The sequence below is a fragment of the Haliotis cracherodii genome, unplaced genomic scaffold, assembly GCF_022045235.1.
Source record: "Haliotis cracherodii isolate W230 unplaced genomic scaffold, xgHalCrac1.p SCAF_13, whole genome shotgun sequence".
In the NCBI taxonomy this organism is placed as follows: Eukaryota; Metazoa; Mollusca; class Gastropoda; order Lepetellida; family Haliotidae; genus Haliotis; species Haliotis cracherodii.
Window position 1 is genome coordinate 23,969,759 of NW_027266268.1, and position 72,089 is coordinate 24,041,847.

The 72,089-nt window shown below is 40.0% G+C and overlaps 2 protein-coding genes across 5 annotated transcripts; both read right to left on the reverse strand.

The window, feature by feature from the left end:
• Positions 1 to 1,922: 1,922 nt before the first annotated feature.
• Positions 1,923 to 19,635, reverse strand: LOC139459790 (aminopeptidase B-like). Of its 4 annotated transcripts, XM_071241460.1 has the most exons (14): positions 19,356 to 19,635; positions 18,009 to 18,127; positions 17,206 to 17,308; positions 16,804 to 16,913; positions 15,214 to 15,414; positions 13,398 to 13,610; positions 10,847 to 10,909; positions 10,259 to 10,378; positions 8,567 to 8,746; positions 7,784 to 7,860; positions 5,992 to 6,124; positions 4,877 to 5,023; positions 4,244 to 4,328; positions 1,923 to 3,387 (listed from the first exon to the last, which is right to left on the reverse strand). In XM_071241460.1, exons 1-14 carry the CDS (start codon positions 19,519 to 19,521, stop codon positions 3,233 to 3,235), a joined length of 1,872 nt encoding a protein of 623 aa, XP_071097561.1. In that variant the 5' UTR covers positions 19,522 to 19,635; the 3' UTR covers positions 1,923 to 3,232. The 4 variants fall into 4 exon arrangements, with proteins under 4 accessions (XP_071097561.1, XP_071097562.1, XP_071097563.1 ...); XM_071241461.1 differs by lacking the exons at positions 17,206 to 17,308; positions 18,009 to 18,127; positions 19,356 to 19,635 and adding an exon at positions 16,994 to 17,019 and having other exon boundaries at positions 1,924 to 3,387; XM_071241462.1 differs by lacking the exons at positions 16,804 to 16,913; positions 17,206 to 17,308; positions 18,009 to 18,127; positions 19,356 to 19,635 and adding an exon at positions 15,726 to 15,788 and having other exon boundaries at positions 1,924 to 3,387.
• Positions 19,636 to 24,833: 5,198 nt separating this feature from the next.
• Positions 24,834 to 33,594, reverse strand: LOC139459098 (uncharacterized). The gene is made up of 5 exons (XM_071240543.1): positions 33,575 to 33,594; positions 32,528 to 32,647; positions 28,558 to 28,638; positions 27,627 to 27,929; positions 24,834 to 26,909 (listed from the first exon to the last, which is right to left on the reverse strand). Exons 2-5 carry the CDS (start codon positions 32,588 to 32,590, stop codon positions 25,155 to 25,157), a joined length of 2,202 nt encoding a protein of 733 aa, XP_071096644.1. The 5' UTR covers positions 32,591 to 32,647; positions 33,575 to 33,594; the 3' UTR covers positions 24,834 to 25,154.
• Positions 33,595 to 72,089: the final 38,495 nt, after the last annotated feature.

Genomic DNA, 72,089 nt, shown 5'->3' on the forward strand with positions numbered 1-72,089 from the left:
GATTAATTAAGTAAAAGACTTTTGTTGTTGAACTGTTTCCAATAATCACTCAAATTGATAATATTGACTTTGAACATTAATACTATACAACTTGTTTTCTTCTCTCCACAACCATCTTGTCCTTTAGAATGTACAGGTGTTGCTGCAAAGGTAATATTATTTATTACACTTATAGTACACCTTTTATAAGCATAGTTTGTAGATCTCATTCCGACCGTTTACATTATTATAATAATCTGACTCATATATCCAATACTGTGTCAGCAATCAGATATCATAACAGTTACATATAAAGTATACACTTAAACAGTATGGTACAGTGGAACCCTTTATTTACCAGGCGATGAAATATTCGTGTCAACGAATCATTGGTTGGGAGTTACGTAGTTATCACTAGTCTCGGCCACTTGTCTGCGTGATTGATTGTAAGAACTGGTGATGTTATACAAACAACTAATTTGAAATGAATAGTGAACTGCTTGGATTTAGCTCGTGACATCTACTATTATACACCTTGGGAAAAGTTAAACGTCACATTTTTTCAGTTTAATAGTTCGTCATGTTTAGAATATATCTACAGGTGACATTGATCTCATTTTGATGCGGATACCTGCTTGTGGGTTGAACAAGGACAATGCATGCTTCACCAGATTACTGCAAGATGGTTGTATCGTATTGTATGGTTCACAGAAACAGAAGAGTGAACGGGTAGTAAAATGACTCTTGCCATGGCGATCTTGACCACCCGATCCCGTTAGTCGCCCCCGACAAGCATGGTCTGCTGAAGACCCATTCTAACCCGGATCTACACATGGGGTATGTTGTTTCCTGAGTCTACAGATGTATTAACTGCTGTCGTCAAATGGAATGAATTAACTACGGTTATAACGAAGTGAGCTGATATATATAATCGGGTAAGCGGGACACAGGTAGCCAAGTCTTGGCCGATGGAATTCGCTGTGAGGATGTGTCCCACTGTGTGCCAGAAGCCGATAACCATGGGTTCGAGTCCCCGTTCACTCTGATTATGTTCCTATGTTTGTCAGGACCAAACCCGTGCTGATGGCAAACTTCACATGTATTGTTGAACGATGTGATTCAAATTTGAGTTTATACATTCAGTTATCTGTTGGTCAATATCCCCTTTCTAGTAGTAATAATTGCTGCATGTTTGACATTTGGTTTACATTTTAGACTCTCGAAGACACAAGAGCTTGAAGATCGAAAGTTGTGATTTGGCCCTCTGGACACTGATGTACATTTGCTGTGGATGTGACACGGAATGCGACCGTTTCAACATTCATGTTGATTGTTTGTTGTTTCACTCAAAGTGTATAACAATGAAGCATGTCTTTGTGTATGGCTGTTTCTGTTTGTTTGTTGTTGAACTCCGCTCTGGAGTCGGGATCAGACAGTCTAGTGATTGACATCATGAACATTGATCTACGCAATTTGGTACGATGACATGCAGTCAGTCGCCTCTTACGACAAGCCCAGATCTTCACGGGAGTATGTATGTTTCCAGAGGCTACACATGTATTAGTTGCTGTCGTCAAATGGGATCAATCAACCTCGGTTATAAAGAACATGACAAAACAGAGTGTTTGTGTATTTGTAGTTTAACGCCACTCTCCACAGTAGTACAACCATCACGAGCACCGATCCATGCAACTGGAATACGATGACATGGATCAATCAAGTCAGCGAGCCTGACCGCCTTATTCCCTTAGTCGCCTCTCTTGCCAGGGATCTATTTTCTTATTCTGGAGCCACACTGATTTAATTCAGTTTAATTTCAAGTTGAACAGTAACCATATGTCTAATGCAAGGCGCCTACAACCTGGCCTCAGTTCTATGACAAAGACCTCTGACAACATTTGGTAAGAAAAGATAATTCCAAAGCATGACAGTTGCAGTGAATTTTAATAATGAGTGACAACAATGTTATACACATATTACTATTGATTAGACTACCTCAAAGTTATTCTCAGTGCAAACTCTTTCTAAAATGACATGAAGTTTGCTTAGCTGGTAGTTTGAGCTTGTTAAAAAATCCTAGTCTCAGAAAAATACATTTCATTTCTCTCTATTGCGTATGACAGTTGAATTGATGCAGTGCTTTGAAAATAAATTCATAACAAAATTGTTTTTTGATACCTTGAGGGAAAATTGGCAGATATGTTTCGATTTCAATACAATTATTTATTTGTGTATCTTTACTGTATTATCAAAGGCACAAAAATATACAAATAACAAACTTGAATCCATTCAAGGCAACAATTTGACTATGCATTGTGTTCAACCCTGAGTGTGTGGTAAACGTATCAAAATAACAAAATAACATCAACTTGTCCTGGATAAGGAGAATATGTTAAAATGTCAGAGCAGGAACAAGACAAGAGTCTGGACTAATGACGTTTCTACAAATGGGACCAACAATGTTTCTCTGTTCATATGTATCTATCACTACATACCAAGGGCCATAACTCCATATCCAGGACTTGTAAATTCAGGAATTAGCTGATGAGTTTCTAGCTTAACAGTGCCTGGACTTACAAAGTTTCTCTGTACATATAAATGTTTCACTAAATACCAAGGGCCATAATGTCGGGAATAGAACCCAGGTCTTTGGTGTGACAAGCGAAAGCTTTAACCACTAGGCTACCGGCCGCCCATAAAGTATAAAGTGGTTGTCAACATAACAAAGAGCAACTTTGTGTATATTATTACTCAGCAAACATGCTGTAAAGGCGGAGGTACAGTGACATGATCCCTCTCACTGATCACTCAAATATACCCTAAAGTCATGGAAGAATATCATAAAATCATGGTAGACAGATAGTATTATCACATATTCCGAGAGAGAAATAAAAAAAATGATATGATAAGATTGAATATGTATAAAAGTATAAATCTGACATCTGAATAAGTGCACTATCACAACCGTCTTCCCCCATGACATTAGAGGATCAACCAGTCACGCTGATAGTTCATCATTCTCCTTGATAGTTCATCATTCTCCTCCTCCTTCAATCAATAACGTCAAGGGCTTCAGAAGCTGTAGCATCAGGGAACACAGAGTTGTCTTGTCAATTTCAACTTTGTCATTATATCAAAGTGACATTTCTGTGCATAGAGTACTACTATCTCTCAAAAACATTGAAAGACTTAAGAACGTTGACAGTGTCCTGCTTCCTTCTGTCTCTGTGTGACACCAGCAGCAGGTGTGACGTTATTTCTTCAGCCCTATTTCTTTTGCCACGTAGTTGGAGACTTGCACATGCAGCTGATCTTTGGTTTCCCCGTAGACGGTGGAGGCAAACGTCTTAGCTGCGTCCGACCCCTTCATCAGGGCCTTGTAGATGGGCAGTGTGTACTTCTGTTTGCCTGGAACAGTCAGAAGTGTCAATGAATATTGATTTCTGTTACAACCAGAAACCCCCTAACAAAAAACTCCTCACATAAACTCGGGAACAATGGATGACATCAATTATTCATGACAATGAATTAATATGATGTCATATTGTTTTATGGGCCTCTTTGCAAACAAATGTTCACAAACCTGTTTTTGCATTCATGTTTCCATAGAATAAAAAAAAGGGGCCATGCCCACTAACAGGCAACTGTTTCCGGATTGGCTAAAAATCGCATGGGAGCGTCTTGTGTTGCAGTATTGTGCTGAATGAGTATACTGATTTCGCATTGTCGCCTACAGTTTTTTGTGCGTTATAAGGCTATATAAGGCTAATAATAATCTTGGTTCTCAGGTACCATCTGCGTCATCACCAAGTCCGTCGCACGTTTCATTTTATTTCCATTAAAAAAAACCCATAAAAATCCTTAAATATTCCAACAGTAGTCAAATACTGTATTCAAGTATTATACTCATGGAGGAATACATTTGTGTAGGGAGGCCTTTTCCCAGGTTGAATGTACACATCTTTTTATTTGGTTACACAACTGTTTATTTGGTTACATACAGAGTTTGAACCACTCCCCCATCCACCCCATAAAAGACACCACCTGCCTGCACTATATTTCACAATTCTTTCATCTTATTAAGCCTAACAGTAGATTTCAATCCATTCTGTTTGCACTTATAGAGGTATAAAAACAGGTGTCCTCACTTAGTGTACATCCGCTACAGTATGCACACTGAATACTGAAAAACGCTTTCCAGGTTGGGTGCCGTTTATTTTATAACGTGATCAGCAGCTATCTGGATGATTCATGCCCTCCTTACCTTGGCTATGCAGGAAGTCCTTGATGTCTGGGAAGGCTGGCTGGTAGTCATTCTTGATGCAGATTTGAGCCCATCTCAAACAGATCTGAAAGCAGGATGGCACAATTATCCTGTGGAACATATTATACCTCTTAACTTTTGATAGGCGTGTCAGGGATATCTGGATCTGCCCAGAAGCTTGGCAGCAAATGGTAGTTATAATTCCAAAGCTGCATTTTATGTTAACATACTTATGACCTATGTTATGGCTGTGTGGAAGCGACTTGTATTTCACAGATAACCAATACAGAGGAAGAGGCTCCCATGCTAAGTTTTACATTATTGCTTGAATGCATGTTAAAATACAATGTTAAAATACGTCTGATCAACTTATTTCCACATCTTTCCAATCCCAGTCCTCAAATCCAAATTTTGAACAAAATAATTAAGCCATCAAAGCAAAGATGTGGAAATAAGTTGATAACATTACTCATTTTCTGACATACGTTTGTGTGAAATTTTCTGACATACAGACAATAGGTTTGTGTGAAATATTTCTCATTGGCATTGTTAACCATCTTACAAAAATTGAAACAAATAAGAAACAAGGTATCATTTTATTTCCTCCTTTCTGTTACTGCACTATCAACTGACCTCTGCGTTGTGTGACCTTGCCAGGTGGGGGTACTTCTCGGCTATGGCGGCGAGAGTCTCGGACTTCAGTGCAGACTTCTCCAGCAGCTTGTTGAGGAAGTGGAGCAACTGGTAGCTCTTCCAGGAACTGATGTCATGGAAACTCTCCTGGAGTTGACACAGAAAACATGGAAATGAACATGATTTGGACCTCAGATGAAATGACATAGAAAACTGACAGGAGAGTCGGAAATCATCTAAGACATGAACCTAATGAGCATTGTAGACAGTAAAATAACAGGTTTGTGAAGATATCACAAGCTTTACATCATTCAGCAGCTAATCCAGGATTTTGAAAAAGGGAGGTTGGAAAAAATATTTAAGTTATGAAAAGAACAAAACCACACGGTAGGTTTTAATGTAGGGCATCCTAAAAGGGGGAGGATCTACTTGTGCATCTGCAGCTGTTTACTTAGAGAATTGCAGGATTCAGCAAGCTCCTGCAACCAGTCTAACCCACAGTAGCAATTACAAGTTCATCATCTAAAAGTAAACACATCTGATACATGGCTCATGTCATGCATCTTCCCGAGGCAAGGGAGTTAACTGTCTACGAAAATCCAGTTTCAACCCTTGACAAACTACACTGGAATTTTGTGGCTCAATCGTAGCACAACCATTTGCTATTACGTGTATGTCCCTTCTATGTGCCTCCTATTGACCAATCAGATTCCACCTCTCATCTCACTTGCATTTTCTTCAAACGAAATGGAGTGCCCTGTCAAGGCGATCTGATTGATAATCATGATCTATGTTGAAATAAAAAGTGTCCTACTTTGGGAAGAGCATCAAATCTTTTGAGCACCTTGATCAAAAGCATGAAAAGATTTGAAAGATATATGTCAGCCCAGTTGACAGTACACACGTTTTGCAAATCCTGCAGTCGACGGAAATCTGCACATTGAAATCCATGTTGTTTATGAACTGAATGTCTATTTCGTTGCACATTTTTTATTTGACTACGCACTGACTCGTTTGACCAGCCAACTCAGGAATTCCAGCCAAGTTTCAGCTGGAAAGTAGACTTTTGCAGTCAGTTAACTCCCTTGCTTTGGGAAGATGATATCGCGCTGTACCTCAGTTGTCTCCCCTGCCAGGGCATCAGCCAGCTGTTCTGCTGGCTCGGTCAGCTCCTTGCCTGCTGAGAGATCAGGGACATACGGCGGCCAGCCGGGGGTGTTGAGCCATCGGTCAAACTCCAAACCTTCCCTGTCAACAGATGTCTAGATCGTGAAATGTGTCTACAAAACAAATAGTAGATGGTCAAAGCCAGGGGTAAATATCAGTGTAAGAGGTAACCTGGGGTCCATGAGGTATTTGAGGTGGTCCATCGTTCATTGAACACAACTAAAAAGATAAATCAGGGACTAATTCCAATAGGATTCACCTTAGGTGGCCGAATGGACAAGCATTGGTTGCTAGGGGCCAATTCTTACATGGAATGATCTTGGTTGGCTCTATGGACAAGTATTGGTTGCCGGGGACCCATTCTAAATCAGAATCATCTTGGCTGGCTCAATGGACAAGTATTGGTTGCTGGGGACCCATTCTAACCCGGAATCATCTCGGCTGGCACAATGGACAAGCATTGGTTGCTGGGGAACCATTCTAACCCAGAATCATCTTAGCTGGCAGAATGGACAAGCATTGGTTGCTGGGGACCCATTCTAACCCGGAATCATCTTAGCTGGCACAATGGACAAGCATTGGTTGCTGGGGACCCATTCTAACCCAGGATCATCTTAGCTGGCATAATGGACAAGTATTGGTTGCAGGGGACCCATTCTAATCCGGAATCATCTTAGCTGGCATAATGGACAAGCATTGGTTGCTGGGGACCCATCCTAACCCAGAATCATCTTAGCTGGCACAATGGACAAGTATTGGTTGCTGGGGACCCATTCTAACCTGGAAGCATCTTAGCTGGCACAATGGACAAGTATTGGTTGCTGGGGACCCATTCTAATCCAGAATCATCTTAGCTGGCATAATGGACAAGCATTGGTTGCTGGGGACTCATTCTAATCCGGAATCATCTTATCTGGCAGAATGGACAAGCATTGGTTGCTGGGGACCCATTCTAACCCGGAATCATCTGACCTGGCACAATGGACAAGTATTGGTTGCTGGGGACCCATTCTAACCCAGAATCATCTTAGCTGGCAGAATGGACAAGTATTGGTTGCTGGGGACCCATTCTAACCCGGAATCATCTTAGCTGGCACAATGGACAAGTATTGGTTGCTGGGGACCCATTCTAATCCAGAATCATCTTATCTGGCAGAATGGACAAGCATTGGTTGCTGGGGACCCATTCTAACCCGGAATCATCTGACCTGGCACAATGGACAAGTATTGGTTGCTGGGGACCCATTCTAACCCAGAATCATCTTAGCTGGCACAATGGACAAGTATTGGTTGCTGGGGACCCATTCTAACCTGGAATCATCTTAGCTGGCACAATGGACAAGCATTGGTTGCTGGGGACCCATTCTAATCCAGGATCATCTTAGCTGGCGTAATGGACAAGCATTGGTTGCTGGGGACCCATTCTAACCCGGAATCATCTGACCTGGTACAATGGACAAGTATTGGTTGCTGGGGACCCATTCTAACCCAGAATCATCTGACCTGGCACAATGGACAAGCATTGGTTGCTGGGGACCCATTCTAACCCGGAATCATCTTAGCTGGCACAATGGACAAGCATTGGTTGCTGGGGACCCATTCTAACCCGGAATTATCTTAGCTGGCACAATGGACAAGTATTGGTTGCTGGGGACCCATTCTAACCCGTAATCATCTTAGCTGGCAATTGACCAACTTGTACAAGGAATCCCAAAGGACCAGGCTGGAAGACATACACACCGTTGGTCTGCTTTCTGTTCCTTGAGATCAGGGAAATACTGCAGGAAATACTCCAGTGTGTCAGATGCCACCACACTCTATACAACAAACATCACAAAAGATTATCAATTGTCAAAAAGCACACATTCAATATAAGGGTAACGCTCTTTTTCAGGGCTTTATCATTTGCAGAAGCCTGAGGTCTTCCATTAATGTCCGACGAAGGAGAGCAGTTGAAAAGACTGAGGGCTTCTACAAATGATAATGCCCTGAAAAAGAGAGTTATCGTTAATATAGCTAAGATGGATGTAATTTGTTATCAAATAAAAAGAAACAACAATATCTGTTTTGAAACATTTACTGCAATCAACACGAATGTCACTGACCCACTTTTACAAATAAGGAAACGTCACAGAACAAACCAGATGACATCGCTATTGAAAGTGACTTCACCCATCCCTACCCTATAACGGGCGTGATAATGGCCCATCGTCAAGCAATATGAAGGCATTAAAGTTACAGTGGCCCGCACATTTCTCATAACATGCCGGCAGTTTAATGATAATTCTATCCATTTTAGCTGTAATTTGTGTTAAAGATCCTTATGTTATAATGTGTATATAGCAGAAATAGTCAAGAATTATCAACAACAAAAAGTTCATTCAAGTTTATTTTCATGATAACAACCACGTAACTGTTCAACTGATCAACTGATCAACCTTATGACAACAAGCAAAGGTAATTAAGAGTTGTCAGAACAAACAAATCCATTTATGTGGAATGTAGATCTAGAGGTCATCCTACCCTGTATTTAAACTTGTCAACGTAGTCCTTGAGGAACTGGTCAAACTTGTGGACATCTCCGACTAGATGCTGCATGTAGCTGACAAAACAGTAGCCTTTCTCGTACGGCGTCTCGTTGTATGTGTCATCGGGGTCGACACCAGGCTCGATAACTACCTTCAGCTTGTTGAAGGGATGGTCCTAAACACAGAGCCAGGTTGTGAACACAAGCAGTATCAGAATGTCTTAGAGCCAGGCCATGAACACAAGCAGTATCAGAGTGTCTTAGAGCCAGGATATGAACACAATCAGGATCACCAGTACTAGACAGTCAGGTCCATCTCAATTATCCATCCATCCATGCTAGATCCACTCAGTATCATCAGTTTCATGTAGCTAGGATATGAATACAAGCAGTACCACTAGTATGATACCTACCTGTACAGTAGTGTCAGCATCAGCTACACCTGCCTGTACAGTAGCATCAGCATCAGCTACACCTACCTGTACAGTATCGTCAGCATCAGCTACACCTACCTGTACAGTATTGTCAGCATCAGCTTCACCTACCTGTACAGTATTGTCAGCATCAGCTACACCTACCTGTACAGTATTGTCAGCATCAGCTACACCTACCTGTACAGTAGCGTCAGCATCAGCTACACCTACCTGTACAGTATCGTCAGCATCAGCTACACCTACCTGTATAGTAGCGTCAGCATCAGCTTCACCTACCTGTACAGTATTGTCTGCATCGGCTACACCTACCTGTGCAGTATTGTCAGCATCAGCTACACCTGCCTGTACAGTATTGTCAGCATCAGCTACACCTGCCTGTACAGTATTGTCAGCATCAGCTACACCTACCTGTACAGTATTGTCAGCATCAGCTTCACCTACCTGTACAGTATTGTCAGCATCAGCTACACCTACCTGTACAGTATTGTCAGCATCAGCTATACCTACCTGTACAGTATTGTCAGCATCAGCTACACCTACCTGTACAGTAGTGTCAGCATCAGCTAGACATACCTGTACAGTAGTGTCAGCATCAGCTACACCTACCTGTACAGTATTGTTAGCCTCAGCTACACCTACCTGTACAGTATCGTCAGCACCAGCCTTATCTACCTGTACAGTATTGTCAACATCAGCTACACCTACCTGTACAGTATCGTCAGCACCAGCCTTATCTACCTGTACAGTATTGTCAACATCAATGCCACATACCTCTCCTGTTTCAACATCAGCTACACCTACCTCTTCTGTGTCAGCATCAGCTACACCTACCTGTACAGTATTGTCAGCATCAGCTACACCTACCTGTACAGTAGTGTCAGCATCAGCTAGACATACCTGTACAGTAGTGTCAGCATCAGCTACACCTACCTGTACAGTATTGTTAGCCTCAGCTACACCTACCTGTACAGTATCGTCAGCACCAGCCTTATCTACCTGTACAGTATTGTCAACATCAGCTACACCTACCTGTACAGTATCGTCAGCACCAGCCTTATCTACCTGTACAGTATTGTCAACATCAATGCCACATACCTCTCCTGTTTCAACATCAGCTACACCTACCTCTTCTGTGTCAGCATCAGCTACACCTACCTGTACAGTATTGTCAACATCAGCTACACCTACCCGTACAGTATCGTCAGCACCAGCCTTATCTACCTGTACAGTATTGTCAACACCGATGCCACCTACCTCTCCTGTGTGGTCCATGTGCAGACGGAGCAGGGCCAGGCCAGTGCCCGCCTCCAGACAGGTGTACGGGCGTCCCAGTATCTCTTCCATGATGCGCCGCTGTGCAAACATTGTGAAACCCTGCCCATGGAAAGGAAAAACATTCCCAAAATTAACGAACATTTTGAGATTTAAAAAAAAGAAATAATGTTTCAGATGTAAATAACTGTTATAAATATATAGGCTTGACTCAGAAAGTAAATTAGCTCGTAATTGTGTTTTGGAAATTAGCTCCTTTGGAAGCATGTTGAAAAAGTTTCATTAGGTATTTACGGGTGCTGTTTTTATACACTTGAGTTTTTCATTTAATACATGCAATTCTGTACGCAAGTTAATTGAATGTGACTATTTTTGGGGTGTATTTGACACAAATACACAGCTTATCTCAAGCTCTGAACAGTCCTAGCATTTGCCATTGAAGCATATGTACCTTAGCCGACTGCCTCAGTAAGGTGCTGGGCACAGGTCAATAGGTGTTATGTGTACAAAATCAGAAGGTAACATATGAAGACAAAAGCCACACAACATGCACAACATTACACAGCCTACCTCGTTGAGCCAGAAGTCCCCCCATGTGGCATTGGTGACCAGGTTTCCGAACCAGCTGTGGGACTGCAATCATAATCAGGCGATGGTAGTTACCTCCCCTTAGTCCCCGATTTCAACTACCCCAATTCAACATAGCATAGGATACACTTAAGGACATCTGCTTGTCTGTATATAAGAGTATTTGACTTTTCAAGGTCAGGTACAGTAAAACATGGATATAACGAACTACAATGGACCGGAGAAATCAGTTCGTTATATCCGTTCTTCGTTATATATGTTTTCGCTCGGAAACGTCCGCCATCTTGGATAAAACAAAAGACAATACACGTAATTGCAGCATTTACTTGTTTCTGCAGTGATCGCTTCATAGAATTCAATTGATAACATTTTATAACATTCATTTAAGTTTAACATGGTTGATCCGTCACAGCTGATTGTGTTCATTTGCCGCAATTGTGTTGATTCACCGCTGATTGCGTACAGCCAATTGTCAGGGACACTTGACACTGAGTGAGATTTCTCAGTTCGCTATACACATCACTAATTAGTGATAGATGGGCTTGTCGGTGATCAGATATCAGTTCACTGTATCTGTTAGTTCGCTGTAGAGAGTTTGTTATGTACGTAAATTTGATATGATATCATGTAAGAGATAAATCGGGAATTTTTTAACAGTTCACTGTATCCATTTGTTCGCTCTATCCGTGTTCATTATATCCAAGTTCTACTGTGTCTTAAAATCTGCCATCTTGTTGTAACTGGCCTATGAAAACAGAAGGGGTCATTGAGCATGCTAGTACACTCCAGTAAACTACATTTACCACGAATATGCTGATAATGAACTGACTGATAAGAAACTTATTTCTTGGTCCCAGCCGTTTACTGTATAAATGCTGCATACATGCTTAAAATGAACTACAGTTGTAGCGAACTAAAATTAACCGTCTCTTTGAGCCTGTTAAGTTAGTTATAAGCGTAGTTTACTGTATATGCACTTGTTCGTCACACGATGGACAGAGTCAGGGAGATCACTCATTCATCAATCACATCCAACGCTACACAATATATCAATCCCATGCATACATAACAATGACCTTTAAGAAAACATGGAGACCTTTATACATTTGTTTGCTTTTTAGTGAGTGAGTGAGTGAGTGAGTATGTTTTTACGCCACTTTTAGCAATATTCCAGCAACATCAGAGCGGGGGACACCAGAAATGGGCTTCACACATTGTACCCATGTCGGGAATCGAACCCGGGTCTTCAGCATGACGAGTTAATGCCTTAACCACTAGGCTACCCGACCGCCTCTGTTTGCTTTTTAACTTGTCTAAGGGGCACATAGTCAAAAATATACAAATTCACATATTTCACTCAGTATCACAATATTTTACGATGTACAAGGCCGTATTGCGATACATATAACAATATATTGTATATTTAAAATTTTTGAATTTAATAGCAATTTGAAACACCATTGCGTGAACTGAAGTTCATAAATGGAACAAATCAAGATGCTGGAACAACGTAATGTTCACTAAATAAAAAATATGCACAAATATACGCTCCGGGTATTTGGAATGCTCTTAACATTAAACACATGACAAAAATTGCTATTTGAAAGAACCCGATATACTGAGTGTTAAAAATGATATTGTGACAAGTATCGTGGAAAGAGTGAACCTCAATATACCCATATACCGTAATGCCACTCACACTTAAACAGCCCTATATCTTTGATGATTGTTCATTTAGTCTGCGATTCTTTGCATTGTTTAACCTTGGTGACAGTGATTGGACCACCCATGTCCCCACACACTGTGAGAAGTCTCCAATACAAGCAGTGATTACTGACATCCTTGTATAAACAAGAGTCATCAGAAAGATGACATATCCCCCCGGCAGCTGTCTGTAAAGTAACCACAAGTAAATGTGCAATTCTGTATGTAATCAGTCAAGAGTTGAATGTTCTTTAAGAAGCATACATTGTTTACCAACAAAAGATCCACCATGGTCGCATCCATATGAAATGGAAAGTAAAACGTGTGTTTCTGTGTTTTTTTTTTATGAAAACAAATGACAAATTACAAGAAACAAGCGTATAGTCAACGAAATCATCTATATCCCCCACCCATTTAACACGTTATGGTCCCAAACCAGGTACCTGACCCAACATTTCTCTTAGCCCATGTCAAAATATCTGCAATGGAAATTCTAAAATAAACATTTCTAAAACTCCTTAATATCAAATGGCACCTGTTCAGTATGTACTTTATATATGGACATGCAATGTTTGGCAAAGAAATATTTAACAGTTTATTTGTTATACTCCATAAGTGAAGCCACCCTATATGAACTTGTTGCCATGTAATCGTAAAAAATAAAAATTTCTAAAATTCCTAAATAGCAAAAGGCACCAGTTCAGTATGTGACTGATAGGTATGCCAAGTTTCGATCAAATACACTGATATATGCCCGGGGGATAAAAATTAACGATTGTTAGAAACATTACACAAAATATTGGGAAGGCATCCAAAGCGCTCAACTTACAATTTCATGGATGACGACGTCTGTGAGGGACTTGTCCCCAACCAGCAGACAGGGTGTGACAAAGGTGAGACAGGGGTTCTCCATCCCCCCATATGGGAATGACGGCGGCATGATGAGGATGTCGTATCTCCCCCACACGTAGGGCCCAAACAACTTCTCCCCCGTCGATATGAACTCCTCGACCACCCCATCAAACTCTGCCCGAGCCTTCTCCTGTAAAAATAGTTTCTTTACATTTAGGATGAACCAATGAAAGATGAAGGTCAGGATGATTTAAATTTTAACGTCGCAGTCAAGATTATAAACTTAAATAGTGACGTACATGTGTGTGAGTACTTGTATTAGTCGGCCTCACAGCTTGTATTAGTCAGCCATACTCCTTGTATTAGCCGGTCATTACTGCTTGTATTAGTCGGCCGTACTGCTTGTATTAGTTGGCCTTACTGCTTGTATTAGTCGGCCTTACTGCTTGTATTAGTTGGCCTTACTGCTTGTATTAGTTGGCCTTACTGCTTGTATTAGTCGGTCTTACTGCTTGCATTAGTCAGCCTTACTGCTTGCATTAGTCGGCCTTACTGCTTGCATTAGTCGGCCTTACTGCTTGCATTAGTCGGCCTTACTGCTTGTATTAGTTGGCCTTACTGCTTGTATTAGCCGGACATAACTGCTTGTATTAGTTGGCCTTACTGCTTGTATTAGTTGGCCGTACTGCTTGCATTAGTCGGCCTTACTGCTTGTATTAGTTGGCCTTACTGCTTGTATTAGTTGGCCTTACTGCTTGTATTAGCCGGACATAACTGCTTGTATTAGTCGGCCTTACTGCTTGTATTAGTCAGCCTTACTGCTTGCATTAGTCGGCCTTACTGCTTGTATTAGTCAGCCGTACTGCTTGTATTAGCCGGCCTTAATGCTTGTATTAGTCGGCCTTACTGCTTGTATAAGTTGGCCTTAATGCTTTCATAGTCGGCTTTACTGCTTGTATTTGTCGGCCTTACTGCTTGTAATAGGGCAGTCGTACTGCTTGTATTAGTCAGCCTTATTGCTTATATTAGTCGGCCATACTGCTCGTATTAGTCGGCCTTATGCCGATTTTATAGTGTTAGCCCACCGAGATATCATGCCACAGTTTAACATGGATACCACCAATCTGACACATTATACAGACTTTGAGATGTCTAATTTGGGGTTTATCCTGATAATGCAAAACAGACAGGGAAACAACAAGTATCACATTTTAAGCTCTCTTTGTATGACTGCCTTGGGATCAAACCACCAACATTTCACTCTCCTGGTAGAAACCCTATCCACTAGACCTGGAAATGGGCCAGGGAATCGAACCACCGACCTTCCATTCGAGAAGACACCCTATCCATTAGATCAGGAGGTGGCCACAGAATCTAGACACCGATCTTCCACATACAGGTAAAAGTTGCAAGTGTTCCTTGATTTCTCACAATCACTTGAACATTAATTGGCAATATAAGAGACCAGTCAGAACGTTTGATTGTTTGTTTGTTTATTTGTTGATTAACACCCCACTCAGCAATATTCCAGCTATATGACTGCGGTCTGTAAATAATCGAGTCTGGACTAGACAATTTAGTGATTGACATCATGAGCATGACATTCATCAACCAAGTCAGCAAGCCTGACCACCCGATCCCGTTAGTCACCTCTTACAGAAAGCATGGGTTGCTGAAGACCTATTCTACCCCAGATCTTCACGGGTTCAGAACGCTTGATGTCTGATCAAAAGTATTGAGACATTTCCAAGAGACCCTCATCATTTGCTAACACATGCTGAGATCCCTCTCACCAGGACACTTGGCTCGGCGTACACCTTGCTCCGAGGTCCGATCTCTGCAGCCTTGAGGTCTCCGACTGCCAAGGCGACCAGGTAGACCTGTATGGGCACGTGTTGGCTGAAGTAATACGTCTCCTTGTCCCCGGACAGGTTGGCTACTTCCCCATAGCTGCTTTTGCTGGCACTCATGACTGGGACAAAGCCTTCTGCCACCTGCAACATCATGTATGCAGCTCCCCATGAGAACACAACAGATCACAGCCCATCAGAAACTGTACACATTATTATGGGTAACATTCCTGCTATACTGTATTTCAAAATAGTCACCAATAATACAGCTACAAACTATTTCTTATTGACTTGAAGGTGGGCGTGTCCTGGCCGTGTACATTGACTTATTGGCGACATGTCCTGACATAGAAAGAAGGATCTGTTAAGAGAACTTACCTTGACATTAGCCGTGAATGTTGACTTGATGATGGGCGTGTCCTGGCAGGGGAAGAAGGATCTGTTACAGAACTCACCTTGACATTAGCCGTGTATGTTGACTTGATGATGGGTGTGTCCTTGCAGGGGAAGAAGGATCTGTTACAGAACTCACCTTGACATTAGCCATGTATGTTGACTTGATAATGGGTGTGTCCTGGCAGGGGAAGAAGGATCTGTTACAGAACTCACCTTGACATTAGCCATGTATGTTGACTTGATGATGGGCATGTCCTGGCAGGGGAAGAAGGATCTGTTACAGAACTCACCTTGACATTAGCCATGTATGTTGACTTGATAATGGGTGTGTCCTGGCAGGGGAAGAAGGATCTGTTACAGAACTCACCTTGACATTAGCCGTGTATGTTGACTTGATGATGGGTGTGTCCTGGCAGGGGAAGAAGGATCTGTTACAGAACTCACCTTGACATTAGCCATGTATGTTGACTTGATAATGGGTGTGTCCTGGCAGGGGAAGAAGGATCTGTTACAGAACTCACCATGACATTAGCCGTGTATGTTGACTTGATGATGGGTGTGTCCTGGCAGGGGAAGAAGGATCTGTTACAGAATTCACCTTGACATTAGTAGTGTATGTTGACTTGATGATGGGCGTGTCCTGGCAGGGGAAGAAGGATCTGTTACAGAACTCACCTTGACATTAGCCATGTATGTTGACTTGATGATGGGTGTGTCCTGGCAGGGGAAGAAGGATCTGTTACAGAACTCACCTTGACATTAGCTGTGTATGTTGACTTGATGATGGGTGTGTCCTGGCAGGGGAAGAAGGATCTGTTACAGAACTCACCTTGACATTAGCTGTGTATGTTGACTTGATGATGGGTGTGTCCTGGCAAGGGAAGAAGGATCTGTTAAAGAACTCACCTTGACATTAGCTGTGTATGTTGACTTGATGATGGGTGTGTCCTGGCAGGGGAAGAAGGATCTGTTACAGGACTCACCTTGACATTAACCATGTATGTTGACTTGATGATGGGTGTGTCCTGGCAGGGGAAGAAGGATCTGTTACTGAACTCACCTTGACATTAGCCGTGTATGTTGACTTGATGATGGGTGTGTCCTGGCAGGGGAAGAAGGATCTGTTACAGAACTCACCTTGACATTAGCCGTGTATGTTGACTTGATAATGGGTGTGTCCTGGCAGGGGAAGAAGGATCTGTTACAAGCTGCCTGTCCCTGGGTGTACATGAAGGGCAACTTTTTACCTGCCAACAAAGTTATGAATGATAATACTACAAAACACTTCGTAATTTTGTTATAGCATGAACCCACATGGTTCTAAGACCTGCAGTTTGCTGTGGTTCCAGCCAGCAGACCTGGTACTGGTGAAAGAGAGACAGAGAGAAGGGTAGTTATCATATCAACTACAGTATACACATGAGAGAGAGCACCTGCAGTTTGCTGTGGTTCCAGCCAGCAGACCTGGTACTGGCGAAAGAGAGACAGAGAGAAGGGTGCTTATCACATCAACAACAGTAGATATACATGAGAGAGCACCTGCAGTTTGCTGTGGTTCCAGCCAGCAGACCCCTGAGCCCCCAGTACTGGTGAATGAGAGGCGGATCTTGAATTCCTGGCCGGCATTCTTTTCTGCTGGCAGCTGGGGGCCAAACAGACAATTATAGTTTTGTAAATATTTGGTGATAGATAAATAGAAAGTAGAAAAAAGAGGTTTTCATTCTCCATGGTATCAAAATAATAATTCAAATTATAAGTTGCTTATTGTGGCATTGTAAGTAAACATGGTTTGTAAATAGTTGATGAAATCTGACTGAAAAATGTATGACCAGATAGACTTCTTACTTATAGCTAAAGACATTTAGGAATCAAACATATACTTGCTGTTAAAGGACTAAGTTAGACATTAATAGTGTACCCATTCTTTGGGGTTTTAGAAACTTGTACCTGACAATATTATTATCATATATTATAAAATACATCATGGGAGGAACAAAGAATTTACTTAAAAGACCTTTCCAGCCAAATGTTGTAAAACGGAAAGTTGGATAAGCTAGAGACAGTCCAATAGATATCTATTCTCTTCAACTTCAAAGAAATGTTCAGATTCTTGATGAAATTGTAAGCCAAAAATGGTTAGCAAAAATCTTAATATAAGCAAGGAAACCGCCCAGATAAGGGTATTAGGATTGTGTGTTGCCGTGACATTTTATAGCCTGTATACACAAACAATGCTTCAATTGTGAGCTAGCAACAGTTGCTAGGGAGGTGGACAGAGCGTAGTGGATCTGATGGGTCAAGAAGAATGTTACAAGCCTCCTATGGCTCTGAATAGTTCTCACATCAATCAGCAGGGCTGTGCCGTAGTCTGTGAAGTCTTTGGTCCGGATGATGAGAGACTGCTCCACCCCCTCTAAGTGAGCACTGTGAACTGTCAGTGTTTCGTGGGTGTCAAGCCGAACTGAAATAAATCACAGAACTAAAGTACATCCAAAATTGTCAATGTAATTTGATTGATTTAGGGTGTCAGTGTTATATCAGGGGTAGAAACTAACATTTTTAGTCCACTAGTCCTTATAATGATAACAAATAGAAAAGCCTTATAAAGGGCAAATTTCTACTAGTCCTTATGATACCTTAACCATTTGGCAGTTTGGCAAGGACTAAAGGACTAGTGCCAATTTCTAACACTGTATATGTATTGACACAACAATCAAAATATATTTTTACAGAGTTGACATACAGGTGATACCTCCCCACCTATCTGGGAGGCTCCCGTCTTAGAGACCCAGGGGTAGGAGTTGGGGCCCGTTTGACCGGGATGGGCCTCTATCTAGTAACGGTAATCAACTGGTAATTAAATCCATATGGTGAACAATTTAACAATGTAAGTTGTAAAGAAAACTCAGACAGTCGTAACAGCTAGGTGCCTGAAGGCCAAGTACTTATCACTTCTTGTTCTCAGCATGTTTATTCCTGCATACTTTAATACAAACTTAGATACATATAACCCGCCCAGTTATACATGACTTTATTGGTTATCAGATTTATCAGAAACTATACTAAAATGTCACTATACGACAAAACCATGGAATAAATGGTCTCTGGTTACACCATTAAAGTCTAAACCCTCGGAAAGGACGAGCAAGTGCTGTCTCCAGAAACAACACAATGCGTGATCGGTTGATCCAGTAGTCAAAATAACAATGAGCGACACGGCCAGACTTCCTCATAGGGTTTCAAAGCATGTTCAATGTGTATGAGCATGATGAGTAAGTACAACTCACCTTTGTGGTACTATACGCCCTTATCAATTGACAGAGTGTGTGACTGCCTAACATTTACATTTAATGGTTGCTATTTTGAATTTCTCCTTGATGGATGCTAATATGGTGATATATTGTTTAATGACAAAAGTTATCCAGAACTCTATGTTTACACTAATGTTCTCATTTCCTCCTGACTATGTAACCCTTCCTTCTGACTTTTATACGTTTGAATGAAAATAAAACTTTAGCCAACTTATTAATATTATTATTTCATACATGTATCTAAATACGTTTTGCCAGGGATATGGTTAAAACATATCTCTTGAGACACACAGCGGGTAGATCTACCCGGGTAGGGTCACGTAATAGGTGTGTGTGTGTGTGTGTGTGTGTGTGTGTGTGTGTGTGTATCTCACGAACCTTCAACAAGTCGAGTAGCCAGTGTCTTGAACGTGATCAGTGCGGTTCCATTGATCTGTTTCTTTGTGAAATCCACATTGAAGTCCAGGTGATAGTTGATGACGACAACCTGTCTGTAGTTTGACGCCGTCGCCACGTCGACAGCACTGTCTGAATGAAGCACCATGTTGACGCAGGGATAGGGGTGTTGACAACTACCAATACTTCTACCACGGGGTGTCGTTCGTTGTGATTTTAACTTTCTTTTATGCCTTCCCTCACATCGGTCACATGATGTAAACTTCCGGTTAGGGGCGGTTAATGCAAAAATATCCTTAACGAAACGAAACACTGATTACAGACCGCAGCTGTATTTGGGAGGGCGTCGCTGTCACTTATCAAAGTCGGAATCGGCTCAGGAGAAACGATCATTGCATGTGGAGACAAACTAGAAAAAATAGTATCTTTAATTTTAGTGACTTATTTGAAGAGATGCTACGCAAGTTATACATAAGGCACCTTTTAAAACTATCTAAATATCGTTTTTTAAACGAAAACACAAAATGGGCCCCATTCCGTCCGTCGCTGAAACATTCCAGTTGAATTATATTACAAGAACTTTCGGTCGAAATGAAAAAAAAGGAAGCTGAAATCCCAAATTCACCGTTACTTCATTTACACTACTTTTCTTAATTCATAATTGCACTTGTGTATGCTAAACGGAACAAAATGCACTCACAGCCCTTCATGATTAGTCGTGTTCTCTATATCAGACGTCATTTATTTTACCTAACCATACATATTTTACTGATAAAAGTTCATTAGTTACATTAGTAGAGCCGGGTAAAAGCCGGGCCTCGAGTTTGACAAGGGAGAGAACTCCATCGTATCGCGGTACAGGGAAAAGTTGTGTATGGAGCTCCGAATTGGACAAAAACAGGAATGATTTTACCTACCACAAAGTATGATGATGTCAGACTTCAGTGATTTGTCCAGACAAGTGCAAAGACAGCTCAAGTAAAATTCTGAATGTGTTATCAGTAATAGGTATTCAATGCATAATAACCGAAAAGTAAGAAAAACATTTTAAAAATCCACAAAATATCAGAAATGAAAATTGGAAGACAATAATCTATCAAAACAATTGAATCATGTTAAAAGTCATCACTAGATATATAAAAAAAACACTCCTAGTATGGCAAAAGTATGTATTTATCATTTGGCTACTAGTGACAAGGCCGGAGTTAACTTTTTTTGACAGAGGGGGCAAATATCTGTACAAGTATCACTTGTCCCCAACTTGATTCATTATAAAACTGTTTTCTATAAAAAAAATCCAGGGGGGCATACACAAACCATTAACATTTCTTAGTTCTCTGCCGCTGCACTCGTAGGTGAGGTGAAATGGGGTTTAACGTCGCGTTCAAGATTATTGAACTAACGATGCGCGTGCTTGCGTGCGTGCGTGCGTGTGTGTGTGTGTCTGTGTGTGTGTCTGTGTGTGCTTGTACTAGCCAGGACTAATGTCGGTTTTATAGTGCTGGCACAGTTGGATACGATGTAGCATTTTAACATGGATACACCACTTTTAACGTATTTTGGTATAACGCGACCAGGAATCGAACCACTAACCTTCCGCTGTCCCGGTGGACACTTTATCGACCAGACCACGGAGTCCTATAGGTATGGCGGTAGCGAACACGAAGATTTGACTTTAGTGAGAGTGATGGCAGTTCAGAGTTGCAAATAACCACCCGTCCTACACCCCGTGACGGGATCTTTCCACGAAAGACGGGTGACAAGTGAAGATCCGGGTTAGAATCGGTCTTTAAAGCATGCTTGTCGTAAGAGGCGACTAACGAATCGGGTGGTCAGGCTCCCTGGCTGTGGTGCTTTATGTCATTGTTTCCCAATTGCGTGGGTCGATGGTCATGAAGTCAATCACTGGATTGTCTGGTCCAGATTCGATTATCAATTGACCGCCGTCATATAGCTGGAATATTTCTGAGTGCGGGTTTAAACTTCAAACAAACAAACAAACATTTACAATGAATACAGTCTATTTTGTTTCGATAAAATCCCAATCTCCCTGAAGATTTTTGTAGTCACAACTGTCAGTTTTCCTACTCACCACCCTCTTGGGTTATTTTTACATTTTTGTGTTGATATTGCACCAAGTTCGGGGTAAATCCTTGAGGTATATGTGTTATGCAAGTGCCTCTGATTTCAATATATATTAAACATCTCATCCATATTTGACTAATAGGCTGATGATATGCAATCTATTAAACATGTTTAAAGGAAATTAAATTGAAAACATGTTTAAAGCTGTTTAAATTCTAATCATGTTTTTTTGTGGGTTTGTAACGTTTTGTAACGTTTACGCTGAGGCGAGAGCTCATTCATGTGTTTAGACCCTAACCGTGTTCAGACAGAAAACACCAAATGTTCATACCGTTTAGGATTGAAACACATTCCTAAGCATGTCTTGTATGTGTTTACATTCTCAACACATTGTTTACATTGTGGTTTAAGAAGTGAATTATACTAATTTAATAAGTGATATTTAGCAATCTATAGCATCTTCGTGCAATCTACCAGGCAGGATAGTAAATTCGTTGTTTACTAACCTCCAGGCCGCTGTACTGATTACGTTGGTAGAATTCACCTGACTTTTTGTCGATTTGTGCTCAAGTCATAACTCAGACTCAATCAACGAAGGTTATATATGGAACAGCTATATTTATAATTTACATTCGTCTTATGTTTATTTGTGGTGTTTAGGAATATATTCGTTGAACATTTATATATATTTCATGTTCGCTGTAGTTTTTTAAAGAAAGGAATTGTTACTTCTTGGTAAGACCAGGTCACTACCTAACTCACTGTTACTTATGGGTGTATCACTGGTGTATAATTGTTACTTATACAGGCACGTCCTAATTGACGCTAGGGGATCGTCATACATAAGTATTAAGTCTTTCTGTAAGTAAAAGGCACTTCCATACTGGCGACAGGGGATCGCATATTAGACATAGCATCGCACATACGACATTATTATTGTATGTAGAGCCTTTATTACACGGACACTAGTAGGCATCGGCCAAGAGTGTGACCGGGGGTTCGGAGTCTCTCTCTCTCTCTCTCTCTCTCTCTCTCTCTCTCTCTCTCTCTCTCTCTCTCTCTCTCTCTCTCTCTCTCCTATACCATGATGTTGTTGTTGCTTTAAGTGTTTAAGAGGTCGCCTTCTGCCTAAAAAGGCTGACCTGTCCCTTTGGGACTCACGTGTGTGAGTAGGGTACATATCTATTGTGAATTTTAGTATTGCTAACATTTCTGTTTCTGTTTTTGTATTGATTCGATGTCTATGTTTGTAAGATTGATAAGATTTCTATTTTCATATATTGATATGATTTCATGTTTTATCTTTGGCTGTTCTTATACCAATTATATAATTTTATACATGATAGTGAATGCATTAAATATTACAGGATTGTGTACTGCATTCTGATTGGACAATATAAACAATGAATATTATACAATTTCGTTTGATTGGACATGAATAAATTGACTTTACCTGATTGACATTTATGATTATCTATCTATAATGAAGCTAGGGCGGTCGGGTAGCCTAGTGGTTAAAGCGTTCGCTCGTCACGCCGAAGACCCGGGTTCGATTCCCGACATGTGTGAAGCCAATTACTGGTTTCCCACGTGATATTGCTGGAATATTGCTAAAAGCGGCGTAAAACCATACTCACTCACTCACTCACTATAATGAAGCCGAGACTTAGCATGCATGACAGGTGGCAATTCGCTTGGTGCGTCAATCAGCAATCCTAAATTACAAATGACGGAAACCGTCACAAAGGACGGACAGGTCAAGCTGTAACTCTTATCTAATAATATTTATCTAATGATTATTTTATTGTGTGACGTCGGTGCGCCAACTGTGCTACACGATAACGTTTTACTTTAATGATTAAACTTCTAACTCAATATTTCTTTACGCTTATAAGGTATGGAAATCTGTATGCACTTTGTTAATATATATTCACATAAGACGAAGCTGTATGACAGAATGTTTAAAACCACAATTGGTTACAGAATGCAGGTCCGGTTAAGAAATTAGAGTCATGTAATAAATGAAACGGACACGTTACGCCCCTGTTTTGATCAAGAAACTCAGGGTAGGGGCCGACTACGTTCCCTTCCCAGGAAGGGTTGGTGAATCATAGGTTTCTGACGTGCCCAAGGGACGCAACTCTGCACAGCGAATCGCGGCGCCTTAGACGACTGGGCCACCCGTGCCCCCGATATTCCACAGAATAATGTAAAGTTGTGACACTTCACACATCAAGTATATCAATATTGCATGTATGGTTGTCCCAGTGCGCAGCATGGCCATGCTAGATACGACCGTTACCAATACAGTGTTACCATGACACCATGTCACTGTTCCTGTTCCTTTTTACCCCGTGGCGTCCATTGGGCACGCCAGAAACCTATGATTGTGGGTTCGAATCCCGGTTCGCACCGATTATGTTTCTAGGTTTGTCAGCACCATACCCGTGCTCGTGGGTTTCACCGAAGTGGCAAACGTCCTAGACCTGCATCACTTCGGGCTTTCCTCCCACATTAAGCTGACACGTCGCAATATAACTGGAATACAGTTAAAAGCAGCGTTGAACCCAACTCACTCACTCACTCATTATTACCCCTTGGTGATGCCGGGGCAAAACAGCTGCCCCACGTTTGTCATCTGAACCCACAACAATGAGGTGATGTGTGAAATGTCTGATTGTCACCGCACTCCGGCGACGTGGGACGTTGACCAAGATATGAACAACTTGCTGGTTGGATTCATACATTCGTATTTACAAAAAAACAAAAAACTTTTGCCATGGTTGGCGTAAAATGACATTCATTCACTCTAATTTCAGCTCTTGTCTTAACCGTCCCATGATGTGGTGGGGGTATTAATAAGAAACTATAAGTCAAATAAACTTTCCAAATTGGTAACAACCTCTAGTTCCAGGGTGAGGTGATGAGGTGAAACGGGGTATGCAGCGCTTTCAAGAGTATTTCACTTATACAGCGACTTGCCTTAACGTGTGTGAGTGGCTGATTGTACTAGTACGGACTTCTGTCGGTTTTATAGCGCTATCCCACCAAGCCGTACTTTAACACTGATACCTCACCGAGCCGACCAGTGCTTGTTTTAGTCGCTTAATGCCGAGCCCCAGGAAGGGTAACAACAAGTACAATCGCTTAACGTTTTTTGGTATGTTGCGGCCAGGGTATCGAACCACCGACTTTCAGTCTGTAGGCCGACGCTCTACCTACTGCACAACGGTCGCGGTTGTGTATACACATGCGAGAAGTTGGTAATATATGTGCACAAGCAGTCAACACCAGCATTCAAGAAGCAGTTTATTTAGGAAGGAGACCATACATATAACAACAATATAAAGTTCAAAGCTTTTTTTCTATTTGGAGTTATTGTCACAAAAGTTTTTATATAACAGTCATATGTTCACTAAAATGACTGCGTTGAAACAGTACGTATATGCCTGAAATTAAATGAGAATAGTCACAAGCTATGACAAACGTCCTTGTTCAGACAAATATTTTCAAATTTATATCCATCGATGGGAACAAATACATTAAATCATTCAACTGCATAATATTTAATCCTTTGCAAACGGCAGTAGTGTAAATTAGTTTACAGAGGTTATTGGTTACTATGATAAACTAGGCATGATTATGTTGTATCGTCCACACCTGGAATCCTGCAGTTGTGAGGTGAATGATAAGAAGTCACACCCAGTCATCAACATCCTCTGCCATTAGTTTAGCCTTGAGCTCTTTGGCTTCTTTGATGGCCTTCTTCTTCTCCTTCTCGATTTCTGGGTTTGTCGGCTCAGGTGGAGGAAGAACTGCTTTCATCTCTGTTTCGATTCTCTCTATTCTGCTCTTCACCTTTGTGTCAAATTCTCTTCGCTTCTGTCGAACTAGAACAGCAATTGAGGCAGTGGCAGCTTTCGCTTGCGTTGCCAGGTCTGCTTGTTTTTGAGATATTACATCCCTGTCCTTTACTGGATCCAGTCCAATCAACTCCCCCAGACTTGCAACTTGATCCATCAGGTGCTTCTGGGAGACTTCGACATACATCTCAGCGAGGTTATTAACCATGTAGGCCAAGGTGTTGGCATCGGCGGCTTGTACATAGATCATATCTCTGAGCATGTCCGACATGGTGTACTTCAGGCGAAGCTTTTTCCCCTTCTCAGAGCTTTGCAGAAAATTCTTCACATTTTCATTCATGCTGCACTTGATAATGTTGGATATTGTTTGGAAAAATCTCACCAATTTTCCCCACTGGGTTCTGACTTCACCAATAGCCTTGATACCTCTCTGCAATAAGGCTTTGATCTGGTCAAAGTTGACCTTGTCCAGCTGGATCCGCCCAAGCTCGGTGATAACTGCTGCGATGTCTCCACTGACTTTCTCTAGCTTCTGGCTTTTTTCCTTGAAGTCATTCCTAACAGTCTCAAGGGTAGATGAAGCTTGTTCAACCATAAATCTGGCTTGTGCACTTTGTCTTGAAGAGGCTGATCCAGATTGTCCTTGCTCATAAGACGACATCTTTGGGGTTGGCATCAGTACTGGCTTTGCCCCAAATGCTATTCCAGAAAACATTGTCAAAGCTTGCATCTTTCCATCCAACCTATCTGCCACCACCCTCGCTCTCTCTCGTTGTTTTCCCCCTCCTAACAGTTGCTTGTTTGCTATCTTCAAAATCTGGAGCAGTTGAGACGCGTCCTCTTTGATTCCATCGAGTCTGTTCCTACCCACTCCTGTGTAGGATGCAAGAGAACTGATGACGTCATCAAAAATCGACTCGACCAAAGTCAGATTCTTAAGTTCTTTCCCCTCAGAAAGAAAGTTAAAATTTTCCAGGATGCTCTGTATACAGAGATCAATTCTTGGAAGCTCCAACGTGAGTGCATCCTCAGACGTTCCTGTTTTTGATATTGTCTTATTACCAATGTCCAAACCACCAGAAGCATTTATTGCATGCACACTTGCGGCAACTTCACTTGTCTTATCACCCTCGACGCCATTACTAAATATTTTCAATGTGAAAACATCTATGACCCCCTGTACTGCTGAGAGAAAAGATTTGCCTAGTCCATCCACGAAATCCATCCCAACCATTTCCCATCCAGAGGGCATGGAGTCCATGGCATTTTCATATGACTCTTGAGCCTGTCCAAATAGATGTTTCATTTCTTTGTACTCCTCTTCAGCTTGCTGTTTTCTTTTTTCTAATTCAGCCTTGCGCAATGATTTTACTCTGATGTCCTTTTCAGCTTTGCTAATCTTCTCATCATGCTTCCCCTTTGTAAATGTGCAGGCTTCTTGAAGTTCGCCTATCAAATCCATGACGTCAGAAAACTGTGTTTCCACTTCCTCTGCCTTTACGAGGCAGGTATCAGTAATCCTCTTGATGTTAGCCAGAATATCCGGAACCACTTCTTGTATTTCCTCATCAGATCCTTTTATGATAAACTGCAAAGATCATATGATCACAAGGTGAAATGTCCGTACTATATGAAGAATGTCAATTATAGATATGTTTTTTTAGATAAAATAAGGGATTGAATGTGTAGTGGTAAGAAACACTTTTGGTATTGTGGTCACATTCAATTATTTGAATTACCAAAACGCATCATATTCACTAATAAAACATGCAGAAAGGATGCTGGGATTATTTTGTCAGCCATTCATCGCCATTGATGAAAGAGAAGAATTGGAAACTTTCTGTGGAACAAAAGTCATCATGGCGAGAGATTACATGACAGTAGCGTATAATTGTAAGAAGTTGGTATGATTGTGACGTGAAACGCATTCCCGACTGTTTTCTAGTGATCACAAAAAATAATTTTTAGTGTGATTTCAAGTATACAGAATATGCATGTGTCACAGTCATGGAAGACGTCTCGACGTACCACAGGGGGTTATAACAATGTTTTCATTCACCTCATACAAATCCTTATCTGAGTGAAATGAGACAGATGGATATTAGAAAATACAAATGTTTTCAATACAAACTAACAATTATGAACTCAATAACGCGTCCATTCTCATTTTCCTGTTATATATAACGTGTCACATGTTATAAACGCATCATGAAAACGCGGTGCCTTTTGATCAGTTAGGAAATGAAAATGATCTAAAAAGTAATTGTTTTTTAACCTATTAGTAAATGAAACTTTATGTATCTACCTTCACAGTGTTCCTGACATGGCGAGGTATCTGCAGCGTAAGAAGGCGGATCTGGTCCATGTTTTTGTTGGCCTTGTTGAAGGCTGTCCATCCCTGGTTGGCGACCTGAACAATGCTTGTCCTCAGTGAATCAGGGTACTTCGTGTATTTGAAAGCAGATCTGTCCATGTGTTCTGACACCAGCGAGACGTCCTTGTCCAGCGTGACGAGCACCAGCTGACCCAGGAGACACACCGACAGAGGGGCCGGGCTCAGCATCTCCTGCCAGTTCATGTGAGGCCCGAGGACCAACATCATGTCTTCCTGCAATTTCATTGAAAGTTATATTAGCAAATAAACAACACCAGGTGACAACAGTAGTTCCAAGTATTACATTACCCATTACATAACACTTTGAAAATTTGAACTTCTTTTGTCACAGATTTGGCAGCAGGAATTTGTCTAATCTTAATGTTACAACTTTCTCTGAACGGCCATGCATACATAACGTTTCGACTGATATTGCATGACTATCCCATGACGATTCCTTGGTTGAATACGTCTCAGCTGCCCATGCTTGACGTAATGAGGATGGGGACTACGAGTGGTCACCTGGCTGATGGTGCGTCATCATGCCCTATGGGCGTGGACAGTCCGCCGTGATACAGCTGCACTATTTCTAACTTTGATTCAATATTCAGTGTAGTAACTGGCACTTACAGCTTAGAGAGAGTGAGTTTGATTTTACGCTGCATTTAGCAATATTCCAGCAAGGGACACCAGAAATGGGTTTCGCACATTGTACCCATGTCGGGATTCGAACCCGGGTCTTCGGCGTGACGAGCGAACGCTTCAACCACTAGCCTACCCGACCGCCCCTTTACAAATTAGAGAGTGGACTTGTGGACCACCTCATGCTCATATCGCAAGATGTGACAATATAAATATTTACCTTGGCATCCGTTGAGCTCATCACTCTTTTCTCTGCCTTTGCAATGTCCTGTCTGCTAACATCCGCCATGGCGAGGAATATCTAGTAATAATAATAGTACGACCTGTCTCAGTTTTCTATCTATTTAGGTTTAACTGTACTTCTTTTTGAGCAATGAAGTTTAACAGTATCACTCCATGTGCGTTAACTTTAAACCGAGCTAACTCTTTTCGACAATATGATATGTTTTCACTCCCTAATCCTTGAACCATCTACAGTAAACTACGGTTATAACGAACTCAAAGGGACTACTATTTTCAGTTCGCTATAACCGTAGTTCGATAAAAGCAAATATACAGCATAACTACAGCAAATAGTCGGGACTAAAAAGTAAGTTCGTTATATCCGTCAGTTCGTTATAAGCGTGTTCGTTATAACCGTAATTTACTGTATTTTGAATATCAACGTTTCGCTGAATAATGATTATAATGGTAGGTCAAAGTGTTTAGTGTAGAATTCAGTATTCCACAGGTAGAACGTATATAAACATACAGTTATGTTCTTGCCACCATAATATAACATCAGCAAGAATTGCTCTGGTGTCCTTGTCTCCAGTATCCCATGATCATCATTGGTTGCACAATTAAACTTTTGAAAAAGCTAAATTGAAATACAGTAAATGAAGCACAAAATAACATTTTAATGTTAAGTTTTACAAATAAATTAGTTTACAAAAGACACAGCAGGCAGGTTATCAGTTTGGAACCATACACCAAATAAAACCCACAAATCTTGTGATTTAAAGGGAGCTAACAACAACAGAAGGCAGCGCTAAGGGAAGTCGTTACAAAATAAACACCCAAGAGGAAGTGTTTTATCTCATTTAGAAACCGAAATAACAATCTGAAAAAATATTTAGCAACAATTTTATTTTTCAAACACTCTTTCCATGAACCTTACGAAACCTTAGAATATATAATATCTTGCTAGCGTGCATTACATTCATAAAGATAATCTGAAATGCATTGTGGTTTATTAACCTATCTGTAGCCTAATGATTCACGAAGGTTGCAAGTTCCATTCACTGACATGAAATGTGTGTAAAATCGGTGGTATTTTGTTGTAATACATAATACATGTCTGTTTTCAAAGGTAATTATATCATGCAATGCTTTGACGAAATACTATTTGAAGGTAAGTGCACAGGCATGACAGATTTTGAAGTGCTTACGCATTTAATGGAAACATTGTTCTGCTGAATGTTGAAATATTTGCAATTCGTAATATTTAGTTGGATTAATCTTTTTGGCTTAAAGGGTTTGTACCTAAACAGATGAAATTCGCTTCCGATAGTTGTTGAATTATATAGCGGGCAAAAGTTCTAAATTCTAGGCAAGGTAAATATATACTTTTGGACAGATGGAACAAATTCAAAGTTGGTGTCGTTTGCAAGGTATTAATAATGCAAAGTTAAATATTGTACTTTGGATTATTTCATTGGTCCACTTTTGTATGTTAATTTATGTCAAAATGTTACCATTGATTTCGTTTATACATCTTATTGGATTCTCTTCCGAGTACTCTATATACCATAGAATGAGTTGTTGCGTTCACTGGCTAACTTAATGCATTTGATATGTATGTTTCCTATGATATTTTAATTTTCAAACAAACATATTTCGGAATTGTACGTTAAAATAGGAACAACCATAACATGAAAAAGCAGGGAGTAGGCAGTCAAGACAAGATGTTTTATTGTACTTAAGTATTTGACAAGTGGCAAATTTGTGTTACGTGGTCGTTTTAATAAACAATACAAGCTCTTGTTCCATTTACTGTCATTGACTTAATACCAGTTACTATTCTTTTATTTCGATGTAGATTTATTCCTAGCTATTCACAGTTATCAACTATCTGCAATAACCTTTTCCAAAGAAAAAGGATAGTTTTTGTCTTAACTGTTGGGCCTCCTCGAAATGTTACAATTTTGTTTTTTACCTGTCGAAACTAGGACATCGAAAAAATTATCATTCTCAATAATTATCATCAAATCCCGAAGATGTATTCCTCATCTTTTCGCGGCAACAATGATTTCCTTGTAAGTGATGTCACAATTTAATATTTCAGAGTCAAACACGGGATCGTATACATCATTCATGTCAGAATCTTGGGTTTCCAAATTGATTCGTATACTAGTAAATATTTAAAAGCTGAAACAAACTATAAAAGTCTGGTGGTTTTGTTTATGCACGTGCTTATTTTCATCTTTTAAGGAGCTCAGGAACCCAGAAACCTATGATTATGGGTTCGAATCCCGGTTCGCCTCGTTTATGTTTCCAGGTTGGTCAGCACCATACCCGTGCTCGTGGGTTTAACCAAAGTGGTAAACGTCTGAGACCTCCATCACTTTCCTCTCACATTAAGCTGACATCCCGTGATATAACTGGAATAGTGAATTAGGAGATAAACCTACGGTGTTTTGAACTTTAATGAAATAGCTCGATAGATATTTCCAAACACATGGTTTTTGTAAGAAAAGGTTTAATTTAAATAAAAGGGACAAAACCCTTTCAAAATTCATGAGAAATCGCTTCAAAGAGCAGAGTCAATTGTACAATTACGACATTATCATGAGCATGCTTCCATAAATAACTATTAAGTAGTTATGATACTAGGTATCCTGTCCCCCCGCTGACACCCATCACAAACACATGCAAAAGCAAGTCAAGTGTTCACCTGAAACAACACGGGAACATATGGGACAAGTGTTAATGGGAATTGCACCGGACATCATTTTTGTAACTGATGCGTAAAATTTTGAAATATCCTCCACATGTCTACCATAAATCGTTTTGAAAGCTTTACTGAGGCCTTGAATGTTGTTACTTTAATCAAACTATTTTTCAGCAGGAGTCATATGACGGTCTTTGAAATCTTGGGCGTAAAAGCATGCTCGATTGTGTCTCAAAAGTTGTGAAATATTGACAGCAAGGGCTGGGGGGCTGCGGGAATGTTGATCGACATAAAGCAAAAGTTAGCTATAAAGTTGAAGCCATGCCTCTTGTCATACAGTCTTGTGGAGTGTGTTTTGTCACTCTGAATCTTTATACATGGATATAAATATGAAACAGGCGAGGAGGTCTCACTGGTCACTTAATTTGAGGTTAAGATGAGTGAATCAGTGGAAGGGAATTAGCTATTTGGTGGTCATTAAACGATATCAGATCATAGATCTAAAGCTTAAGTTTAAACTTCTTGGCCAAATTACTTCGTTTTGACTTTGCCAGTTAGCTCTAAACAGGTATCAGAAGAAAAATGGATACCCCTATTAACCATTCAGAATCAAGCATTCTTCAATGTCACGGTAAAATGTATAATATTCTCACGTAATGTCTTATGTAATTGATTATTAAGCTATTCCATACATTTCTTAGATGTCTTGGGTTCTGTACATTATTCTGCATTTGAAGATATCATTTTAAAGAAGCAATTTTCTTTTTCAATAGCTGTCAAAAATACGATACTATCAGAAACACTATGTATTTTTCCACACATGGGTATGATTTAAAAACTATATTACATGAAAATGGTTCAGTCAGCAGTTCTATAAACATGGATATTCTTCAATCAGTTGACGATTTCATTGTTAAAAGCAACAAATTTGAGTAGCTTTGATTGTATGCAATGGAAAACTGCATTATTTTATTTCAGGCACCACTGACTTCAATGTTTTGGATTCATGCAACACTATCGTTTAGCACTATCGTGTGTAGAACCAGTTGTTGTTAAGTTATTACCTGGAGATTTATTTACATAAGCAATGTTTGCTTGTTTACCGATCCAGATTTCTTTTGAAATAAAAATATGTTGAAACCAAATCAAACTTTATGTTCAAGGCGCTTTCTGAGGCCACATACATTTATGTTTAGAAATTTCAAAGGGGTAAGTGGTATTTTGGTCAGGGCACTTTCATCAGAAATTGCATCATTACCTTCACCCCCATCGTCATCATCATCATCATCATCAACATCCTCATCGTCCCCATCCCCATCATCACCAGTCGTCTGAGACGTCACAATTCGCTGTGCTGAATTGCGTCTCTTGGGCACGCCTGAAACAACAACAACAACAATTCCATTAACATCCTCTTCAACAACGACTTTTCTGGCAAAACAAACAGTATTGTCAACACGTCTTGGCATTGCGTTGTTTTATGCTTTGTTAAAACTTCTAACTGAACCTGTGTCCAAGTCTTTGTTTCTGTCAGGTTGGTAAAAGGGATTCAATTACAATTTAAGACGAATCATTTCAATTGAAATTATGACACCATGTTTTCGAAAAAAGGCTGACTGTCGGGGAGAACGAGTAAAAAAGGTAACGCTGCCCAGGGTTTTACCGGACGTTTGAATGATTAAACTGAAACAAAAAAAATTGATTTATCTAAGATTTCTCATGTCAGAGAGCGGTTGGGTAGCCTCGTGGTTAAAGCGTCAGCTCGTCACGCCGAAGACCCGGGATCGAGTCCCCGAATGGGTACAATGTGTGCAGCCCATTTCTGGTGTCCCCCGCCGTGATATTGCTGGAATATTGCTAAAACGGCGTCAAACATAATTACTCTCCCACTCCATGACATATTTCTTTGCTGCCGATAGGACAGGACACGCAGACTATGTTCGAGAATATCTAGTGTCATCACGTATTTTCAGTGATCCATTCATATACATTTCGTTGCAATTTTGCCTTTTACGCTCATTGGAAATTTGATTTGTCGGATAATCCTGACTTGTAATTCGCTGTTGATTATCAAAATACATTATTACAGCTAGTCTTCGGTTTTAAACTAGATAGTTATCCATGTTCATCGATGCTGATACAAGACTAGTATGAAAAGAAGATTTCTCGACACGTTTCTGAAATTTCGATGAGCCTCTTGTTGTGTCACTGAACGACATATTCGACTATCGTCAACGTTTACCTATCTGCTACCAGGAGATCTGCCATTGAGGGTCTGCACCAGTGCAATATGAATTCTACTTACTGTTTTCCGTAGAGGATTGGACAAGACTGGACGTACGAGAGAGCATGCACCGTCTTATATACAACTGCAAGTGGGATTTCTGAGAATTTGTGGGATTTCTGAGAATTTCAAGAACCAAAGAATTACGAATTTGCACCGTAATCTATACCGAAATAGCAGATTGCTATATCCTGTGTTTGCTGGTCACGTGTGCAGGTCCGGTGTGTGGGGCGGGGAAGGAGGGGGCGGGGTGACAGTTTTAAATCAATCTGTTTAAAAGGTCCGTTTCAGAAACATGTCACAAACAATGTCGTTGCAGTATTGACAAGTATCATTGTTCTTAGTCTGTTAATTCTCACACGCTTCTACACGTCCCCAAGAAGAGCTCCTTGTCTCTAAAGCTGCACATACACTCTCAGCATGGTTTTGTTTCTCTGTAAACAGTGTGCATGTCTTTGTTGTGTTTACAGGTGGGCTACCCTCAAACCGAAGAATGAAAAATGAAAATACCGCATGCATTGATGAGTACACACACACACACTCTGGGTGAAATAGAGTGTCCGACCGGACAATGTCCCAAGGCGGTGGACTCCCTAAATCTTTTAAGATCAGTTTGTTTTCATGCATTGTTCGGCCTTCAAGAAACAAAGTTCATGTACTTGTGATCTAAGTGTGACCATGTGTTCGAGACGGTGTGCTAACACAGAAACACATGGCTAACACAAAAGTCACTTTAATTTGTATTCTATGCTTGGACCAAGAGAGAACTCCATAAACCTAGTCAAATAATCGTGAATAAAATACTGGCTGCCTCAAAAAGCTTGTAGAATACTGCCTAAAAGTTCATTCCCCTAACACGCGTTGAGAACGCGTGTGCAGCGCGTGTGCAACCCGTTGAGCACGCGTGAGTCACCCGTTGCACACGCGTGTACCATGCGTGTAACACGGGACCGGGTTTCAGTTGAAGTTGGAAAATATATCAAATGAATAGTGAGATAAATCAAAACAGTGAGATGTGAATCTTGAGTTAATGAGCGGCCATTGACCTGTGTTCACCAGACCATGAACACAAGGTCGGTCCGTCTTAATTAGTGTTCTGTTGCTGGACTTTTATGGCATGAATCATTCCACGAGGGTCCAGTCTAGCCATTGTGGCTACCCGACAGTAGAACAGTTGTGAGTTTAGAAGCGAGTTTATTGCTAGGGGAATCCCCGATTTGTCACGATTGTCGCGGTTTGGTAATGCTCGCCATTAATAAAGTGATTGTTTGTGGATTGCGAACATATTCGTTTTAAGTTTTGCCCACGTGCGTCATTCAGGGTGACTGCAAATATATAACGTTTTTCGTTCGCCAAATTTATGCTTTAGATAGTACAATTATGATAGAGATGTCACCACTACTAATGTCTTATTTTTTCACGTAGGGATATGTCCCATTTCCCCACTCCTCACTTTCTGTTTTGTATTTTGTAAGAAATAATAAGAGAAAGTTTTGCGTGGGATTCTAATATGTATAACTAATTCTAAGAGAAGATTGGTAATGAATATGAACAGGCATTTTGTCTGACTTTGATAGAATTTGAGATCTTCACAATCACCGCGTGTGATCATGTACACATAATCTCGTTAGGGTTTGATATTTTTACATTTGCCCAAGAGTATTGTTAGGGATACCAAAGGTGACAGTTTACTATTAGAGGAAATTGGTTGTGAGTACTTATACCATTTGGACAGGATATCTTTAAGATTTTAATCCTTTCTTTCTCTGTGGGTAATCCTTTCACGTTGATGGAAGGAAGTCACTCAACCAGGTCATGACAATGGTTATGCGCAAGGCTCGGAATCGCGAAAAGATCACTGAAGGTGTTGATGGAGGCTGGACATGCAGCATACAGCATTTCCAGTGTAGGCTGGCACCTCGTCTTTGTTAAACTCGGTATTTAAAACCTTGACCATTCACAGGTGCATTTGTCTATTTACAATGAAGTTGTTTAGCGTTACCAGTATTTCTATACTATCTCACTGAGTACTTGTTAATTGGTCACTGCAAGTGCCTTAATTGTTTAATTTTCTGTGAACTGAGTTTATTCACATGTTAGCTTTCAAAGGTTGTGATGGATACTTGTATAATCCTCAGTTGAGTTTACTCACTAACTACAGTGAGCGTTTTGACATGACTTCTATGTTTGTATAAACACTGTAACTGCTAAAAGAGGCGTAAAACCATGCTCACTCACAGTAACCGTTAGTCCTCTGCATTGTGCTGGCAAATTGGGGATAAACCTGTGACGATCAAACTTAGTAAGAATCCTTGTTTATCTGTGACATCTTCCAACTGGTGACATTTTAGTAAACTTGAAAAGTGATGATGAATGTTAATATTCATATTATTATAGTTTTTCAAATTGTAAATAAAAATTTGATAAAATTGTGCTACTCTCTCTGGAAAAATGTATTGTCTGTGGGTAAGTTTATATGTCACGTCACATCATTTTTTTTCAGTTATATTGCGGCGAAATAATTGCCACATTTTGGGACTACATGTAACATGGCTGCTTTTATATTTCTTATAAGGTGCTTGACTGCCTCAGTAGTGCATGATCAAATAGAATTTTTATTGTGTAAACAAATCAGTCAAGTTTGCAACAATAGATGAATAATTTGATGAATTTGGACCGCAGTTACCGATTAACAACTTAAGACATAGAGACAGGTAGTCGATATATAACAAACGTTATGGTCCTGTTAAGACGATTGACAGTTAGAACGTTGGAGTAAATGACCCTATATTGTAGGGTCGATCGCTTTTGACATGTTTAAACTCACTTTAAGGCATATGACAAGTCAAAGCTGGCCGCCCTGATTACGTTCTTATGTTTGACAGCAACTATGCCCGTGGATTTCAGAGAAAGATATGATTTTTACCTTGATGTTATTATAATAAGCGAAAATGTCTTCAAAGTCCACAGTTTGTTTAATAGTACAAAAATAAGTGTGTAAAAAATCAATGTTCTCTTTTATTGAACACAATATTTGAACTGTATTGCTGTAAATAATCTAGCCTGCTGTCTTTGTAACTTAAACATATTTATGTTTGATCTTCATATGCCACGTCTTATGACCTCTATTATCCCTGCTGACGCTATCATAATGTTCAATTTCAGTCTGGCACTCCAAGCGTGAATAAGCATTATACATGTGTTGATAAGCCACACTGATGCATATACTTTTTTTTTTGGTAGATATGAAACATTCTAGCTAGTTAATTGTGGATACATTGGGCACATATACATAAGAAAACCCAGTGACCGATGAATTGTATATAACTACTCGCAGCATCTCCTACCAAGTGGACACTGCCAATTGTTTACGGGTGGGACAGATAGGTGGGAACCAGCACTATCTAATGTTCTCATCATAAGTTCAAACAATGAACAGTTACCATACATTTGACCTGACACGGTTGGGGGCTTTGTTAAATATATGGATTATATAACTAAAAAACAGATATGTCACAATATGTAGGGAGGGAGGGAGTGAGTGAGTATGGCTTTACGCTGCTTTTAGCAAATTCCAGCAATATCACGGCGGGGGACACCAGAAATAAGCTTCACACATTGTACCGATGTCGGGAATCGAACCCGGGCCTTGAGCGTGACGAGCGAACGCTTTAACCACTAGACTACCCGACCGCCCCAAATGTGTGGGGCATCGTTTATAGTTTTAGACATTTTCAATCTGCTACAATCATTGGAATTTATGTATCTTCCATCCTGATGTTCTGTTTAGATTAGAAATGTTGAAAATAGTGTGTAGAATAGTTATTGATTGCACTAAAACTTGAACTCATTCAAAGGTTGAATAACGCAAATGCAGACAAAGATTATGTGAAAGATACATGTATCTATCTATACACATGCACTGATGCATACCCATAACCTTTTACGCCAAGCGCCGTGCACTCAAGTATTACATTCTCGGAGAGCGCCCTGCCTTTCCGGGGAATTATGACCTTGTGTATGTGACCTACATGTATTAATTCCTGATCAAAGCTGTCTTAGCGATAAGAGTGATGTAAATGTGTCGAGGCGAAATGAAGTCTGTTCACAAAGCTGTAACTTAAGTTTACGACAAAATATTAAGACCTGTCTAAAGAGTGTACGGTGGGTAAAATGATGGCCAAAACATATGATGTAGACATATTTTCATTTCAGAAATGAAATCTGGATTGGTAAACAAGCAAAACATTGCTTACATAAATACCGTTTCAGGAAAAGGAGTTTAAAGTTGGTAACTTTATATAAACATGTGAAATTATTAACTTATACATATATATGTACAATATATGAAATAAAATTTATTTATTATTACTACTATTCAAATCTTACTTTTGACAATTAAATCGAGGGCTGATGTAAGAATGTCCATGCTGATTTCGTCACTAAATGAAGAGCAGTTTTCTGTTTATGGCTATGGGTGTAAAACTACATACAAGTTCTAATATTTGCATAGTTTCTGCATGTGAATTGAAAATGTAAAGGATCTTCAAAATGATGCCAACATTTGCATTATGATCTTTCTGATACATGTGGATTAAATTTGTGGGCGTAGAATTCGCTGCAACGGAGCCTGGGGCTACAATGCATAATTTGACAGGATCTAGAACCGAAGTTTAAGTTTACATATTTGTTTAGTGTCAGCGCCATTGATTAAAGTGTTAAATTTTCTTAATGAGCAAGCGTTAATAAAGTCCTTCCGAAGAGCGTTCCACAGTTTAATGTATCAAGTAATTACTCCTTACATTTAATCTGTATTTATATCGACCGCCTCCGTGGTCAAGTGGTAGAGCGTCCGCCCGTAGAGCGAAAGGTCCGGGATTCGATCCCCGGTTGCGTCATACCAAAAGACGTTAAAAGATGGTACTTGTTGTTACCCTGCCTGGCACTCGGCATTAAGGAATTAAGACAAGGACTGGTCGGCTCGGAGTCAGTATACTGTGTCTGAGTGGGGTAACTGCGGCATGGTATCTGAGTGTGCTAGCACTATAAATCGGCATCAGTCCGGACTAGTACAAGCAGCCACACACACATGTGCATGCACGTCGCTATATAAGTGCAAAAATCTTGGACGCGACGTTAAACCCAATTTCACCTCACATGTATCCGTATAGCTTCAAGCCAAGCTAAATGTGGGCGGTGGGGTAGCCTAGTGGTTAAGGCGTTCGCTCGTCACATGTTCGATTCCGAACATGGGTACAATGCGTGCAGCCCATTTCTGGTGTCCCCCGTCGTGATATTGCTGGAATATTGCTAATAGCGGCGTAAAACCGCACTCGCTCACCCAAGCTAAGTGTAATTTGTTCATTATTTAATTTTTTCGCCGCCACCGCGCGAAGGCCTATCTTCTCTGAAAGGCGCCTGAAAGCATGTTTCCGTATATCAACACTTCTTATATCCGCATTTATCCAAGTTTCAGTTGGACAAATTATATCATATGACTCAAATTCTTAATTTCAAATATCAAATTTATCCTTAAGATAGTTTGGCTCTATTGTATCATGTTGGACCACAAAACCAGGTGTCTTCCACTTGCACTTTCAAAGCACTAACAACAGATCCTGGCGCACACCGCACAAACATCGTTTTTACTTTTAAGATCATATTTTTTTCACAGCGAGTCAGATAACAGATGATAGCTTAACAATTCATTCAACAAAAAATCTTACGTGAAAAAACAAACTTGTTTCGTTTATTTCGGTTGAAACACTATCAGTGTGTTTCTGTGCTATCTCGATGACTGTCACCCTTTCTTGTCAAGGGCATTAACTTATAGAGTCTATTAGACACCCGTAAGGAAAAATCGATACAGTTATCTCCCCTGATAACTCTCAACTTCCGGCGCGTATACTATAAACGAAACAGGATGGATGATGAATACGTGACACTTGTTTATGAATAACAACCTCTTTCTCCTTTACAGATGACCCATATCAAATATATATATATATATATATATATATATATATATATATATATATATATATATACAAAAATGAGGTAAATGTTCACTCCGTGTACATGTAATATATAATAAAATAATAAAGCCCACGTTAGTCCATCAGTTTCATACATAGTACTTTCGCTGTCTCATGACAGCTCTTCAGTGAGACAGCGAAAGTACTATGTATATAAAGAAGATGATGGACTAACGTGGACTTTATTATTTTATTATATATATATATATATGAATGTTCATATGTTTACAAACGATGATATTGATGTACAAAACTAACAATATTTTCACCATCATGACTACGATATTTGCTGGCAACAAACCAAAAGTCTCCATACCAACATCAGTCACTGGAAAAACGGAATTTGTCAGAAATTATTGAAATATAACAAAAGAAGCAAGCCATTCTCAGAGACCAATGATAACTTAAAATTACAAATATTATTTCTCTGTGATTTGAAAATCCCTCTTATCATCATGAGGTACGCAATCATAAACCACCGATGTTTTATGCAACATTAATGTTCTTAATTGATCAAATTTACACTGTTGAAAGTTATAAATATCATGGTAAAGACTGTAGTCAGGAATTTGGTGAGATACACAATCGGGAAAATTTGTCAATAGTTCTTTTAGGCTACCCACCATGGCTAATGGCTAATGGTAATAAACAGATCAATAATTAACTGTACATGTACACATTATGATTAAGAACCAAAACTAGAATGTTATCGTGTTAAGCGGCAAGTGGGTGTCTCATGGCGAAAAGGTGTTACTTTGTAGTTACCACTTTTGTTTTGTAAGAGGAACCTCATAGGAGGACACTGGATATCTTTCCAGCATACGTTTTTCAACGAACACCGCTGATAATATAACATGATATTGGAAATGAATATGGACTGACAAGCTGTCTGACTGTGGATAGGATTTGCGATCTTAACAATCATATGATCTGACCATATGTGTTTGTGATCTTTACCATGACCAATGACCATACTGAGTATTGGTGCTTGGGGACACCAAAGTTGACAGTTTACTTTCAGAGGAAATAGGCACTGAATACTTGTGAACAACATTCAGATAGGATGTCTTCAGGATTTTGTAATCCTCTCTTTCTCTGTTAGAAGTCACCTAACCAGTTCGTGCATTTTAATTTATATCAAAGACGACTAGACTTGGCTAGAATCCGTGTTAATCTGTGACAAGTTCCAGCTGGTGACAGTTAAGTGAGCTTCACAAGTAACGATTGATTTCAATATCCATATAGTATTATAGTTTGTCAAATTGTATTAAAACTGGAACAGAGATTATTTATGTGGATATGGAGAAATATGTATTGAAGAGCTTTTTATGTTTTCACGTCGATATGGTGGTTACCGTATATCCTTGAACAAAACCTGAATTTATTTGACATGAATGACAATTACATGTGACCAAACAGGTTTAACTCCTTGAGAGGTATTTAGAAGTTGGAACAGTAACATTACCTAGTTAAAACAAAACATGATTGATATAAGAAAAATACATTAAGAAATTAAATTCATTGAGTTGAGGTCTTTGAAATGAAGTGATTCACATAAGGAAGAGAATATATGGATGTCAACTTCTTTATAATGAGGAACACAACGTTTCGGAGTATATGCTTACTCCTTCATCAGGTGAATGAATGAATGACCTACCTACCTACCTACCTACCTGCCTGCCTGCCTGCCTGCCTGCCTGCCTACCTACCTACCTACCTACCTACCTATCTACCTACCTACCTACCTACTTGAGAGATTTAACGTGCGCTTTCCGACTGATGCGTATTTCGCACACGGGCACGGCCAGGCCATTTAATGTGTTTCCGAAAGGGGCGAAAGTGGTCTGTGTAACCCAAGAGGGGGGTTTAGGGGTTGCTTATATATAATTTGGGAATTTTGAGATTTGGAATAGATGCCGATGGGGTTGGGGGGGAGAACTAAGGGAGCTGGGTATGGTGGATGTTTGTTTGTTTATGTGATTTTGATTTGGTAGGTTATTGTGTTTTTATATGCGTTTTACTAGTTCCGTTTTGATTAAGAATACGCCTAAGGCCTTGACGTTTTCTAGTTTATTTGGTGGGTTTAGTATTGCTTCTAGAGTGAGAGCCTTGTTTGAGGGTGGTTTGTAATGCGGTTCGATGTGTTAGGTAGTGTGTGCAGTGGATGAGTGCGTGTTCCGGGGTTTCTGGTTGTTTGCAATGTGGGCAGTTACCTGTAGTGTGTTTTTTAATTTTTTTTAGGTGGTTATTTAGGTTGGTGTGTCCTGTTTGGAGTTTAGTGATTACTCTGTCGATTTTTTTTGATGGATGGAGAATTTTGGGTTTGGTTAGTGGTTTGCTGAGCACTTTTTTGATTTGGCTATTTGAGTTTAGATATAGGTTATGCCATTTTTTTGTGATTTTTTGCTTGTTTACACTTTTAATTTCTGATTTTGAGATGGGGAAGTTTCAGCTTATTTCTGGGATTTTGAGGGATAGTTTAGCTGCTTTATCGGCGTTTTCATTACCGCATATTCCTACGTGGGCGGGTATCCACAAGAAGATTATTTGTTTGCCTGCCTTAGTTAGGTCGTTGGAGCTTTTAAGTATTTGATTTATTAATTTAGGTCGGTTTTTGGTATTTTTGTGTTTTGGAGGGCTTGCAGTCCACTTAGGGAGTCGGTGAGTATTAGGATTTTTTTTGTGGTTTTTGGATTCTTGATTATTGAGGGCTGAGGCCATGCCCATTAGTTCTGCCGTGAATATTGATTGGTTGTTTGGGAGTCGGAAGGATTGTGTGGTTTTAGTTGGTTGTGTGGTATGGACTCCGAAACCTGTGTGTTTGGAGGTCGGATCTGAGGATCCATCCGTGTAAATATGACACGAATTTGGCCAATTTTCGTGTATGTATGCTAGTGTGGTAGTTTTAGCTATGTTTGGGTCGGTTTGTTTATTTATTTGGCTAGCTAGTGTTGTGTCTATTTTGGGTATTTTAAGTTTAGGGGTGAAGATATTTGATTGTTTGCAGTTTAATTTGGTGTTCATTTAGGTAGTTTCTTATTCTTTTTGGCTATTGGGGTAAGTAAGGGGTGTTTACGAGCTAGAGCTTGGTTTTGGGGGCTGATGTTTTGGTTTATTAAGTTGAATGCCATGAGGCAGATGGCATATATATGTACATGTAAGGACAACAAATTAATACGATAACAAAAGGTGGAAACCAGCAAAGGGTACAAGCTAAGAAAAGAAGCCAACAGATGATTGGCGCTGATAAGGTGATTAGCAATAGACAATGGAAGCCAACACTTACAAGTAATCATAGTTAAGTAATAGGTAATGGACACTGAGTTGAGTTGGCATGGGATTAGCTGTGGACTGGACCATTTTGATGTTTTGAAATTTATGTCTAACCTCAGGTATAATTGTAGTGAGTGAGTGAGTGAGTGTGGTTTTACGCCGCTTTTAGCAATATTCCAGCAATATCACGGCGGCGGACACCAGAAATGGGCTTCACACATTGTACCCATGTCGGAAATCGAACCCGGGTCTTCGGCGTGACGAGTTAACGCTTTAACCACTAGGCTACACGACCGCCCCAGGTATAATTGTAAAAAAAATAGTTAAAACATATACACATGTACGCAGCCAGAGACTAGTGTATACAGTATGAAACAATACCATTCTAAGGCTCTCTTAACATGAAAGTTTAAAATAGGGATGTTTAAAATTCACCAAATCTATAAGGCACTAGATATATATTTCCATCAATAATACATTAATGCGCGACGACGAGATAGCATATGATAGACGGTTTTGGCGACGTTGAAACGCATGCTTTGGTTGACATTATACATCTGTATTTCTGTACATTAGATAAAGGACAGTATTTGTAAAGAAACCTAAATAATCCAGATCCGAAGATGGATTGTTGAAACCTCGGGGAACGAGAACAATGCTTGAATTAACACCCTTGTTCAACAGTGTTAGTGCTGTTCCAACAGTGACAATAGGCAATTGTTACAAGCGAATGGAGCCGCTTAGCGCATTCGAATAAAGGGCAAGTAAATATGGTTCCAGTGGATCCCATAAAGAGAGTGAGAGTGGTCTCCCTTTGACTACGAGTACAACGTATGAAACATTATAGGGCCTAATTGATTGAGCAGCTTGTCGTTTTTAAAATTTGGATGACATGCAGTTTGAATTCATTTTGTCCATCCATCACGAAAGATAAAAGTAAGTATATTCTTAACTGTTGTGTAACAAAAACCGTAAGATATATATCATCGTTTGCCAATCTAGGAAGGTTGATTCACATAACCCGCCTTCCCAAATTATCTATTTCAGTCTAAGCCACGTCGCAGTTTCAGGACATCCTTTATCTTGTATGTCAAGTGTTATATCTTCAGGATTTCTTACTCACATCTAGCGAAAGGATGTTTGTCATTATGCATGCATTTCATGTCCTGGTAGATAGCTTCCTTTTACTATACGTGAGAGCCTACATTCAGGATTTGGTGTAAACATATTTATTTTAACAAAGTGTGAAAATGGATTGGTAAACAAGCGAAGCGCTTATGTTAATACCGCTCCATTACACATAGGACATATTACAATGAATACATAAATGAAGGTTAGATGTAACAAATAGATTGTATATGCTTTCAGGATTTAACCTTGTTCAATAAGAAATGACATGCTTTTCAGTAAACACGTGTTGTGTCCTTTATATAACATATATGAGGCGCCGTTTTATCTATTTGAGATTTTATTAAATACAGCCAGAGACTAGTTTATACATCATGAATTATTGATATCACAAATTCGAATAAATGCTATCATAATCTTTTTTATTGATATCATAAAATAATACTGACATCATCAATTCAGATTTGTGATATCAAAAATCCGTTTTGGGATATACATGTATAACAATCGAATTTGTTTTGTTAATTATTCAATTTGTGATATAAAATAATGGTGAATTTCAGACAGCAATGAATTAAATGTGCGATGTCAATAATTCTCCTTTACACAATAACTGCTCCCTTGACTTGACATCGATCTTTACGAATATTCAATGCTGCACCGAACTGCGTGAAACTGAAACGGCAATTTGGAATATGCAAGACATTGTTTCTGAAGCGCTCGCTGCCAAAGCGAGGGGAACCATTTATTATAATAAAAGCGACAAAATCCTTTCCATATTCAATAGAAAGTCGCGTGTACCATTCCGACTATGTCATGAACATGTGTATATGAATCACTATGATATAGTGATGACACCAGGTGTTCGGGGAAAAGGTGAGCGTGTACTCCCCTACAGGTGGCACCCGTCACAAACACATGCAAAGGCAAGTATATTGTTCAGCTGAGAAATACTCGGGAACATAATACTCGGAGATAAGATGAAAAGGAATATTGGTTGAAACATCACAACTTGTGACTTATCAACACACACACACACACACACACACACACACACACACACACACACACACACACACACACACACACACACACACACACACACACACACACACACAGCTTCGTGGATCACCAGGCTACAGATGCGCTCATAAATCACATTGCATTTAAAATTATGTACGCCAATAAGATATTATACATTCTAAGTTTTCCTAAGGTTCATGGAAAGAGTGTTTGAAAAATAAAATTGTTGCTAAATTTTGTTTCAGATTTTTCTTTCGGTTTATAAATGAGATAAAACACTTCCTCTCGGATGTTTATACTGTATGTATATATAAAACAGGAAACAACCCAAACCAACCATTAAATATTAAAAAAACATGTTACATGTATGTTGATTCCAGAAAAGGTGGTACTGCACCAGGTAGTCAGACGAAAGGTCAGGCACTAGGACTTAAATGTATCTCAGTTGATATTTTCATTTTAGACTTTGGAGAATTGGTTTCACATCGTGCTACATGTACTGCAATTCGCCAGCTGTAACATATAAATTTCCTCAGCACTGGATATGGGTTACACTGCTAAACAAATACTCATACGGAATTATTCAAGTATATTGACCCCGTTTTCAGTGCATCTTTCCAAAACACATTTGGAAAAATAATATTATCAATATTCACTGGATCTGCACACCATATTTTGATTCAAGCCTAAAATCGCATTTGATGCAAGATTGTTTGAAACTGTATGCGTTTTTTCCTGTACTGTATGTTCTATCGTCAACAGGTTATTTTGAATAGCCTAAATGGATTTCTGGTTTAAGGGAGATAACTCTATCAGGGGATGAACGGGGAATAACTTCCAATGTTGTGTTTTATTTTGTCCCTAGTGGGGAGTGAGTGATTTTTGCTTTACGCCGCTTTTCGCAATATTCCAACAATATCACGGTGGAGGACACCAGAAATGGACTTCACACATTGTACCCGTGTTGGGAATCGAACCCGGGTCCTCGGCGTGACAAGCGAACGCTTTAACCACAACGCTACCCGAGCGCCCCTATTTTGTCCCTGAGCTAGCGCCATGTAGTTTTGCTTGTCCACCATGCTTTTCTCCAGCCCACCCACCACAGGGTGAACACAGATTGCCATTTTGTCTTAATAATATATGGATAGTTAATGGCCATTTTCGACAAACACCAGTCTTGTGGGTTTTCTGCCACACGGGTATACAATAGCAGTTAATAGTGTTGGTTTTCAAGTTTACATAATGATGAGGGTTAATGAGCTTGTAACCGGCTTTATTGAAACATTATGAACGCATCACGTGACTGTTTACATTAAAGGTTCGAGCCCTTGCAATTGGTGTCTACATTTCACAATCGAGCATGCTCTTTGTACCAAGATTTCAAAGAGCGTCATGCAACTCTTGTTCAGAAGTTGTTTGATCACCGTTACAACATTCAAGGCCTCAGTAAAGCTTTCAAATTTTTTATGGTAGACATGTGGTGGAAATTTCCAAATTTGAAGCATCAGTGACAAAATTTATATCCGATGCAATTACCTACTTTGACTTGTACCATATTTTCTCGTATTTTTTCAGACGAACAATTGACTTGCCTTTGTATGTGTTTGTGACGGTTGGCTCCCGTGGGCTAGGCTCACCTTTTTGTGAACACCTGGTATCATTACTGTTTTGATCCATAAACACGTGCTCATGATATTGTCGGAGTCGTATGATCGACTCTATTTTTGCAGAGATTTCTTATGAAAATGGGGGCGATCGGGTAGCCCAGTGGTTAAAGCGTTCGCTCGTCACGCCGAAGACCCGGGTTCGATTCCCGACACGGGTACAATGTGTGAAGCCCATTTCTGGTGTCACCGGCCGTGATATTGCTGGAATAAAGCTAAAAGCGGCGTAAAACCATGCTCACTCACTCACTCACTCACTCACTCACTCACTCACTCACTCACTCTTATACTAATGGAAATGGTTTTGTCGCATTTATTTACCAGTCCAAGGACCGTTTAGTTAGTTATGTGACAGATATAATCTACAAGTTATGAACTAGTTTGACCAGTTTGGAGAAGGCCATAACATGAGATATAATTGTCGGAACTTCATCCTTTTAATGAAAAACCACTTGACATTCTGAGTTTCCTTTGTCCAACATAACGGGATGTGACTATGTCTAGACTCCACAGGGATGCCAAAACACATAAACTTAGCTATGTGTCCTTATATTTGCAATGTATTCCACATGTCTTGATTGAACATTGACGTCTGTATGTCCTCATGAAAGGAAACTCATTGGTTCGGTTTGTATTTTTCTAAGTATTTCAAACGTACTTATCTCATGTATGCCAAACGTGCGTAAAACATTTGATATTTCCAATGTCCTATCAATCTCTGTACCTGTAAATATAAGTGAAATGTTCATTTCAAACCTTTGAAATATTACACTGTCCAAACTATTCCAAATGGTATACGCACAAATGTAAAATGTCATTAACTGGTTTTGTGTCGCTACTCCTTGGCATACACGACATAATATACCTGTCAGGATAATGAATGGGTATGGTTGGTTTGGTTTGATGTTTAACGCCGCACTCAGCAACATTCCAGTTAAATGGCGACGGTCTGTAAATAATCGAGTTTGGATCAGACAATCCAGTCATTGATATCGTGAGCATCGGGCCAGGCATTTGGGATACGATGACATGCAGCAGCCAAGTCAGCGAGCCTGACCTCTCGATCCCGTTAGTCGCCTTTTACGACAAGCACAGTCGCCTTTTACGGCAAGCATGGGTTGGTGAAGACCTATTCTATTCCCAATCTACACATACATTTAAAAAATACAGATACAATACATATATAATTATACAATACATGTACTTGTATACCCAACTGATTTGGAATATTTGGAATGAGTGATTTTACATTATTACTAACACTATTCCAAACGTCAGGAAATTGGCCTTTTCGTGTCGATTGAGCCTCCGTACAGGTCATAATAGAATAAAGAAGCATAGCTGGTGAGGTGAGGTGAAATGGTGTTTAACGTCGCGTCCAAGATTATTGCACAAAAAACGACGTGCATTCACGCGTGCGTGCGTGCGTGCGTGCGTGTGTGTGGCTGTGGCTGTGGCTGTGGCTGTGGCTGTTTGTACACGTCCGGACTGATTTATGCCGAATGCCGATTTATAATGCTAGCACACCGAGATACCATGCAGCATTTTAGCAGGAATTCTCCACTCAGACACAGTATACTGACTCCGAGCCGACCAGTCCTTGTTTTAGCCCCTAAACGCCGATCGCCAGACAGGGTAACAACAAGTACCATCTTTTAACGTCTTTTTGGTATGATTGTGATAGCATTTGATATTAACGCATACACGAAACAAATAACATTCCTCTCTATTTAAACGGGAGGGCGATAGCCAAGGCGAAAGGACAATGACTATCTTATGGTAATTAGAAATTTCATACTGGGTTTTAACTTTGACGGACAAACAAACCGTGATCACGTTATAACCAATCCAAACAGGCAATGGTGACAAGTTTAAGGATCACATTATAAACAGGGGATATTTCATGTGTCGAGTGAAATCTTATGTTACTCTCATCTCGTCTACCGGAAAATTAAATTAAATCGTGATACATGTGCAAGCTCGAATGTGGTCGACCTTCCGATATATTTTATAAAGTCCTCTTTTCACAGTGAAACATAGCCAGTAATTGCCCAACAAGTTGTGATTCGTGATAGATGTACAAGGCTGAATGTGGTCGACCTTCCGATATATTTGATAAGGTCTCGTTAAGGGTGAGGTGAAATTGGGTTTAACGTCGCGTCCAAGATTATTGCACTTATATAGCGACGTGCATGTACGTGTGTGTGTGGCTGCATGTACTAGTCCGGACTGATACCGATTTATAGTGCTAGCTCACTGAGATACCATGACGCAGTTTAACATGAATACACCACTCAGACATAGTATACTGACTCCGAGCCGACCAGTCCTTGCGTTAACACCTTAATGCCGAGCGCCAGACAGGGTAACAACAAGTACCATATTTTAACGTCTTTTAGGATGACGCGCCCGGGGATCGAACCCCGGACCTTCCGCTCGCCAGGCGGACGGTCTACCACTAGACCACGGAGGCGGTCGTCTCGTTTAAGAGGGAAACATACCAGTCCATAATCCATAAAGTTGGGATTCGTGATACATGCGCAAGATCGAACGTGTCTGAGCTGGCTGAGATAATGTATTAGTCCTAGTTTCTCGACCTCATCGCGACGATGCCACAGTGTAATCTAGCCGATCCTACGGGTTGTTGGACCGCCTCCGTGGTCTAGTGGTAGAGCGTCCGCCCGGAGAGCGGAAAGTCCTGGGTTCGATCCCCGGCCGCGTCATACCAAACGACTTTATAAGATGGTACTTGTTGTTACCCTGTCTGGCGCTCGGCATTAAAGGCTTAAGCAAGGACTGGTCGGCACAGAATCAGTATACTGTGTCTGAGTGGGGTGTTCACGTTATCCATCCCTTGAAATGTTTGTGCAAGGCAAAGCACATGCTGTCAACTAGAGCTGCAGTTTTATTTGTATGATGTATAGGGCCAATAAAATTTGTAATTTTGAACAAAATATATAAACTACAAGGAATAAATAATAAATAGCAACATGTTGTAACAAATGTAAATTTTGTACAGTGGTAAATGTCATGTTGAAGTGTGTGTCACAGCTGGCTTCGTTAAAATACGGGAATATGTTTTGGTGTAATAATAATCTGTTCCTTGTAAATTAGTCACAAGTTTAGACATTGCTTATTTCTTTTTCCTTATTGGCCCAGTCGTCTAAGGCGCCGCGATTCGCTGTGCAGAGTTGCGTCCCTTGGGCTTGCCAGAAACCTATCATTGTGGGTTCGAATCCCGGTTCGCCCCGATTATGTTTCTAGGTTTGTCAGCACCATACCCGTGCTCGTGGGTTTCACCGAAGTTGTAAACGTCTGAGACCTGCATCACTTCGGGCTTTCCTCCCACATTAAGCTGACACGCCGTATAACTGGAATAATGTTATAAGCGGCGTTAAACCAAACTCACTCACTCACTCACTCACTCTTTTTCCCTATAGTTCTGTTTAAAATGGGCCTGCATGAGACATGACCGGTGCAATTATTGAAGAAAACTGTCAATCAATTTCGTTCTATCAAGTTTGAAGCTCCACCTACATCAAGAAATCCTCCACCTACCATACATATAAATTATGTAGCAGATTTATTGTTCAGTCATCCTTACCAAGAGTATAAGGATCTATATAAAATCGTCGCAATTACAGTAGAATAAAGAACTTTTAATATATAAATTACGTCTACTTTGTCAACCGTCACCTCCTAAGAAATGCCTATCAAACAATTCAAGAAATATAAAGTTGACCAATAGAACCAGTGTACTTTTGTTTAGGCTGAAAGCTATTATTAATAGCCTCAAGAGAAAAAACATGTTTTTGTTCATCACACGCACTCGTGATCACCTGTGCAAAGATATTCGAGAGAGCCTATGGCGGTATGTCCCTTTTCGCTTATGCTATGTTGCCTGGTAAATTAAATGAATACAACTTCAAACTACACCTGTGTTGCGCATTTACCATCGTTGCCTGTGATACATATTTGATGGAATGTAGGAATTGTACAGGTGCGGGAACCGAATAAAGCTGGAATATCCATCCATATGTCGCCACTGGACGAAGCAATCGCCCTGATTGGTCGAAAGAAGGAAGATTTCGATGTCGTCACTCAGAAGTGCCCTTTGCCAGGTTTTGCAAATTCCTTGTTTTGACTCGTGTCATATCTTCCCGTGTTTTTGTCAGGTGTTTTGTGGCACCGGTGGGGCCGACACGTTCACCGATTCGGGAACTCTTGGTGGCATCACTGTTTAATAGATATTTCATAAACACATGCTCACGATGTAGTCGGAATCGTACAAATCGAGATTTCTTAAGAATAGGGAAAGGGTTGTGTAGCTTTTATTTAAAAGAAAACTTACGCTTTACAGTTTGCTGTGCATTTATGTGGACATTTATATGTGTGACCCCCATGTGTGTTTGTGTTGAGTAGAGCTACGGTAACTTTATGTAACGAGCCTATGATCCTGGGCCCACTTTGCACAAAGCCAATAGCGCTAAGATGATCGTAATTCCTATACTTTAACGTAGGCTTACAACAGTCTTAGCGCTAAGATCGCTTTGTGAAAGTGGGCCCTGGTCGTGTTACCGCCGAGTTTGTGATGTCAAGGATGTACGAGTTTATAAAACCTTTCGAGCGCCTCCGCGGTCTTGTGGTACAGCGGTCTGTGGTTCGATCCCCGGCCAGTTTATACCAAAAGGACGTAAAAAGATGGTACTTGTTTTTACCCTGCCTGGCGCTCGGCATAAAGGGTCTAAAACAAGGACTGGTCGGCTCGGGGTCAGTTTAGAGTCGGGTATTCGTGTCAAACTGCGGTATCTCAATGGGATGGCAATCAGTCGTCCCCCCCACCACACACACACACACACACACACACACACACACACACACAAAAAAAACAAACAAAAAAACTTGCATGCACGTCGCAGTAATAATACTAATCTTGGACGCGACGTTAAACCCCATTTCAATTCACGTATAAAACGTTTCTGAGTACAATTTTATGCTCATACCCCGTTTCTTGCTCAAGTCAGACTCAATAAACGAAGGTTATAAGTGGAGCAGCCATATGTATAATTTACACTCATCTGACGTTGAGTTTTGGTGTTAAGGAAACTATTCGTTGAACATTAAAATACAATCATATGGACAGATTTGAACAAGATATGTCATGTTCAAGGTTTCTTTTCAAAGAAAGGAATGCTTTAGAATTCTTTAGAATATGTAGGTCCGGTGAAGAAATTAAATTAATAAATTATAATACATGAAATGGACACAATTTACCCTCATTTTGATCAATAACGTTATGGACAATATAAACCAAGCGTGTCCTTTTTTTGAGAATCGTGGTTTGATTTGGTCAATATAGACCAAACGTGTCCTTGTTTGAGAATCATGGTCTGTTTAGGTCAATATAAACCAAACGTTTCTTTTTTCGTAAATTATGGACTGATTAGGTCAATATAGATTAAACTTATTTTTGTTTGTGAATGATGGACTGATCAAAATAGGCCAAACGCACCTTTCCTTCTGGATTATGAACTGTTTAGGTCAAGATAGGCCAAACGAATCTTTGGTTGCGAATTACGATAAAAGAATGTCTGTATGAACAACTTTTATTTATGTTATATGGATCCCGAATTTGGTCAATAGATCTTTAAACACAACATATGCACGTTTTTCTTTCAGATCGAGCTGGCCTTCATTTCGTAGTCGGGCACGAGTGGCCCAGTCGTCTAAGGAGCCGCAATTCGCTGTGGAGTGTTTCGTCCCTTGAGCACGTCTGAAACTTATGTTAGTGGGTTGAAATCCCGGTTCACCACGATCATGTTCCTAGGTATGACAGAACCATACCCGTGTTCGTGTGTTTCACAAAAGTTGTAAACGTCTGCGAATTGCATCACTTCAGATTTTCCTCCAACATCAAGCTGACACGCCGTGATATGACTGGGGCGTTAAATCCAACTCACTCACATTTCGCAGAATAACTTCTAAGGAGGGACTTTCTACAGAATATCCTTCTGTACCGGGGATATTCCAAGAATTTTCCTCGCTGAAGACAACAAATGTCTTCTTTATATTTCAGTTGATGGAACCTGCAACCTTCATATCTGAAGCCTAGTGAGTGAGCCACCATGCTCACAGAGGCGCTGATGAGCCACACTGCTTTGAGGAACCTATTTTACAAGATTAAGTACATGTATGCCCGCAAGATGTATTTTACGTCCGTTTCCTAGCGCCCATGTAGCGTTGGTTGGTTTGTTGTTTAACGCCACACTCAGCAATATTCCAGCTATATGACGGCGGTCTGTAAATAATCGAGTCTGGACCAGACAATCCAGTGACGTTACATGGGCGACCCTGAAGATTCCGGGGAAGAATAGGTCTTCAGCAACCCATACTTGCCGTAAAAGGCGACTATGCTTGTCGTAAAAGGCGACTAACGGAATCGGGTGGTCAGACTGGCTGGCTTGGTTGATACATGTCATCGATCCCATTTGCGTGGATCGATGTTCATGATATTAATCACTGGATTGTCTGGTCCAGACTCGATCATTTACAGACCGCCGTCATATAGCTGGAATATTGCTGAGTGCGGCGTTAAACAACAAACCAACCAACCAACCAACCTTAGTATAGCAGGACCGCCTCCGTGGTCTAGTGGTGGAGCGTCCACCCGGAGATCGAAAGGTCCGGGGTTCGATCCCCGGCCGCGTCATACTTAAAGATGTTAATTGATGGTACTTGTTGTTACCCTGTCTGGCGCCGGCATTTAGTGGCTAAGACAAGGACTGGTCAGCTCGGAGTCAGTATACTGTGTCTGAGTGGGGTATTTATGTTAAACTGCGTCATGGTATCTCAGTGGACTAGCACTATAAATCGACATCAGCCCGGACTAGTACAAGCAGCTACACACACACGTACATGCACGTCGCTATATAATTGCAATAATCTTGGACGCGACGTTAAACCCCATTTTTCCTCACCTCACCGTAGTATAGCATACCCTTGGGATACCAACATTAGATGTGTTTGCCCCACATTGCTACACATATTGTTACACGTTTTCTCCGTTCCTCAGTATAGAAGTTGCCGGAATGAGTCAAGTGTTGGAAAAGGGAAAATATACACATGCTAAATTTATAACAATGGGGTCTGTTTTCACACTGAGTTGACATATTGAGTGAGTGAGTATGGTTTACGCCGTTTTTAGCAATATGCCAGTGGCGGGGGACTCAGAAATGGCTTCACACATTGTACCCATGTCGGGAATCGAACCCGGGTCGTCGGCGTGAAGAGCGAACGCTTTAACCACTAGGCTACCCGACCGCCCCGACATAGTAAGAGTCCGCGTGCAAAACGTAGATCTTGACACGCAAATATATTTCACTGTAACTCGTCACATGTCTCATTGTGTCTCTGTAACTTATGAATACGTTATGACGTCAACCTTGGTGTATAGTTCGAGAATCGTGAGTGAGTTGGGTGTTACGCCGCTTGTAACAGTATTCCAGTTATATCGCGGCGTGTCAGCTTTATGTGGGTGGAAAGCCCGCAGTGATGCAGGTCTAAGACGTTTATCACTTCGGTGAAACCCACGAGCACGGGTATGGTGCTGACAAACCTAGAAACATATTTGGTGCGAACCGGGATTCGAACCCACAATCATAGGTTTCTGGCGTGCCCAAGGGACGCAATTCTGCACAGCGAATCGCGGCGCCTTAGACGACTGGGCCACCCATGCCCCCTAGTTCGAGATAACCTACGAGCATCGAGGAATGACGGATTACTCGAATTATTTACCTAGTAACCTGAGCCTTATTTCACGAAGGACAGATAATCCACAACTCCAAGTTGAAAGTATGTGTTTCTGTATCATATATCTATTTCTCTGTGAAAAGGTTGGTTTCCGATTACAAGTAGAGACAGTTAGTGGAGCTCATTGTTGAGTCTGTGACGACATGAACAGTGGATGACGTTATCTGAAATTGTTTGTGACAAGTGTTGACGTGCCGACACAATGCAGTGGAACAGCTGAACTAGCCAAAGAAAACAACGCTCAGTAATATGTACTGAAACTAAAGGTACAGCTAACTCGTAAAACCCTGTACATTCGTTGCTGCATATGCATGTTAACAGAAGACCAAGATGTGTGCTCAAATGCATCAAACACATATACAGTAAACTACGTTTATAACGAATACGCTTATAACGAACTGCCGAATATAACGAAATAAAATTAGTGGTCCCTTTGAGTTCGTTATAACTGTAGTTTACTGTACTGTCATACTTGATATACACGAATACAAATACAAAAGAAATGGTTAATATTTCATGAAATATTTATTTTCAACAACGAAAGATGGCCGAGTCATGGCATAAAATGAGTTTATCTCAGTTCCTGAATCCATTCGGTGTCAAGTGACATATTAAACCGCAAAGCCCTTTACGAAACTAATTGAGAGAAGATATTTCTTTAGCATTAAAATAGTAGGAGTGCAATAACAACGAACTGTTCCTAATTAAACCCGATACTGACATATGTTGAAGCTTTATTACAACTACTTCAGGTTTAGACTAATTTGCAACAACAAAATTTCAAATGCATCTTTTGAGTGGTCATTGTTCAAAATCAATATACACGATCTTAGCAGGATATTTGATGCAAGGCGTACACATAGAAATGCTGGTGTTACACTTAGAACAACAGAATAGAAAAAGAAATATATCTTCTGCATTGTATTTTCTGATTTGAAAAATTTCATTGAGACATTACCGACAACATAATTGGGGTTATAATTCTAGGGTTAATTATATTATGGTATATGATTTTGAATTCAAGATCCAACTCAAAAAGGTAGTGAGAGTGTCCCTAACAGTGTTCCCCCGTCTCCACCCTTGCCCAAATCCCAAACAAGCCCACTAAAGTAAATCTGAATATTGGCCATTACTAGCAAGGTAATCTGGAGTATAAAAAGGAAAAAGCATTAAGCCGCGATTATCAGGTGGCTGCTAAGTCAGCTCTTATCCAAACCATCCTTCTTTGGAATGGACCGCTTCATTGCAACAGCGCCTGCAGGTAAAAACATGGAACACATTGAAAAAGCGACTAGCAATTAAAATGCACCATTGGTACTGTTTACTGTCATGTAATGTATATATACTACCATATGAATACTGATTCCAGGCAAGCTGAAAGGCAGATCAATCAGTAGTGAATTCTGCGATCATCGATCAACTTCCAAGTTTTTATCCATTTTTAACACCTCGGGTTTTCCAGCCGACTGTGTCGTAGTTTACGACAACCAATGGTACATAGTGCCAGTTTGATGATTGCGGTGGACTGGAATTTCGGAAGTGCAATGCACTTATCGATATTTATGGAAATGTGAGAAAAAATGAAAGTTTCAAGAAAATTAAAATACCTTATACTCGTCTGATGGAGATTGTCCTTTGATTGAAAGAACCAAGGTCACTATACCGTCCGGTATCTTCGTCTATGGGACAAACGCTTCCGTCACTGCTTACGAGCTCCCAACTGAAATTAAGAAGGTAGAAATCTTGAGAACACCAGTATGTTTCCATGATGAAGTCTTACATATGGAATACTGTCAGGGACATTCTCGCGATCTCGCATTCTCGTGTTTTGGGCATATTTGGCTCGTTTCCAAAGGTCGAGAATGCGAGATCGCGTGAATGTCCCTTACAGTATTCTATACATACCACTGAGGGTTGATAAAGAAGATTATTCTGATCCATTACTCGCCCTATGCCTGACATAGCCCAGAGGTGTCTCTATTTCTGCTGGTGTTTTAAAGGCAATACTATCACTACTCACGGAACCAAACCTGAAACCAGAATATATGTTGACACATACTAGGTTAATTTTATTAAAAGAATCTACTTACACTCCAGAGATTACCATAGCCGATTGAGCCTTGTTAGCAAAGTTGGCAAGACTTGAGAGGGATGCGTGGACTGTTACACATTCTTCTTTACAGTTGGGATCGCTGTACAAGATGACATTGACTTGAGGCTGAGTCTTGCTCTGAAATAAATAAATCATGGGTTGAAAAAGTAGAACAGCGACTATGTAAATTACTAGCATACAAAACTGTCTACAGGCTATTAACTGTGTGGACCCAATGACGTGGATCGATGCTCATGCTTTCAGTCACTGGGTTGCCTTGTCTAGATTCGAGTATTGACAGACTGTCGTGACAGAGCTGCAACTGTCCCGACAACTGCGGTAAACAACCTTCAGTTACTATCTATCAACAGGTATGTGAGATGACATTATGAACACTTCTTGCAGACATGACACAGCACATTATCATGTCAAACATAATGTAGCTTCACATATCAGGAATAATGTGTCATTGCCTCTGTTGTTTACCTTGTTATCAAAATTCAAAATTCACCTAAGCAAACCGTCAAGTGGATTTTCACTGAATCTATGATCTTTGGGTAATTGTTCTTCAAATATATAAAAACATCAAAACCCTTTCCATACCATAAGAAATGTCCATTGTGCGATTCCGATTATATTATAAGCACTTATTTATGAATCACTATCAAATAGTGATGATACCAGGTGTTCACGAAAAGGTCTCCTCGATAAAAATGTTTAATTGATGAACTAATTTACAATAATAAAATATAAACATATGTTCTTATTGCATGAAAAATGAATGAAATTACCAAATATATTTATAAACAAACATCTCATTCATTCATTCATTCATTCATTCATTTATTCATTCATTCATTCATTCATTGTGTTCACTCTTCTGTCTTAAAACCGTTATATATCTTTTCTGTAAATCACACCCCTGTCCCATTGTAGGCTGATTAAATGATTATAAAGAAGTATAAATTATAATTAGGACTGATCCATTGCCGCATGAGATTTCTCTTAGTCAGTACAATCTGGCTAAGTTGAGGGAACCTGGTATCTTACCATTGTAACTGCAGATGTTTGAAGCTTTCAAACCTGAAAAAAACATGATAGAATAATCACGTGTCAAGAAGATAAATAACACGCGGAGATGAAAGTACGTGACATCAGGACCAGTTACGCTTCATTTCAGACGACAAAGCCTGTCGTTGGCACTGTCATTGGACTGTTGGACTTTTGGACTGCGGATCTACGAAACAGTTTGAGCAGATATTGACAGACAAGAACGATGTCCAGTACAAGCATAGCTCAAATGTAGCCCCAGTATTTAATGATTTAATAGGATCATGATTTAATAGTCCCATGACGATTCCAAGTTAGAATAGGTCTTCAGCAACCCATGCTTGTCTTTAGAGGCGACTAACGGGATCGGGTGGTCAAGCTCGCTGACTTTGTTGATGCATGTCATCGTATCCCAATAGCGTGAAACGATGCTCATGAAGCCAATCACTGGATGGTCTGTCCCAGACTCGATTATTTACAGACAGCAGTCATATAGCTGTAATATTGCTGAATGCGGCGTGAAACAACAAACAAAATCATGATTTAATATACATTTCGAGTTTCGATTTTTCGATCAGAAGATTTATGTTTTTTGTATTATTTACACATTTTATCAATGGATGAATAAAAACATTGAAACACACTTTGATGTCATTATAAATGGAAAATATATTTCAACTTTCATCTTAATCGGCCTGGATGTTTCATTGGTTCACAGACGCCGCCAACGGTGACCGACCATGCCACTTGCTAACCAAGAGTAGTCTGTGCTAGTTGACGTGTTTTTGAGTACAAAAGTAATGTAAGGAATGAGACGTTAAAACTGTTCCTACTGCGCCATTTTGACGTTGTAATTACAATATCGGTGCCTATTAAATATACACATCAATTATTTATCCAAGGCTAACTATCTCTTGGTTTGTAACCAACGGTAACTTTTGTGAAAAAAAGCTGGTATTTAACTGGTATTGGTTTGGGTATTTAACTTCAGATGAACTGCTTCTTCACGGATTATTCAAATGTTTAAGTAAACGGAAAAATAGACTATAGCATTTATCCAACAGATTTCACGAAGACAGACAGATCAAATCTTTCAGGAAGCGTCACAACGATGTTAGATTGGGAAGGAGCAATACAACTGTGTCCTGGTTTGCATGAACTTTCTTGTGGGAGACACTTTATGTATTTGACTGGCCACTCTGCACGTTAGTGAGGCTCAATTTTCTCATACGAATTGGTAATGCGCTTTTAAAAAATACACTGGGAGACAAAATAATAATCCTGAACATAAACATGTGTGCCTTTATCACAAACTGAACCCAACTGAAAACTGATGTTTATATTTTATTTTTTATTTGCAAGGAAAATATGTATATATACCAATAAAATCCTATGAAACGTCACAATTGGTATGGTTAAGGTCAACTAACAACCTAACAACTAAAGAATACATGTGTTAGCTTTCAAATAAATAACAATAACAGTGAAATAATATCATAAGTAAATAATTTACGTCAAAGCAAGAGAATAACTCTTGATTTGGCCTGAAGGGGAAGCTTCGGGTGAAAATCAGTGATAACAACAATCTTTTGAAGTGAACTAAATACGTTCAGATTGGATTTTAGATGATAATAAAGTTTGACGTTTGAAACAAATGTCCACAACAGGATTACTTCATAAGTCTACAGGGGCGGTCGGGTAGCCTAGTGGTTAAAGCGGTCGCTCGTCACGCCGAGGACCCGGGTTCGATTCCCGACATGGGTACAATATGTGAAGCCAAATACTGGTGTCCCATTTCTGGTCATATTGCTGAAATATTGCTAAAAGCGGCGTAGAACCAAACTCATTTACTCATAAGTCTGCAATAAAGAGGGATAAAGAAAAATCTTTCTTACCAAGGTTTGTTGATCGTTCGTCGAATCTTGTCTCTTGCCAGAGCTGAAGTAGCGAACAGATCTCACCAGCAAGTTATATAGTAGTTCTGCATCCGGGTATCAACGCCCTTAAACCACCCTGCAACTTCAAGGTGTATGTTGCTAGCCAGTCAGCAGTGATCTTATTTGTATAATTCGATAAGCATCTTCTGCGTATCTGCAAAATTTACATATCCTCCGAAATGATCAACTATTTACCAGAAAGGCTGTTTATGTGACTATCCAGTCGACTCGACCTATTTTTTGGATGTATGGTACATTCAGTCTGGACTATCTTTTGTCACTTACATCCTGCTTCCACTACTGTTTTCTCACATGCAACCCTCATGATTTATTGTGTATAAAATGTAATCAGCTTTCTTATCACACAACAGCATGTGTGGGAACTGCAGGGTTCGCTGATGAGAGAAGCTGGGATAATTTATCAATGGAAGGATTAGCATAATAATAGTGCGGCAAAAACAATTCTCTACTCGACTGAACATGAGGACTTTCAGAGAGAAAATGCAACTCATCATCAAAAGAACGTGTATTAACAACATTGCACTTTTTGTATATGCAGGACTATGGATCATGTGGCCTCAGATGCAAAAGGGCCGCCTCCGTGGTCTAGTGGTAGAGCGTCCGCCCGGAGAGCGGAAGGTCCGGGGTTCTATCCCCGGGCGCGTCATACGAAAAGACGTTAAAAAATGGTACTTGTTGTTACCCTGTCTGGCGATCGGCATTCAGGGGCTAAAACAAGGGCTGATCGGCACGGAGTCAGTATACTGTGTCTGAGTGGGGTATTCATGTTAAACTGCGGCATGGTATCTCAGTGAGCTAGCACTATAAATCGGCATCAGTCCGGACTAGTACAAGCAGCCACACAAACACACACACGTACGTGCACGTCGCTGTATAAGTGCAATAATCTTGGACGCGACGTTAAACCCAATTTCACCTCACCTCACCTCACCTCAGAGGCAAATAAACGTGTCACATGTCACTTGCAAACTGTATCGTTCCTTCGTCTCTCAAAGATCTGTCATTTTACATAAAACATTCAGTGTTCAACAACTTGAAACCAAAATATACAAATAAATGATATCAATAGCCATAATGTTGGGCGCAGTATGTTTCACACCTATGAACTCTTACAAGCAAATGAATTATCGCGCAGCTGTCTAAAATAGATATATAAGTCTATATTAAATATATTAATACTCTTTCTTTGGCAATTTAACTTTAACTTAGCTACGTACGTTGAGAGTGTGAACTCACATATAACACATGGAAAGTTAGTGGTTAGGTTTAGCAAAGTGTTGTAACTGTAATCATAGGGTTAGGTTTGGCTAAGTGTTGTAACTGTAATCATAGAGTTAGGTTTGGCAAAGTGTTGTAACTGTAATCATAGAGTTAGGTTTGGCTAAGTGTTGTAACTGTAATCCTAGGGTTAGGTTTGGCTAAGTGTTGTAACTGTAATCATAGAGTTAGGTTTGGCTAAGTGTTGTAACTGTAATCATAGGGTTAGGTTTGGCTAAGTGTTGTAACTGTAATCATAGGGTTAGGTTTGGCTAAGTGTTGTAACTGTAATCATAGGGTTAGGTTTGGCTAAGTGTTGTAACTGTAATCATAGGGTTAGGTTTGGCAAAGTGTTGTAACTGTAGTCATAGAGTTAGGTTTGGCAAAGTGTTGTAACTGTAATCATAGGGTTAGGTTTGGCAAAGTGTTGTAACTGTAACCATAGGAGTAGGTTTGGCTAAGTGTTGTAACTGTAATCATAGGGTTAGGTTTGGCTAAGTGTTGTAACTGTAATCATAGGGTTAGGTTTGGCAAAGTGTTGTAACTGTAGTCATAGAGTTAGGTTTGGCAAAGTGTTGTAACTGTAATCATAGGGTTAGGTTTGGCAAAGTGTTGTAACTGTAATCCTAGGGTTAGGTTTGGCTAAGTGTTGTAACTGTAATCCTAGGGTTAGGTTTGGCAAAGTGTTGTAACTGTAATCATAGAGTTAGGTTTAGCAAAGTGTTGTAACTGTAATCATAGGGTTAGGTTTGGCAAAGTGTTGTAACTGTAATCATAGGGTTAGGTTTGGCAAAGTGTTGTAACTGTAATCATAGAGTTAGGTTTAGCAAAGTGTTGTAACTGTAATCATAGAGTTAGGTTTGGCAAAGTGTTGTAACTGTAATCATAGAGTTAGGTTTGGCTAAGTGTTGTAACTGTAATCATAGCGTTAGGTTTCGCTAAGTGTTGTAACTGTAATCATAGGGTTAGGATTGGCAAAGTGTTGTAACTGTAATCATAGAGTTAGGTTTGGCAAAGTGTTGTAACTGTAATCATAGAGTTAGGTTTGGCTAAGTGTTGTAACTGTAATCATAGAGTTAGGTTTGGCTAAGTGTTGTAACTGTAATCATAGGGTTAGGTTTGGCAAAGTGTTGTAACTGTAATCATAGGGTTAGGTTTGGCTAAGTGTTGTAACTGTAATCATAGAGTTAGGTTTGGCTAAGTGTTGTAACTGTAATCATAGGGTTAGGTTTGGCAAAGTGTTGTAACTGTAATCATAGGGTTAGGTTTGGCTAAGTGTTGTAACTGTAATCATAGGGTTAGGTTTGGCAAAGTGTTGTAACTGTAATCATAGGGTTAGGTTTGGCAAAGTGTTGTAACTGTAATCATAGAGTTAGGTTTAGCAAAGTGTTGTAACTGTAATCATAGGGTTAGGTTTGGCTAAGTGTTGTAACTGTAATCATAGGGTTAGGTTTGGCTAAGTGTTGTAACTGTAATCATAGAGTTAGGTTTGGCTAAGTGTTGTAACTGTAATCATAAGGTTAGGTTTGGCTAAGTGTTGTAACTGTAATCATAGAGTTAGGTTTGGCTAAGTGTTGTAACTGTAATCATAGAGTTAGGTTTGGCAAAGTGTTGTATCTGTAATCATAGGGTTAGGTTTGGCAAAGTGTTGTAACTGTAATCATAGAGTTAGGTTTGGCAAAGTGTTGTAACTGTAATCATAGGGTTAGGTTTGGCAAAGTGTTGTAACTGTAATCATAGGGTTAGGTTTGGCAAAGTATTGTATCTGTAATCATAGAGTTAGGTTTGGCAAAGTGTTGTATCTGTAATCATAGGGTTAGGTTTGGCAAAGTGTTGTATCTGTAATCATAGGGTTAGGTTTGGCAAAGTGTTGTAACTGTAATCATAGAGACAGAAAGTGGTTAAGTCTTTGTGTTGACTGGGTCAACTCTTTGTGACACTTTGGGTGTTTGTTTAGACATATTTTATTGTCCAAAAAGACACGAGAGCAACACTTACTGTCGCCTTCTCCATGTTCATATTTAAACACATGCAAATATAATACAGTTAAGAGTTAAATATAGATGTAACAATATTGATTACTTACAATTTGGAAACAATAATGTTCTAACTATTGAATGGTCTGAATGGTTCCGTGCCTAACATGAGTTCGTCATTAAATCATCAGTCGCATGTTAATATGAACATAAATTCATAAAAACACTGTGAAATATACGGCAAACCAGATGGACGGTTAAAAATTTAAAAACCTACACAATTTCAGAAAATTACAGAAATTATTTTTCACAGTGAGATTGAATCAGTGACTATGTGAGATTCCAACCAAAAAAAGTATCACCTTTTCATACGTTTTTCAACAATTTCCGTGTGGATTCAGTTAATATAGAAACAAATAAACCCTTAAAACCCACAACTTAAAGATGTGAATAACCGACATATCATTCTTAACTGGGAAACTGATGTTAACATTAGACATGAATTAATGCACTGTTGATCATTTAACTTTTTGCTACATACATATATCTACGATTAATCAACTCAGTACATCAGTCATCCGTCCCAACAATCCTCGTTAGCTGTTGTGATAATTAAACATTACAGACTTTATTGAGTCAAACAGTAGGGATTTATTATTCAACGTTCGATCATTGTTGTCATTAAATCGTCTAAAACCAATTTGTTTTAATTTTGCCGGCCCCTGGAGAAAGGAAACAAGATAATGATTGAAAATGGTTAAGAATGTCCAACGTCTTGGGGTTCATCCAATGATGAAAACGGTGGATATATTTCACGCACAGTTGGCTTAGCGCAGAGAGAAACTCTCTCCTATTTTGTCACTATATTTCGAAAATAAATGACGTATTGGGGTTACCGAAACTTGGCTTTTATCCATATACAATTCATGAGAAATTATCGCATTTGAAGAAAAAAACTCCGCTGTTTATGCTTCAAAAATACATAAAAAATAAATAGGGAAACTGCCATCGATAAAATCCATCCTCCTTCCACTGCCTACATCATGTTTCATTTGTGTGTAAAACGGGATACATGCTTTTCACATGTAAAGGGTATTCTCAATCACACTGACTTCTTATGGGTATCGATGACCTTTATTTCACTTTCCTGGTTTATATATGTTCCCTTTAAAGGGGAAGTGTACACGCAAAAATCACTTTCTTTCTTTTTCTAAACAAAACGCAATTTTAGAATTAGTTAGTATCTGTGTTTGAAAATATACACTCATTTTTTTTCACAATGAAAGTAGGAAGCTCACAATAGTGTGAAAGTGATATGCCGTTATGAGGCCTTCGTTTTACGAGCGAAATAGGCCTGAGTTATCCCCCTTAGATTATGACGTAATTGGTGCCAATTCAACTGGGTCCCTGTCTATTCTCAACGCAAAAGATATCAAGGACCAGTTTGCGGTAAAACAACATGGTCTACGACACACTCCGGCGCAGTGGTGTCTCAGCATAACACAATTCTGGCTGGCATCTGAGATGCTAGAATCACAAAACTGTACCTACACCACGTGAAGCGGCTCTAACAAAGCATGATGACGTCATAATGTTTATCAATTGGCACCAATGACGTCATATTGCAAGGGGCATAAGCCATGGTGTTTTTGTTATGGAAATAGAACACTTGGTAAATGTGAAAAATATGAATCGTTTTAGTGCCAAAAATATGTTAATTAAATATGATGTTTTTATATTTTTGTCTATGACACTTCTATGTTAACACTTTTAATGAGGAAAAAGTACAAGAAAAAATGGTTCATTTCCGTGTGAACTTGCCCTTTAGACATACGGATAGAGTAGATAATATAAAATCACATAAACGAACTTTGGGAGCGTCATTAACCCGTAACCTCATTCCTTGAACAATAGGAGTGTAATTATCCAGTATTACACAAAGAGAGAAGTGAAGGGTGTATACCTCAATATGGCTAAAATAGCATTTCCTGGCATTATAGCCTGTAGATGAGGATAAGGATAAGGATTAGTTTTAATCCATACTGAAAGGCTCCAGGCCCATATTACAATTTTGTTTTCGGGAGTGGTTACAGATACGTTTAACAGGTCATATTCCAATTAACAGAGCATGATAAATGAACATTGATAATTGTTTAAGGTTATGATTGTCAGTTGTTGACATGATCGAAATATATTATTGTTAAGTAGGGTGTACATGAAAAGGCAGTTCTCTATATCTACTTCTTAGATAGTCGTATTTTGGACAGACTAACATAACATGAAACTAATTTTCAATCACATTTAAATCACATTTAAATCACATTGCTCACACATTCTCAATTCTCTCGGCATGTTTCTATGTCTACCCCTACTTTAATCCCAAGACCTGCATCTAAATTGTGCTAAAGCTATTCTAAATCTTTTAAAATTGATATCAAACAAATAGTATTCTGAGGAAATATTTGTCTTAAAAACCTTGTAACAATAACATTTTTCTGAACTTTATTTATTTTGCATAACCTAATAACTCATGTCAGTGACTGATTTGAAATCCTCAACTCACGTGTATCAGAAAATACTTTCATATTTCGTTCTTTGTCTAAAGTTACAACATTTTAAGGGCATGGCCATCATGTACACTGCAGATGGCGCCTAGACATATTTATTTCGGTTCCACTGCCTGTACAGTCTTATAATTGATTGAGTTCACCACTATTTTGCCTTTAACTCTGGCGTTGACATTAAATATTTAGATATGCATGATGCTCTAACTTGTACAATGTTTCCAGTTCCAAGGCAATATCCAGTTCTAAAGCGCAGATACCCCTGCAATGAAATTGCATCACAATGCTTTGCATACCATTGTGATGTCATTGCCATGACGTCACAATCAAATGATATAACCAATGAATCTGCTACTGAAGCTGTTAGCAATACTTTTTACACTTAAGACACTGCTTATTACTGTCTACAAACTGAAAAAGTTGGAAGAATGATGTTGGGTGATAAATAAAATCTCACCCTCGTGTCTTTTGATATCAAATATATGAACACTCGTCGATAAAAGTGGAAAAACACCTCGGCAAGCCTGTGACTTTTGGCACTTTTATCAACTCGTGTTGATATATTTAATATCAAAAGACACTCGGGTGAGATTCTCTATATATACACGCCCCAAAAAGGAGAAGATATTAAAAAAGATGATTACAGTAATACAAAGAGGTATCGAGTTACGTAAGGAATGGATAAGAAAAAGGAAGGACAAGTGTAAAATAATAATCAACATGTTGGCGGTGTATCGTAAGTGTGTAAACAACAACAGCAAATTGAAATGGGTGTGTCGTTAAAATATCAACGCTTGAGATGACATGATCAATTAGAGGTCATGCCCCCACGATTTGTCAAACATTTGTTCATGCAGAATTTGTTTTCTGATTGCATGGTCTGATTAATCCTGGACTTGCTTTGTTGACCTGGAGCGCCAAGTAAGGGAATGGTCATTTTGTGTCTGCAGAAAACTCCAAAGTCTGCAAATCACAGACTGAAACACATGGAACATAGTGGCTACCTCTCGCTGAGCTCTACCAGTTTGAATCATGCCAGTAACCCTAAGAGGTTCATCACGTTGTAGACGACGCATTCCCATTCTGATCACAAATACTGCATTAAAGCAGGAGTGGAGAGCTTATGTGTTACTGTGGAAAATCAGAATCAACAACACTGATGTCTCAAGGCGATTTGACGACCTTTCACTGAAGGGTCAAAATCCCAAAATAAAAAAATGACCCCTACCTACGTGCACTGAAGACTAGCATGGTATATATTTCAATTATATCCCAGGCTGTCAGCTTGATGTAGGAGGAAGCTGGAGTAAGACACATGTCAGACTCGAGACAACGGATATGGTGCTGACAAACCAAGGATCATTACAAGGGTGAATCTGAGATTCAAACCCATGATAATCGGGTGTTGGCATGCTGTAGGGACGCAACTTTGACTCATCATTACTACGCCTCAGATCCCCAGATCACCAATGGCCATACCCGAATGGAGGACACAGTTGTTTATAAATATATAATCTAGTTTTAACTTGATGTCATGCTGACCTTCTGATCTGGCCAAATGAGTTCTGGATTGTTGTATGTGTCCTTGAAATCATATATCTCCAAAGTCATGGTAAACTTCTGACAACAGTTTGAATACGGACAATAGTGCGCAATTCAACATTAACATTCCATAAAATAACATCGCAATATACCCGGATGTACATGGACACGAATTAATCCCTCAAATTAACTTCACTACATGCAGTTATTTAAAGGGCATCATATGCGAAGATTGTTTTCACAACAATATAAGTCACAACAATGCATTTACTTGTGTACCTGGCTATGTTGTGCACTCATGCAGAGAAGGGTTGGTGGCCACTTGTACTTAAGAAATATACGACTCGTGGTCGTTGTTTATCGTCAATAAAACACTGCAGGGAGAATAAACCATGAGGGGAGCTGCGAATACCGCTCGCTGCAACGTCATCAACTTTTTTTGCGATCTGTGAATCGGAGGCAAAACCTTGATTCGTCCTTAAACATGGTGTAACGCCAGTGTTGTGGAGCCGACCCCAATCTTCGCCTCCGGAATGCTGTCGGGGTCACCGCTTGACAGGAATCCTAGCTTTCAGGCGAGCTGCATTGAGTCGGTTTTCAACAGTAGATGTTGAAATTTGCCATCTCCCTGGAGCAGACAAACAAGTTATTGCTATTGTGAGCAGGGATCCACGCCGTCAGCGTACGATGACACGCAAATTAACCAAGTCACCGAGAATAACCGCCCGATCCAATAATTTGCCTCCAATGACAAGCATAGGTTGCTAGGGACAATTCTAACTCGGCATACTTTATCATACTTATTTAACTAGAATAATTTATATGAAGGTTACAGGGGCTAAAATATGGATCATGTTACAAGGGGCTCTTCAAACATGATAATATACAGGATTCTACAAAAGTACATATATCTATCATTTTAAGACTTCGTTCTTCTGATTTTCCTCACAAAACAACAGGCTAAGAGCTGAAGGTTTTAAACGGGTCAGACAATTCTTTTTGTCTACGAATTTCTGTGAGAACGAGTTGACGATAGATATAGTATATCGGCTGATGTAGGGTGAAAGCATGTTTGTAGAATCTTGGCAACAATATGATATTTTGACACATAGGCATGAAACATATCATATGAAAGCTCCTTCTATGCCCCTTCGACTGGAATTCTTGTATATATCAATTAAAAGTAAAATATCAGTTAAAATACTTCTTATAGACATGGCTGTACTGAACTGCACATATTGTTAATACCACACCATACTGCTTATGACAAATTAATAATCATTGCATATTATATTATTATATTGGCATGCACGTCAAATATTTTTCAACACGAAGTAATTCAGGTTCTGTGTTTTTAGTAAACGAAGCACAGGCCCATGAAAGTCTTGGTCAGAATTTATCTACAGCAACCCATGCTTGTCGTAAGAGTCGACTAACGGGATCGGGTGGTCAGGTTTGCTGACTTAGTTGATGCATGTAATCGTATCCCAATTGCGTAGATCGATGCTCATGATCGATGCTCATGATCGATGCTTTTAGGGTGTTTTCCGAAATTATCTCCCCGATTGAATGGAGAAATGGAAGGCCTCTGGATAAAAACTCGGTTCAAATAATGAACTGATCCAATCTCGGCCAAATGTGGGACTTGGTTGCTGGTTCCCTAACCTAAAGTACTGTGTCGAGAATTTAAAAATATTTGTTCAGAATTCCCCCGAACCGGAAATAATGAACAATGGACAAAGAATAATCTCAGAAGTACTGATTCTGTTCTCAAACCTACCTCCTGATCACCATACAAGAAATTGTTCGCACGATAGGTTATCCTACAAGTCAACAGTTTACACTGCAGGACAAAAGGTTACACTGCAGGACAGTATATTACACTGCAGGACAATTGGTCAAAACTGCAGGACAATAGGTTACACTGCAGGACAGTATATTACACTGTAGGACAATTGGTCAAAACTGCAGGACAATAATTTACACTGCAGGACAAGAGGTTATACTGCATGACAATATATATTACACTGCCGGACAATGGGTTACATTGCAAAACACTAGGTTACACTGCAGGACAATAGGTTTCGCTGCAGGGTGCCGTTGTACAAATCAACCTTAGCACAAGTCTAACTTATGGTATGGGAGTTACGAGCACCATAGCGCTAAGAACGCTTCGTACAACGGCACCCTGGACAATAGGTTACACTTCAGGACAATAGGTTACACTGCAGTATAATGGGTAAAAGCTACAGGACAATACGTTACACTGCAGGACATTAGGTTACACTGCAGGACAATACGTTACACTGCAGGACAATAGGTTACATTGCAGGACAATAGGTTACACTGCAGGACAATACGTTACACTGCAGGACAATACGTTACACTGCAGAACAATACGTTACACTGCAGGACAGTGGGTTACACTGCAGGACATTAGGTTACACTGCAGGACAATAGGTTACACTGCAGAACAATGGGTTACACTGCAGGACATTAGGTTACACTGCAGGACAATACGCTACACTGCAGGACATAAGGTTACACTGCAGGACATAAGGTTACACTGCAGGACAATACGCTACACTGCAGGACAATACGTTACACTGCAGGACATACGGTTACACTGCAGGACATAAGGTTACACAGCAGGACAATGGGTTACACTGCAGGACAATACGTTACACTGCAGGACATAAGGTTACACTGCAGGACATACGGTTACACAGCAGGACAATACGTTACACTGCAGGACAATACGTTACACTGCAGGACAATACGTTACACTGCAGGACATAAGGTTACACTGTAGGACATTAGGTTACACTGCAGGACAATAGGTTACACTGCAGGACAATACGTTACACTGCAGGACAATACGTTACACTGCAGGATATAAGGTTACACTGCAGGACATAAGGTTATACTGCAGGACAATACGTTACACTGCAGGACAATACGTTACACTGCAGAACAATACGTTACACTGCAGGACAATGGGTTACACTGCAGGACATTAGGTTACACTGCAGGACAATAGGTTACACTGCAGAACAATGGGTTACACTGCAGGACATTAGGTTACACTGCAGGACAATACGCTACACTGCAGGACATAAGGTTACACTGCAGGACATAAGGTTACACTGCAGGACAATACGCTACACTGCAGGACAATACGTTACACTGCAGGACATACGGTTACACTGCAGGACATAAGGTTACACAGCAGGACAATGGGTTACACTGCAGGACATAAGGTTACACTGCAGGACATAAGGTTACACAGCAGGACATAAGGTTACACTGCAGGACAATACGTTACACTGCAGGACAATACGTTACACTGCAGGGCAATACGTTACACTGCAGGACATAAGGTTACACTGTAGGACATTAGGTTACACTGCAGGACAATAGGTTACACTGCAGGACAATACGTTACACTGCAGGACAATACGTTACACTGCAGGACATAAGGTTATACTGCAGGACAATACGTTACACTGCAGGACATAAGGTTACACTGCAGGACAATACGTTACACTGCAGGACAATACGTTACACTGCAGGACTATACGTTACACTGCAGGACAATGGGTCATTTTATGGACGGCTTTCTGTACCATATAAGAGCGATACGTGGGCGTTAGGTTGTCTTTCAGGACCTGACGTATGTACATTCCAAGTGTGGCTAGGATACCTTCCACGTGTCAGTATAATTATTGTGCAGGAAGAAGACATTCCGAAAACATTTACCTTTCTCCGGGATTAACAACAACAAGGTTTACAACATTTCTCGAGGAGGAAAGGACACCTGTATGACATTAAACCAAGTCGGTGAATATTCATACGAATGAAGTATGACTTTGCAGCAATTCGTCACGTGTCAGAATGATGAATGTGCTGGAACATAATATGTATTTTTTCTTACCGTCACATTTACTCCAGACGAACTATTCTCTTCTCGGGAAATCCGCTGGGTGACACGGGGTAGAATGTGTCCCCAGCACCCCATTGCTGGTCGTAAGAACCGACCGAATCGGGCAACCCGTGTGCCGTGGGTTCGTGGAGGACGGGAGTCTAGAGGGCACTGGAGCCAGGAACCGGTGTCCCTTTCGCCCAATACACCACTTCGACCCTGACTTCACCTAGACGGGTGGTAGAATTGGCCCGATTCTATCAATCGGTTGGTTCCGCCATGCCCTGTGCATGGAAATCTTGTATTTAGAAATATCAACAGAAAACAATTTGTTTATCGTGCAATATGATAACGTTAATTGATGCAAATTTATATTTTGCCTAGTGTCCTATGCCAGAAGGCGGTGACAGACTGTCCAGTCTGGTAGTACGGACCACCGAATTTTGTGTTTATATTGGAAAATGCCATGGGCCGAACCAGCCGGACATTTCTTCTTTTATTTGGCAGCTTTTCATGTCTTTAGTTTTGGAGTATAACAGCCCTGCAGCCCTGGTGTTGCAGCCTGGTTTCCACTGTGGGGGTTGGGTAGCAGGGGTGGTGAAACTAGTTCTTACAACATGTCTTTACATCTACATTCTAGTTCATCTGAACAAACGCACAAACACAAACGCAGGCATATAGATTCCCTTTCATCTGATATCTTATATATGGGCATGATCCCTTTGGGGTAGTGCTGATTCAAACCATAAAGGGATTTATTCATTTTTAATGATAACTCATGATGTCAATCACTGGATTGTCTGTTCCAGACTCGATTATTTACAGACCACCGTCTTATTTCTGGAATATTGCTGAGTGCGGCGTTAAACAACAAACAAACAAACAAACATCAGCTTCCATTCTAAAATGGAAAATACCGCCAGTCCGTGAACGTGATGTCACGATGTGACGTTGGTGTGCTATGACGTCACAGATATCAGCCTTTCGCTCAGTCACTCGGTAAACCAAACGTACGGTACCTCGACGGTTACTTTATGATGTTGCTGGTGATATGGTTATCGAAAATGTCTTTATTGGAAACATTATGTGATACTAGATACAAACATGCCTATTGCGGCATGACTGGTTTTTCGAACGTTAAAGAAGTGTGACTTACGCTACTTTGAACCGTATTTCAATGATATCACAGACTGTAAGCTTGATGTAGCTGGGGGCACGGGTGGCCAAGTCGTCTAAGGCTGTG

What these genes read in the sequence shown, in the direction of transcription:
- LOC139459098 (XM_071240543.1), bottom strand. Translation starts at nt 32,590, where the DNA reads ATGATGGGGATGGGGACGATGAGGATGTTGATGATGATGATGATGATG. An exon ending in TGATGACGATGGGGGTGAAG is followed by an intron (nt 28,639 to 32,527) that starts GTAATGATGCAA and finishes TATTATTACTAG; the next exon opens with ATATTCCTCGCCATGGCGGA. An exon ending in ATGTCAGGAACACTGTGAAG is followed by an intron (nt 26,910 to 27,626) that starts GTAGATACATAA and finishes TGATCTTTGCAG; the next exon opens with TTTATCATAAAAGGATCTGA.
- LOC139459790 (XM_071241460.1), bottom strand. Translation starts at nt 19,521, where the DNA reads ATGGTGCTTCATTCAGACAGTGCTGTCGACGTGGCGACGGCGTCAAAC. An exon ending in ACGTCGTCATCCATGAAATT is followed by an intron (nt 10,910 to 13,397) that starts GTAAGTTGAGCG and finishes TTATGATTGCAG; the next exon opens with TCCCACAGCTGGTTCGGAAA. An exon ending in GGACTTCCTGCATAGCCAAG is followed by an intron (nt 3,388 to 4,243) that starts GTAAGGAGGGCA and finishes TGACTGTTCCAG; the next exon opens with GCAAACAGAAGTACACACTG.